The sequence below is a fragment of the Pinus tabuliformis genome, chromosome 6 (genome assembly GCF_031772625.1).
Source record: "Pinus tabuliformis cultivar Carrire ecotype Pingquan chromosome 6, CPIR1, whole genome shotgun sequence".
Classification (NCBI taxonomy): domain Eukaryota; kingdom Viridiplantae; phylum Streptophyta; class Pinopsida; order Pinales; family Pinaceae; genus Pinus; species Pinus tabuliformis.
In genome coordinates, this window is record NC_142292.1 from 1,011,399,637 (window position 1) to 1,011,471,725 (window position 72,089).

Below are 72,089 nucleotides of genomic sequence, written 5' to 3' on the forward strand. Positions count from 1 at the left end.
GAAATCTGGATGAAAAATATACTTGTGAGACTGTTTGGTCAGATGATGGATCAAACTGTGATCTATTTTGATAACCAGAGTTGCATCAATCTCTCTGAAGATCCTATATTTCACGATCGATCCAAGCATATAGATATATGGTATCACCATTTATGGGACTGTGTGCAGAGGTGGATAATGTTGTTGCAATACATTCCGACAGAGGAACAAGATATTGACATATTGACAAATGTTTTTTTAAGAGGGAAGTTCAAGTTCCACAGGTGTAGGATAGGGATGGTTGATAATCCCTTTCTTGTTGATAGGGAGTGTTGAAAAATGCAGCAATAAAGTCTCAATTTGATTTTGCCTTGGTCAAATTAAGAAAATTCAAATTTCCACATTAGCAGACAACTTGGATGTAGTTAACTTGTGTGACATGGCTAGTGTTGCTCAGTTTACTCAGTAAATTTGATTCAGAGGAGTTGGAGTTCAGTTAATCATGTGTGATTACTAATTTGTAGAAATCAAGGTCGGTTATTTCAAGTTGTTTATAACATAGCTCAATGCAACATTTACATCATACCAAACTGTTGAAACCATGAACACCATACTACTTATTGGAGCTTTATAACACAATTCAATGTAGTATTTACAACATACTTCTTATTGGAGATTTATAACACAACTCAATGCAATATTTACAATACACATATGCATATATAAATATGAACCAAAACACATAAACCAAACACATTTGCTCAACTAACAAATAAGGAAGGATGCAAAGCCTGCATCTGATCAACCATCTCCCATGTTGCTTCATCAGGACCAAAGTGCTTCCACTACACTTTAACTTGCTCGATTGCTTGGTTCCGAAGCATGAGATATTTCTGCTACAAAATGCATTGAGGTTCTGGCTAGAACTCTCCCTCTTGTTCCACCTGCAATACAGACCAATCAATCACATGATCAACATTTTGCACATATCTCTTAAGCAATGAAACATGGAAAACATCATGGAATTTCAATGTTGGCGGTAATGCAAGTCGGTAGGCCACTTGTCCAATCCTCTCAAGGATCTCAAAAGGCTCACAATTCCAGGTGCCAACTTGGCACATGATCCAATCCTCAAGGAGCTCTTCTTGGGCTTGATGCACAAGTACACATGTTCTCTAACCTAAAACTCCTTGAATTATCTACGTAGATCCACATAACTCTTATGCTTGTCTTGTGCTGCCTTTAAATTCCTTCTAATAACCTAAATCTATTGTTCCATCTAAACCAACATATCTGGTCCAATCAATACCATGTTCATTGAATCACTCTAGCTTATAGGAGTATTACAACGTTGCCCATAAAGAGCCTCGAATGGACTCATCCTCAAGGATTCCCGATACCCATTATTATATGCAAACTCTACCAATGGAATATAATCCTCCCACTTCTTCTATTGATGCATGACATACATCTTCAACATATCCTCGAGAATCCTATAAACCCTCTCTGTCTGTCCATATGTCTATGGATGATAAGTTGTATTGAAGGCTAACTCTGTCCCTAAGCCTGCAAACAACTCCTTCTGAAACTTGGAAGTGACCTTGGCATCTCTTTATGATATAATCTTCTTGGGAATACCATGAAACCTCATTATCTCCTTGATGAAGATCTGAGCTACCTCACTAGCTGAATGAGTAGACTTCACTGCAATTAAGTGAGCTAACTTACCCAACCTGTCAACCACAACCATAATGGAATCATGCTACCTCTATGTCCTCAGTAGACTTGTAATGAAGTCCATGGAAATGACCTCCCATTTCCATTCTAGAATTGGAATAGGCTGCAATAGACCAGCTGGATTCTTACACTCTGCTTTCTCCTACTGACAGTCCAAGCACTTCACAACAAACACAAGCACCTCTTTCTTCAATTTCGGCCAATGATAGAACTTCTTAACAATTTTCAAAGTCTAATGGTATCCCGAGTGGCCTGAATACGGCTTGAAATGAAACTCCCTCAAGATGAGCTTCTTGAGCTCACTGTTATGTGGCACATAAATCTTATTCCAAAACCTAATCAATCCATCTACCATGAGGTGATACTCCTCATCTTTATCACCTTCACCCTGCTACTGCAACCCGTTCTTCAACTACTAGTACCTCTCATCGTGTTTCCCTACATGCAATATCTGTTGTTGTAAATTTGTCCCATAAGAGCTCACAACTGAAATGTGATTCACCTTCACTCTCCTACTAAGAGCATCTGCAATCATGTTCCCCTTGCCCTTGATGTACCTGATCTCAAAGTCAAACTTGGGTTGGTCAAACAAGTACTTAAGCCCACTGTGATCACCGATCAAGACGAACCTCTTGCAAAAGGATAATGTCTCCACATCTTCAATGCATGAATGATAGCTTCCAACTAAATATAATGAGTCACATAGTTCTTCTCATGCTCATTCAATTTACTTTACTCATAGCATACCACATGCCCTCCCTGCATCAAGACTCCACCAAGTCCTTCATTTCAAAATCTGTACAAAACACAAACTCCTTATCAGGATCTGCAATCCTCAAAATAGGAGCATTTGTAAGCAAATGCTTCAACTTCTCAAAACTAGCTGCACACTCCTAAGTCCATTCAAACTTCTTCCCTTTCCTCTGCAAATATGTAATAGGATAGCCAATCTGTGAAACGTTCCTAATGAACTGCCTGTAATAACCTGCTAGTCCCATGAATGATCTAATCTCATCCACATTCCTAGGAGTTGGCCACTCCATTATAACTTTAATCTTTTTTGGGTCCACTAATATCCCCTCCTTGGAAACAACATGTCCCAAGTAATGAATTTGAGATTGAAAGAAACTACACTCGCTCAGCTTGGCATACAATTGATGCTCTCTAAACAGTCTCAACACTGCTACCAGGTGCTCTGCATGCTCTTACTCATTCTTTGAGCATATCCATATAGCATCAATAAACACTATCACAAACTTGTCCAAGTAAGGACACAACACATTATTCATCAAACACATGAAAGTGGTTGGAGCATTGGTAAGACCAAAAGGAATCACCACAAACTCATAATATCCATACCTTGTACGAAATGCAGTCTTGTAAATGTCTTCTTCCTTGATGCACACCTAATGATATCCTGATCTTAGATCAAATTTTGAGAATATTGTTGCTCACTTCAACTGATCAAACAAATCATTAGTTTGTTGTAATGATACTTGTTCTTGGTATTCACCTTGTTCAACCACTGATAATCAATGCATAATATGAGAGTAATTTCCTTATTCTTTACAAACAATAATGGTGCACCCCAAGGTGATACACTTGGCCTTATGTATCCCTTGTCAAGCATTTCCTTAAGCTGCAACTTCAATTCCACTAACTTTGGAGTGCTCATCCTGTACGCTGCCTTAGATGTTGGTGTTGCTTCTCATATCAACTCAATAGAAAAATCCACTTACCTATGAGGAGGCAACTCTAAAATCTTTGTAGGAAACACATCCTGAAAATAATGCAAAACATGATACCTCTTCAAGGCTTCATCATCCTCAACATCCTTCCCTTTGTCACTAGAAATAGGAACTAGAAAGAATACACATCCCTTGCGACAACTGCACTTTGCCTGCATAACTGTAACTGTTCTCGCTGATGTAGGATTCTTCTTTCACTGCAATACTCTCCTTTCCCCTTCATCATCAAGGAACTCAATAGCCTTGTCATAGCATTCCACCTTGGTCCTGGGAATGAACAACCAATCCATGCCCAAAAGCATACTATATGTCCCAAAGGAAGCACATTTAAATGTGTTGATGTAGGCATACCATTCAACTCAAATTCACAAGATCTCACCCAATGATGAACTCTTCTCTTGGTCCCTATAATCAATTGCATCAACCAAGATTATGCATGCACTTATTTATTCAAGCAACACTTGTCCACCAGGTTAGGACTTGTTATCCTCCACAATGTCCCAAGGTTGAGAAAGGAGATCGATGGAGGTAACCTCAAACCACTTAGGGTTCAGTAGCTAGCCTTGCTAAACCAGAGAGGGCTCTCTCTATGCACAGGCAATGATGACTGGACTAAAAGATGTTATGCTAGTTATTACAACACTAGGGTTTTGTTGGATTAGAGGTACAAATAAGGGAATTGGGTCAGGTCTTCAAAGGTTCAGTTGCATGAGATATAAAGGAGCAAGGTAGGCATGCTTTTGTGACAAATTAGGAGTTGGTCAATGTAGTGTAGGGTTGAATAGGTAAGAAAATCAAGATGAGCATGTGAACCATGAATTCATCTATCAGAAGACTGAGAAGATAAAATGAGATTCCTAACAAAACAAAGCTTAATTACAAGAATTATGTTTAATACCTCTTAGGAAAATCACTGAAAAGCATAGATATGGAAAGGAAAATAATTTATCGTTCATATAAATGTTTAACACAAGAAAAATAATACCACAAACTCACACCACAAGAATTCGTGAATAATAGTTGCAACTTGGCCTTTGATTTCCAATAAAAATATGATGAAATACAAGCTACAAGATTTCCACTCTCTAATGTCCAACCCTGAATCTGACTGAAAACTAGATACATATAGACCAAAAAAATAAATTCCCCACTCTCAGGGGTCGAATCCCTCAGTATAGGGACAATTTACATGAATTTCTCAACCAAAACCTAATGACTAGGGAGGTTGGAACAAACCCTCCATTTAGACTTTCACTGAACTATTTCTCATAAATGAGGCCTAAAATTACATCAAAATCACTCTAACAAGCTCATTTACCTTCTATTACATAAATTCAACTCACAACATGAGGAATTACATCATAAAATCCAAGTTTGACTGAAGAAAACTCGAAATTTGGACAAATAGGCAAAAGCATAGCACCATTAGGCATAAGCACAACACCAAATTTGAGGAGGTTTTTGAGGGCCTTCCACTACTCCAAATCTAGCTCTGAATATACCAATGAAAATCTTGGTATGTCTAGTTGTCATTAGGTGCATCAAGCAAGCAAAATGGACACTCCAAGACCAAGAAAAACTCATTCTCCCACAACTACTCCAAAAGCGCAACGCCTAGTCCAGTAAGGTGGCAGAAAGTGGTTTTTTGACTTGTTTTTGGGCATTTTCTTCAAACTTGTTTGCTGAAAAGGCACCAAAAGTGGATAGCTAGCATGTATAGGTCATTATTTATCCATCCATATAAACTTTTTGGCATTTGGAGGTCTGAGGAGGCGTCGCGCCTTTGACTGAACTGTTCTTCCTCTTTATGCCAAAAGTCACAAAAGCTCAAAATTGTTCAAAATTTCTTCAAAATTGCTTCAAGTTTGGTCCATGAAGCTCTGAAATGAAATGTCAAGCAAGGAGGGAGGCCTCAGCTAGCAATTCAAGATTGTATTTCTCTTTTTTCTTTTTTTTAGGGTTTGCCTTAACTTCATTTTCAGTTGCTTGATTCTGACTTGGGAGACCTTGTTTCTAGTACAATAGTGCATGGCCATATGCCTCTAAAGTTTAGTGGTCCCACCATGTCCTTTCACATTTTATTTCAAATCTGCAGCTTTAGAAACGTTTAGGATATATTACATCATAATGGAGATATAAAATCACTTTAGAACCTTTATTGAAGATTTTCCCCTATCACTACTCCTTCAAATGATGATTTTGGTGGTGAAATGATTTATTTTCATGCTTTTGACCCTATGACCTAATGATGACACTACATGAATGAATGAGTTGAATGATGACATTGATGACTATGACACTATTTCAACAAGGGATGACCTGACCATGTTGATGCCCATTGATCATAAAGGTGAAAGGAGTAGTGATGACCTACCTAACCTAATGAGTGACCAAATTTTTATTGAAAACCTATTTGAAACCATAAAAATTTGCAGTAGGAGCCTATCAAAAAAATTGTAAGAGCATATTTGATCACTGGTGACTGACAGGACTGACGGACACTAACAGGACTAATATAACCATAATTGGATCTAGGATCAATCAAAATGGAAACAACTTGATCATGAAGCTTACCTTCCATCTCAATAATGGATGCATGGTGATCTGCCTTCTTATTATCCATTATTGCAGAAATCCTAGGAATACTTTGACCAACATCTCCAACTTTTTGTGCCTCTTGAGCACTGTAAATCTGAAGCCTAAGCCCCAGGTGCGATGGCAATTCACTCCTGCGATGCTCTCCACCACAAGTCCAACACGTCAAAGGCTTCCTGCCATTACCCTTATTCTGCTCGTCAGGCTGAAATCCATGTCCTCTTTCAACTGCATTGAACTTCTTGTACAACGCTACATTATCCTTGTCACCTGCATCCTCAAGTCTTTCTCGCTTCTTAGCCCACTTTCCTTTAGTATTCTCATTCCCTTTCCAATTATTCTTAGGCTCAGACTTGCACTTTGACTACTCATAACAATTCTTCAGCTTCCCGATGACCTCCTCTAATGACTGAGGCTCATCATACTCAGTCTAATCTTTAAATGCTAAAGGAAATCCATTGATGAACCTTTGGACCTTTGTCTTCTCATACTTGAGGTAGGGCACATACCTAAAAAACTCCAAAAACTTGTTTGTGTACGCTTCATTTATCATGGAACCCATCTTAAGCTCATAGAATTCCTTGACCTTTTTGTCATAATATCTCTTAGACAAGTACTTCTTCATGAAGAGTCTTTTAAACTCATGCCAACTCAGCTCCTCTACCCTAATGCCTCTGACATGCTTCACATCTTCCCACCAAATATATGCTTTTCCCTTGAGACTGAAGATAACTATCTTGGATTTCATATTCTTTGAATAATCATGCAATCTGAAGAACTTCTTCATCCCAAGTATCCATGCTTCTACATCTTCTTATTTCTTCACATCCCCATCAAAAGTAGGAGGCTTGGCTTTCTTGAAATCTTCTGGAAAATACTACTTCTCACTCCTCCTATAAGGATGTTGGTGGTAATGACGATGATATCTCTTAGAACTAGAACTAGAATAAAATCCATGAGTGCTTGCCCGCCTTCCAGGTGTATGCAAATATCTACCACCTCTGGCTGTGTCATCCCTGTCCAACCTGTGTCCTCTATGAGACTTGCTGCCATATGCCCCATTTGTCTTTTCCTCCTATCCATGACTGATCCCCAACTATCCCTGCTTTTTCAAATACGAAAGGCTCTAAAGGATGACTGCATTAACTTCTTCTTGCTTTTCCTGAGCTCTGGAAAGCCTTTCCTATGCCTCAATCAACCTGTTATTGTTTGCCTTGCAACTTATGATCCCTGCCTTCAAACTTCTTAGCATATATGTTAAATCATGAGAGTACTCTTCTCCTTTCCACTCAATTGAACTGTCCCATTCCATTGAATTATCATTGGTCCTGTAAGGGGATTCATGCGAGCTGCAGTCCACCATTATGCTCTTCATATCTGATCTTCTATCTCCTGCAAACATGTCATATTAGATAAACCAAATAGAGACAGTCAAAATCATACCTCAGTGCGTTTCAAGGGAGGTTATCTCGTCTCCACAATCAATCTATATTAGCACAATATAGATACATAATGACATCAACATATCAACATCATGAATGATAACACAAAACTACAATAATGACCACCACAATGCATGTATAATATACACATATACAATTAACATGCATGCATAACCATATGAATTTACCCCATCCAATCCAAGAGTTTGAACTTGGAACCTCTGTTACCACCCTGTAACCACCCCTCCCACATTTACCCACTTTTACAAGCTCTTTAGGGTAAACATGAATTGAGTGTCACTATGACACGACCCAACCTCCAAGTTTCAGTTATTAGAGTAGGGCCTACAAACTAGAAACAAACTAACTTCCCTTAGAGACTACAAATCACTCAAGAGCCTACTAACCACCCCAAGTGATCAACCCCCAAGTTGGAACTCTTTTTCATTAGGTTTACTCCCCAACCGCACCTATAACACTTCATGCATGTGGTTGAAAGGCTATAACCATATTGTAGAAATTCCCACTGTAGATCAACAGATTATGCAATAGACTAAAACACAAGAGGAGATCTACTTCTACAACACTTTGTGGAAGCTTAATCAATTTGAGCACGATCAATGAGAACACATATAACTGAGAATGAGAAATAAATCACAGATAACATAGAAGAAATAACCCGGAGAAAGCCTCAACCTAAAACCCCAATCTCTGTATTATCATACAAGTGGAAATCTTGTTCAAGTTACAAAAAGAATCAGCTCTCAAGCTATTCTGTTGTCTCTGCAATCAAAACAAATACAACTCACATACTGAATAGACACTGTATATGTCCTCTTCAAGCCCTCCAAGCCTCCTATTTCCTTGCGCAGTTTTTCCTGGGGTCTAGTGAAGCCACATGTGTGAATTGGCCTCATGACACTCACAAAACCTGAAGAAGTAATTGCACAATCCTCAAGGAAAGAATTCCTTCTGCATGCAAGGAATATTCACAATGGAATATTCTAGCAACTGATAGTACACTGCCCCTCCATCTGATCTCAACTGGGTCTCTATCTGAACTGACATGCATGAGTTATTTATGAGAGAATATTCAGCTATCTGAAGTACAGTAGTTACATGCATGCATGCATTAACTAACTGAACTCACATTAATTCAATACTCTGTTTGAATTAATCTAACTAGACTTGACTTAGTTAACTAAGTCAACTAATTAAAACTCAATATTACAACTCATCCTTATCTCTTTAACTGATGGATAAATTCCTCAATCAATGGAGAAACTGTTGCATGTCCCCACATAGACTTCATGTTTGATTTTCTACAACTAATTAACTCATGGTGAATTAATTAATTATTTAACAAACAACTGCTAAGATCAAATTCGAATTTTACTTCACTATTTTAGTTTAGGGACTGACTAAAATAGGAAGGTATCCTGAAATTCTATTTATAGCAGTACTAAATTTAGCACTTCTATATTTAGCATTTCTTGTTACTATTTTCAACACTCCCTCTCAATAAGAAAGGGATTATCAGTAACCCAATCCTGTCTTTGTGGAACTCGAACTTGCATTTTGACAATTCCTTAGTCAAAATATCTGCATCATATTCCTCGGTCGAAACATACAACAACAACATGATCCTCTTGACCACACAGTCTCGAAGATGGTGATATCGAATATCTATGTGCTTGGACCTGTCATGAAAAACTGGATTCTCAGAGAGTTTGATACAACTCTAGTTATCGCAGTAGATCACTGTAGGATCCATCCTCTGACGAAACAATCCCACAAGAATCTTTCACATCCAAATGGCCTCACATGCAACCTGACTAGCAGCCATGTATTCAGCCTCTGCTGAGCTAAGTGCAACTAATCTCTATTTCTTGTTGTACCAGGAAACTGCAGCTGAACCAATGTTGAAGATTCCTTCAGAAGTTCTCTTCTGGTTTGATGGACTCCTTGCCCAATCCGCATATGTGAAGCCTTGAAGCTCCACTCCCTCTATCCGTCTGTACCACAATCCAAATTGAGATGTGCCTCTGAGGTATCTCAGCACATGCTTCGCTACCTTCCAAAACAACTTGGTAGGCTGAACCATAGCTTGACTCAGCTGGTTCACTGCAAAGCATAAGTCAGGTCGTGTGTTCACCAGATACATAAGTGAACCCACCAGCTGCCGATAAACAGTAGCAGCTACTACCTCACCTGAAGTAGCATCCTCCTTCCTCTAGTTCCTAGCTAGAGGAGTCTGCATGGGCTTGCACTTCTCCATGTGAAAGCGCCTGAGTATCTCATTGGCATACTTGCCTTGAGACACAAATACTTCACCATCTTTCTGCCACACCTCCATGCCTAGAAAGTAGTGCATAAGGCCCATGTCCTTCATTTCGAACTCTCTTGCAAGGTCCTCCTTGCAAGACTGTATCAGCTGATCATCACCTGTCAAAATCAGATCATTGACATAAAGAACAATGATCAATGGTTTACCTTCTACCATGATGTGGTAAAGGTTTGCATCTGCTTCACTCTTGGTGAAGCCCAACTCGGTGAAATAGCTGTCGATCCTAGTGTACCAAGCACGGGGTGCTTGCTTCAGCCCATACAAAGCCCTCTTGAGTCGGCACACATGCGACTCACGATCGAAGGTCTCAAAACCCTCTGGTTGCTCAATGTACACCTCCTCCTGAATCTTCCCATTGAGGAATGTTGTCTTCACATCCATCTGGTGGATCTTCCACCCCATCTTAGCTGATAGTGCCAACATCAATCTAATCAATGAGTACCTTGCTATGGGAGCAAAAGTCTCATCGTAGTCGATCCCCTTGACCTGTGAGAAACCTAGGGCAACAAAACTTGCCTTATGTTTCTCAACACTGCCATCAATTGCCTGCTTTACCTTGTAAAGCCATCTGGAACTCACCACTAAATTACCTTGAGGTCTTGGGACAACATCCCACACACTGTTCCGAATGATATAGTCGTGCTCCTCTACCATTTCATCAACCCAGACTAGTTGCTGCACTGCCTCCTCGAATGAAGAAGGTTCGATATCTACACACTCCCCAACCAGGGCCATGTACCAGTGTACCGCTCGGGCGACCTCCTTTGTCTGCACTGAGAAGATGGCTGTCCCACATTCTCCTGTACATCCAACATCAACCTATCAACTTTCCTTGAGCGTTTTCGCCCATCTCTAGAAGTATCAGCATGAGTGGATGTCTCCACTCCTGGATCCTCTACATGCAGTTGCTCCGCATCAATCTGAGGCTCCTCCTCCTTAGGCACTGAAAGTTCCTCCTCTGCATGCAACTTGAGCTCCCTCTCAAGTGATAAGTGCATGGATTTCTGCTCGTCGAACTTCAGATCCCTGCGTACCATTGTCCTCTGAGTGGAAAGAAGGTACACCCGATAGTTGTTGGGTGTATCTGTGTACCCCACAAGTATTCCCAACTCAGCTGTTGGGTCTAGCTTCTTCCTGGAATCTTTGGTCACATGACAGTAAATTGATGATCCAAAGATTTGGAAGTGACTTACATTAGGTCACTTCCCAAAAAAGGCCTCCATAGGTGTCTTCATTCCCAGTATACGATGCGGGCTTCTGTTCTGCAAGTATATTGTTGTATTGCATGCCTCAGCCCACAAATGCAGTGGTAGGCTTTGGTCATGCAACATCGCTCGAGCTGCTCCCACAATCGATCTATTCTTCCTTTCGGCCACCCCATTCTGTTGTGGGTTATGGGGTGCCGTCAATTCCTGTTTAATTCCTTCTGCAGCGCAAAAGTCTTTAAACTGTTGGGAGACATACTCTCCACCATTGTCGCTATGCAAGGCTTTTATTTTCTTTCCAGATTCTTTCTCTGCCAAGGCTTTAAACTCACAAAACCTCAAGAAGGTCTGATCCTTCTTTTGCATAAAGTAGATCCAACATCTACGAGAAAAATCATCAATAAAAATAACATAGTACCTTTGTTGAGTAGTGGAGGCTATAGAGAACGGTCCACAAACATCTGAGTGAACTCGCTCCAGGATTTCTCAAGCTCTATTGCCTCACTCTGGAAAGGAAGATTTCGCATACTTACCCAAGGTACAACCTTTGCATGCATTCGTCTGCTCAAGTTTTCCCTTGGTTAATCTGGTAGAAATCTGCTGCATGATCTTCAGGGTTCCATGGTGCAAGTGGCCCAGTCTTCTATGCCATAACTCGCCAACATCTTGGCTCTACACCATCTCAGCTTTAGAACTCAATGCAGCACAGTCGTCTACCTCCAGCTTGTAGAGATTCTTTACTCGAATCCCAATTCGCTTTGTCTGTCCAGTACCGATATGCCTCAGGAATACCTTTCCTTTACTAAAGACTACATCATAGCCTTTATCTTCTAGCATAGCGACAGACACAAGATTCTTCTTCAAACCTGGTACATACTTTACATTAGTCAGGGTGAGGGGAGCTCCATGCTCCCTCTGAAACACAACCGTACCTTCACTTGAAACACGGTACTTTCCATCATCGCCCATCTCGATCCGCATCTGGAGATCCTTCTCCTCCAAGGTACTGAAAAGATTCTTGTCACCTGACATGTGGAATGAAGCTCCACTATCTAGGTACCACACACATCCCACCATGGATGAAACCATGCATGTGATAAGCGAGGAATCTAGCTCAAACTATGAGGCTAGTGCCTCACCATCAGATCCCTTCGAGTACCCCTTCTTGGATTTCTTCTGTGGACAATTCATAGCATAATGGCCCACTTCATGATAATGAAAGCATCGCACTTTTGATTTGTCAATTTTCTTCCCACCATGGGAAGAACCAGATTTGGGATGGGACGCCTTCCCTTTCCATTTCCTTGCCTTACTCGCTAAGGCTAGATTTTCCTCATCATCTTGCTTTAATGAGGATCCATCTCTGGTGCTTCTTCTTATTTCCTCCTGCATCAGATCCAACCAAATTCGTTCCTAATCTGGGAGTTTTTCTCTTCCGTTAACCGAGTCTTGGTAGCTATGCCAGCTCTTAGGAAGACCGAGGAGTGCAAGACTCACCATGTCATCATCAACGGTCGTGATCCCTACACTTCCAAGCTCATCCCTGCAGGTGGTGAGCTTGTTTAGATATTTAGAGATCGTGTCACCCTTTTCACACTTGATCTTACGAGGCTTGTCTTTCAGTGCCAGCTTCCTCTGAAATCTTTCAATGTTTTCCACATCGAAAATGGTGTCTCCTTCCCATGGAGGCTTGAGACAATGTGGTCTCGAACTCCATCCAAGAGGATTCTCCTTGCTCTAGCCACACATTTCTTCCATTCCGCCAGTTGAGTAGCATCAGTCGGCTTGGGGACTTCTTGATCAATGAAGTCCTTTAGACCGTTATCCTCTAATACTGCTTCCATGCAATCCTTCCAGGCTATATAATTTGAGCTGCCATCAAGGGCATACTCAACTCTTAAACCACTGAACGCCATTGGTGAAATTGAGATGTGATAAGAACTCGATTTCTATACTCAGGAACCACAAACTTCGAACTTCTCCCTTCTTGTATACTGTTCTTCTCCTTTGATCACCTTCGCTTTGATACCATGTAGAAATTCCCACTGTAGATCAACTGATTATGCAATATACTAAAACGCAATACAAGATCTACTTCTACAACACTTTGCGGAAGCTTAATCAATTTGAGCACGATCAATGAGAACACATATAACTGAGAATGAGAAATCAATCATACATAACACAGAAGAAATAACTCGAGGAAAGCCTCAGCCTAAAACCCCAATCTCTGTATTATCATAGAAGTGGAAATCTTGTTCAAGTTACAAAAAGAATCAGCTCTCAAGCTATCCTGCTCTCTCTGCAATCAAAACAAATACAACTCACATACTGAATAGACACTGTATATGTTCTCCTCAAGCCCTCTAAGCCTCCTATTTCCTTGCACAGTTTTTCTTGGGGTCCAGTGAAGCCACATGTGTGAATTGGCCTCATGACACTCACAAAACTTGAAGAATTAATTGCGCAATCCTCAAGGAAAGAATTCCTTCTGCATGCAAGGAATATTCTAGCAACTGATAGTACAATGCCCCTCCATCTGATCTCAACTGGTCTTTGTCTGAACTGACATGCATGAGTTATTTATGAGAGAATATTCAATTATCTGAAGTGCAGTAGTTACATGCATGCATGCATTAACTGACTGAACTCACATTAATTCAACAAACTGTTTGAATTAATCTAACGGGACTTGACTCAATTAACTAAGTCAACTAATTACAACTCAATATTACAACTCATCCTTATCTCTTTAACTAATGGATAAATTCCTCAATCAATGGAGAAACTGTTGCATGTCCCCACATAGACTTCATGTTTGATTTTCTACAACTAATTAACTCATGGTGAATTAATTAATTATTTTACAAACAACTGCTAAGATTAAATTCGAATTTTACTTCACTATTTTAGTTTAGGGACTGACTAAAATAGGAAGGTATCCCGAAATGCTATTTATAGCAGTACTAAATTTAGCACTTCTATATTTAGCATTTCTTGTTGCTATTTTCAACACACACCCATAGGCCTGTCTCCATGTGGTTATGACCTAACTTTCCCTGTTCAATGCATGTGGTTGTGAGATCTATGCCACCTTTTCAGGCTAGCCTCCATACCACTACCCATAACTACTTGTAACTTTCTAGGATCAAGACAATGATGATAACAATGCTAAATAGACAAAGCTTGAGCAAGATCTTAACCTAGACATGCCTAATACCAAATAGACATTTTGTCAAACAGATAGTAAACATATAAGCTACAGGTCATGAATGCGTATACGATCATAAAATTTTGAACTTCATCTAAAAATCACCAAAAAGGCTCAATGCCCTCTCAAGCTAGCTGCAATAACGCTTGTTAACCCATGCATTTATCAACCATCCAGTAACTTAGAAAATAATGAACAAGAGCTATAGTTAGAGCACATAATAGAACTAAGCATATAACCATAATAAAAACTATGACAAATCAACCATAAGATCAAGATAATAACTAGTACAAGTGCTCATAGATCACAATAGGAAAATAACTCATATTAACATATGAAAATGCTAACCAAGTCAGGGACTTCCACATACCGCCCAACCATAGATTGGGCCGAACCAAATATCTCTTTCAGCCAATCAGCCCTGTGCCATATTCGAAGCATGAATGTGGGATCATAAGGGTTAAACCAAAATAAAACCAACCATGGCTTCCAGACGCTAAACCACCTCAACCCTCAACCCTCAACCACAATGATTTCCCCTATACGATCCAGAAATCACTAACATCAACCAGATTGATTTCTACCCAAGTTGTCTAAGGCTCTAGGAACTAGAGACTCAACCCATAGCCTTGAGGGAACCTGAGCTGTTTCATGGCTCTAGAGAATTTGTCCCAACCCACAACCATAGGAAACTTGAGAACTAATTAGAAAAACCAAATGGGGAACCCACTAAACCATGACTATCAAGGAAATGGCAAGGCCAGGCTGAAACCACTATCAATCCAGGCAAATCTCCATGCCAATGACAACACATAACCAAGGAACCACATGCATACACCATGCGTCCCAAAACCAACAAGGAAATCACACATGCAACCTGTACCTACAAAGTAATCCTTTGTAGATGTTAATCCAACTGTCTCCTTGCATTCCCTAGCTTTCCTTTGTTTGCTTTCTCCAAATCCAAGTGAATGTTAGAGTGCTCCAAGAATACTCTAAGTGTGCAAGAGTGTATGAGTACCAATTGCTAAACTGACAAAAGCCAAGCCAAAAGCTATGAACTGTTTCTCTGATGCCTTTTTATTATTGATGTCTCATTTTTCTTCATTTTCCTCTAATTTCCCTTGCATGCAAATTTGTGTCTCTTCACTTTCTTTTTCTCCTATTTTCTTTTATTTTCATAATTAAATGCCAGTTATTGCTTCTTTTTCTTTGCCAATTTCCATAGCCATTAATTAAATCATAAGTGATTCCCACTATAATGTTTCCTGTCATTCATCTTGAAATATGTGTCCTATGACCTTGGTTTTATTTTATTTACATAAAAAATCAAACAAGAGCGGTTACACATATATACTCATTTAAATGAATAACATAAATACAATTTAACACATACCTCAAGAAAAATACAATTAAAAACATCATCCATGATTCAATTTAAAAGAATAAAGAGATCAAAATGAGAGCACCAACATACTAATAAATTATTCAAAGTATTTCACTTCAGTTCTTAAAATGATAAGACTAATATTACACACGTAAACATACAAGATTAAAATTCAGAATAAGCAATTAAATGTATTAAACTTAAAACAATCAATTCAACGTATTGAATTCAAAATATTGATTAAGCATTATTAAATTCAAAATGTAAGTCATTAAGATTTATTAAGAGATACACGCAAAATATATTGTGAAACATGTTCCCATCTTTAATCTTATTAAAGCATTTTAGTGAGAAAATACAAATTTCAGAACTGAATATAAGTTTCGACATTTTAAAATACCAAATATAATAAAATATAATAAAATATAAACACATAGAAAACAAATAACATAACTCATTTCACGTAAAAATTACATAAAAATAAAGCAAATTCAAAAACAATTTAGAAATATAAAAATAAAAGAGATGGATGTTATCTTCACTAGTCTCATCATGTATGTCATTGAGATTGACCTGGATTAGATCATTATATTGTTTGTCATCTATCTCGATGCATTTAGAGTGGAAAAAGTGGACGAATTAGCTCATGAGACCATTTTTACCGACATGACCGAGTTTGGGAAAATGGGCTATGAAACCTTCTAGGAGCGTTTTGAGGTATCAACTGACATTTTTTTTAGGGGTAAAACTTTGTTGCTCTAGTGCAACATCTTTTCATGTTATTCTACACGCAACTATCTTTCCAACGACATAAAAAGCACGTCAATCATAGTCCGTATGCGAAAGTTATTCCACTCAGAAGTTTACCTTCCTATTTTCACCACCATGGTTTGAGAGGATGCTACGTCAGCCCCAATTATTCATGGAAAAAGGGGCTAGCCACGTGATTATGATGTAAAAGCCTCTAGAAGATTCCATATTGCAACTCTTGTTAAGAGTTGATGTAGTCAAACTTAACCACTAGTAGGCTATCACGCTTTGTTATAACTGAGCCACTAGGAGGAAGAGACATTCCATTATTTCGAGTGCATTTGTTTCATAGCTGAGCAAAAATAGCCAAGAGGGATAGGAAGTAGAGCATACAAAGAGGATTTGTGCACTATAGCAGCCAATGGGCCACAAGCCATACTTATTTGTACATGCAACCATATTTCCAGATAGAGAAACTAGAGCAGAGTGACATCACCTTCCAATTGGGTTTTCTCCTGAAAGGGTTTCCTAGAGCATATTTTGTGTCTTATGTGTGTGTGAGATTTTATTTTGTTGTTCTATATTTTATGCATAATTTCCATTCGCACGCATGCACAAATTACAGTAAAAATCTACAAATCTAAAAATTTAATAAAACTATAATAGTGTAGAATTTCAGATTTTTAATATAATATTATCAGATCTATTGTGATGAACTGTCCAATTGAATATCCACAACAATTTGCAGATCAAGGATCAAGTTTGTCATCTACAACAAGATATTCATTAATAACATGCTAAACATAAATATCATAAACAATATAACAATACCATAACAAAAAAATGTGAAATAACATTAACATGTCAACCAAGAACAAAGTTTTTTATTTTAAAATGACAATGAATAACACCAACATTTTAATGCAATAGTCTAACATCAAATTAAAATCACAATAAAAGAACAAAATGTAAAATTCAAAACCTTGTGGAAACTTATAGAGAGAACCAATCTCACATTTGGAGGGATGTCATCATCATAACCATAATTGACTATATAAACATGGCTATCCAGAAAACAAAATTCAAGGGAAGTGTGTTAAGAACAATATTTGCTAAAAAAATATCACAAGCAAGTTGTGAGTACAAAATCTCTTTTAAATTCACAAATAATGTTAAATAAGCGCATATAAATAAATTATAAATGAGAGTGAAAAACAAAATAGAAAAAAGTCCAAATAATATATGGAAGAACCTACCTCAACCCTCTCATTTATGTAAGTAAAATCTCATTACTTGCTTTGATTTTTGAGATATTTAAAGCCACACCTTTTTAAGCTGATGGAGTTAGAATGTCAATTTGGCTATAAAGGCCCCTCATTGAGTGGGACATGAGGATAATGTCATCTACAAATAGGAGAATAGCAACAAAAAACTTCGAATAGGAGTCAACCATCTTACGTACCCATTGAATATGATTTGATTGAATCTTCTACCTCATCAGTGTAGAGTCCAAAAGGTGTAGGAGAGAAACGCGGAAAACCCAAAGCTTAAATGTATTAATTAATAGGTAATAAAGGATTGTTTTAAGGTATAATTAATAGTTAATAAAGGATGGTTTTGTATAAAAAAATCCATGAAATAACATTACAAGCCTCTTCAATAATGAAAGTGAAAGTAAATATATGATCATTAATACAATGAAAGTGAAAGTAAATATATCATCATTAATACACTGGTAGAATTCATAGAACAATAACTATATTTTAAAACAATTTATTAGCATTTAAAATTTTAAAAATCACTTAAACAACATGTTGTGAAATAACATGGCTTATTTATAATGTTGGGTAATATTCAATTAATTTATTTTGAGATATATTATTTTATAATTATTAAAGATTATAATAGTACTAATTGCTATTAAAAAGTAAGAATTATGGATTAAAATACAAAAAGTCAAATTTAATTTGAGAATAATGAATTGATTTTTTAAATTTTAAATTTACAATTTTCATTCTGTTTAAATGTAAAATATATTAATAAAAATTTTAAAATACATATTAAGTATAAGTAAATAACAAATGATTGGAAAAATCCCACATCTTAGTTAAATAAAAAATCATATTAACAACTCTTTATAAGAATACAAAAAGCAAATCATAAAGGAAAAACCACATTTTTAAATCCAAGTTATTAAAAAAAATACCAATTGACAAAATGCTTCTCATTTTAACATTTGTAATTATATCTTTCTATATATATATATATATATATATATATATATATATATATATATATATATATATTACAAACAAAATATTAAAATAAAGACAAAATAAATAGCTAATAGATTTAAATATAAATTTGACAAAATAAGTAGCTAAAATAAAGACAAAATAAATAGCTAATAGATTTAAATATAAATTTTACATATTAAAGTAGAGACCAAGTGAGTATCTAGTATATTAGATTTAAATATAAATAAATTTTCAACCATTAAAATTCATATATATATATATATATATATTTTAAATTTATTAATATGTTTCTAAATTATATATATATATATATATATTTCATAAGTTATAAATAAAATATTAAAATAAAGACAAAGTGTGTATCTCACTATATTAGATTTAAATATAAATATTTTTTCAACCATTAAAATTCATACTTTTGTTTTTATAAATTTATTAATATGTTTTTTCTATGACTTTTTAAATTATATAAAATAATAAAATTATTTTTATAAAATTTAATTTTATATTATTAAAATAATATAATTTAATTAATAAAATGATATTTTAAATATAAATTTTAGTGCATATAAATTGAATAATAATATTAATTATACCAGAGAATGTTTTGAGGTAAATCACATTACAATTTTTGTTGTCCTGGAACCATAAAATTTAATTTTATATTATTAAAATAATATAATTTAATTAATAAAATGATATTTTAAATATAAATTTTAGTGCATATAAATTGAATAATAATATTAATTATACCAAAGAATGTTTTGAGGTAAATCACATTACAATTTTTGTTGTCCTCGAACCACTAAATCTAGACATCATCAAAATTTGGAGGAAATATTGATCCAACATAGCCAATATATATACTTTAGAAATACAAAACAGTCAGAGAAATGAAGAATGAGGAAACAATAAAACGATCAAAATAAATGTTAAAGAATTAAAATAAAATATTAAATATAATCAAAATAAAATATGTTAATTTTATTTTAACATAATTTTAAAATTATTATTTAGATTTAAAAATTGTAATGCAATTTATGTGAAACATTTTCTCATAATATTATGAACCACAAAAATTTACATTCTTAAATATTAATCATATTTATCAAAAACTAACCATTTCAACTAAATATTAATCATATTTATCAAATAAAAAAAACCATCTCAAACTTTATTAGATAATTCTTCAACCATATTATTTTCTCCTCCCAATTATAACATTAATATAATAATATGTTGATTACAATCACATTAATGTTATAATATAATAATATGTTGATTACAATCACATTAATATTAGTTTTGGGGTTACACCATACATATACACATACGCGATTTTGAAGCATGCAGTCATAACCATGAACTGAGGAAAGGCTGACTTAAAAACATCACAAAAAGACACATTCAATATAATTAATATAATAATGTATTAATTACAATCTTGGTATACATGTTTATATACCACATTATAAAAAATGACCATACTCTTACAACATCATTCCCTATCTCAATATATAATACACCATATTAGCATAACAATCAATGTTGTTAAATATATAAGTGTAACCATTAATGTTGTTTCAACGCTCTGACCTTAATTGGACCTTCTAATATAACACAAAAAATTAAAGCATTAATATTCGGTTTCAAACTTTACAAGTACTATGCAAAGGACAATTGCACCTCCTTTAATTTCGAGCCCTGGCCCCTCACCCACCCATATAAGTTTGATTTATAAAAAATAAATCAGACTTTGAATTAAAAAATAAATCTGGAAAAAAGTTTGATTTATGAAAAGTTTTTTTTAATAGATATCAGTAAAACATGGATAAGGTATAAATAACGGAATTGTTTATAGTGTAATTTTTTGGTGCTTGAATTTATCAGAGAAATTTGAGGTGAAATCTTGATTTATGTTATTTAAACTTGTTTTTTGACTCTAGGGTACTTGGATTGTGCATTACTCATGAAACTTGTGATTTCAATAAATGTTTGTGAGATTTTAGAGAAATTAGATCGGAAAAATCCACCAAAAAAACTTCCAAAAAAATCACACTAAAAACATAAATAACCACTATCTAATTTAACTACATAAATGAATTCATGACAAACCAGACTGACATAAACCTTATATTCCAAAAACTATTTTTATAATAAAACCCATTGAATGAGTAGAGTCAAGCTAAGAGTTCGATTTATGAAAAGTTTTTTTTTAATAGATATCAGTGAAACATGGATAGGGTATAAATAACGGAATTGGTTATAGTGTGATTTTTTGGTGCTGGAATTTGGCAGAAAAATTTGAGGTGAAATCTTGATTTGTGTTATTTAAACTTGTTTTTTGACTCTATGTGTAGATTCAACACTTGAAAAACCCTAGGCCCTAGGGTACTTGGATTGTGCATTACTCATGAAACTTGTGATTTCAATAAATGTTTGTGGGATTTTAGAGAAATTAGATCGGAAAAATCCACCAAAAAAACTTCCAAAAAAATCACACTAAAAACATAAATAACCACTATCTAATTTAATTACATAAATGAATTCATGACAAACTAGACTGACAGAAATCTTATATTCCAAAAAATAATTTTATGATAAAAACCATTGAATGAGTAGAGTTAATCTAAAAATTTGATTTATGAAAAGTTTTTTTTAATAGAAATAAGTAAAACATGGATAGGTATAAATAACGGAATTGTTTATAGTGTGATTTTTTGGTGCCGGAATCTGGCAGAAAAATTTGAGGTGAAATCTTGATTTGTGTTATTTAAACTTGTTTTTTGACTCATATATAGATTCAGCGCTTGAAAAACCCTAGACCCTAAGATACTTGGATTGTGCATTACTCAAGAAACTTGTGATTTCAATAAATTCTTGTGATAGTTTAGAGAAATTAAATCTGAAAAATCCAAAATAAAATTCCAAAAAAATCATACTAAAAACTCAAATAACCATTATCTAATTTAATTAGATAAATAAATTCAGGATAAATAAATGAATTCATGACCAACCAGAGTTACAGAAACCTTATATTCCAAAAACTATTTTTATAATAAAAACCATTGAATGAGTTGAGTTAAGCTAAGATTAAAGGCTTTCTCAATTGCTCCATTTAGATTCAGAAGAATAATCAACATTCCTCTCAACTGGTTTAGCATCCATGCGTGGGGAATAGAAGAGGAATCATTCTTTTCCCCATGAGAAGAGGAATCATACTGTGTTGGCGAAGGCTCCCTGATTATCCCTATAGAATTTGATTGGAATACTTTAATAATAGAGTTCGATTTTATTTTATTTAGTCAAGGTTAATCCTAATTAATCCTGTGGATGTTAATAATGTTGGTTTCGCTCTCTGGTACAGAAAGAATTTGGTACAATACCTGTCCATCTGCCCCACTTCCCCAATCCACAAATACCACCAACCACTTTTCTTCACAGCAACAACAACAGTCTGTCTGCCTCTGCCTGCCTGCTTGCTTTTGCCTTTACATCTCAGCTCATGCGTCTCCACTTCCAGCAGTATCTCTTGTATGCCTGTCCGTCAATCAATCAATCACATTGGGTTGCGTGACATCCAAATTCCAATACTGTCTGGAATAAACCATGTTACCCATTTCTTAGTATCAATTTTTAATGTTTTAAACACCTCTAACTCTGTTTTATTTCTGGACCCCTGTACTACCATTGTGCTCAAGAGAAAAGTGTGGGTGGATATTCAGAATAGACCATACTGGACTCTGTGTTGATGTGGCTCCTCTGTGAACCAGCCAGAGAGTAGGCAGCAGTTCAGTTGTGGAAGGAGTTTTGCACTGGGCGACCAGACCTTTGGGCTTTAACATTCGGCAGCATATGGGGAGGCTGGAACTCCTAATTAAGGGGAGTTCTTACGAAAGACTCGGCCACTTTAGTCACTGACATGTGGAGTGATTAATCGCAAAAGTTGCAGAAATGTCTGAACTCAATGTTTCTCAGGGTAGGATGCTACTCCACTCTTACTTTTTGGTTGTCCAGGTCCTCAATCAGTGATTAGAGCTTCAACTAGTTGTGATGATAGAGAGCAGATATGGTACCGAGATGCCTGAAAGTATGTTTGATTATCCGAAAAGGTTGCAGAAATGTCTGAACTCAATGCTTTTCAGGGTAGGATACGCTACTCCACTCTTACGTTTTGGTCGTCCCGGTCCTCAACCAGTGATTAGAGCTTCAACTAGTTGTGATGATAGAGAGCAGATACAATACCGAGATGCCTGAAAGTGTGTTTCTTTTAGGCAAACTAAATCTGTTTTTCCCATACTTGGACGTTTTGGGGAAGATTATTGAAATTTTGTTGATGTGATACTTTGGGATTCTGACAATGTTAGGCCATGAAGCCTGCTTGAGCTTGTTGACATAGATTGTCTTGTTACTGGTTATGTTTAGTGAATCTGCTTAACAGTGCAGTAGGTGAGTCCTATGGGATACAGGGCTGCTGGATTCATGTTTGATGCAACTATTTGCAGGAACCCATGGAGCCAGAGGCCTTTTTTCTGCATACCCATTATTCACCGAATGCTTTCCGTCTCTCACACAGACCGTGATTGTTGCTCTGGATAGTTATAGTTTTTTGAGTTTGCCGAGAATCCTTACTTTCCCTTTCTTCCTATGGTCAGGTAGAGATCTTTCAGGACCTTACTTGAGGTATGCTTGTAGGTACATTTATTTTCACGGAATACCAGAGGAAGCTTGTACTTCTTATTTACCTTATATGAAGATAACTTATTTTTGCTTGGTACCGTCATTATAGACAGAAGTACATCGTAACATAGAAGCACAGAAAGAAGAAAAGAATCCGCGACATTGGATTCTAATAGCGTTCTGCCTTTCAAGCCGCTGTGGCCTAATAAGCAATGGAGTTATGTTTGAGCTCTGAGCTCGCCTGTTCAAAATCAACAATCCGCTTTCCTGGTTCGGCTGTTGCTTCTAGCATTGTGATTCCAAACTAGAACAGTAAATATGTCCTTGGTAATATGACCAAGTTACTGTTTTGCTACTGGCATGCCTCTGTCCCAATATTTCTTCTGTAAAATTGGGAAATGGAATACAGATTAAATCTTATTTCAAAGAAAACTACAGTTCCCTTTCTTCCCACAGGTACAAACTGGTAGTCTGTGTTTGATTTTGCCAAGTGCAGTTCACAACATCTGAAATGGGTTGCATAGTTTAAAATTGTGCCATATACGCTGCCAATGCCTAAGATATATGGCTATCAGACATCCCTTTGGGTTTTAGACTTTGTCTACCTTGGGACAGCTTTGTTTCATGCCCTTTCTACAGTATCTGTGAATTTCTTTCTTCTTTTCTGATGTTTAAAAGTTCAGAGAGCACCTTTTCTAACTGCTCATCCATTTCTTAAAGGTCTAAATAACCTAACAACTAAGCAGCCTAGGAAAACCATAATCATCTTAGCTCTCGGAGTGTTAGGTTTTGAAAAACCATATGCAACTTCGTTAATTCTCCAGCCATCCAGATTCTCTGCCCCTTTGTTTATCTCTGTTGATTTCGTAAGTTTTCTTAACAAATTCTTCTAATGTCTTTGTGGAATATTCAGAACTTGATTTGGTAATAAAGTAGTTGATTTTGGCAACAGATCATTAGAGCATTCTATTCACTGATAACTTGGGTACTTGAGTTAGCGCTTTTGCATTTTCAGCAAGCATAAAATTCAACAGCTTTGACATCCATTTTGAATTCCAGAATAATGGGTAAATGCATAATTATTCTTGAAAATGCTCAGTACCACAGCAGATATTAGCCAAGTATTATTCTTGAAAATGCTCAGTACCACAGCAGATATTAGCCAAGTTCAAATAGCACGCTCTCACTATTTTTTCCATTCTCGAAGCATAATCATTTTCCATATTGCTTTAGGCCTCTGAGAGAAGCAAAATTCATGTATCAGGATAGATAATTTTCGAGAGGAAAAATGTATTGACATGATTTATTATGGGTTTAAAATGGGCAACAAATGGGGAATCTGTGAATTGCGTTTCTAATCTAATAATTATTTGCAAGCTATAATGATTGGCTGTCTGATGCTATTGATACCATTTTGGTTCTGCAGGTAACGATTTTGGCAATTATTGAAAGAAATCATTGATGCAGCATTATAGATTCCATTTAGTTGCAGTTGAGATACTTCCTGCTGGGAATGTGACTACTTGCATCTTTGTATAGTTAGTGACACAAATATTTAGTGGATGAGTAATTCTCTGGGGTTTAGCATACCTTCCAAGCTACCTGCGAGGTTCTCCCAGGGATGTGGGCTGCGGTTGCCTAGCGATATGACTTGTTCCCTTGAAGCCAAGATGCTTACTCAAGGTAATGGTTTTCATGGTGGGGGGGTAGTGTCCAGTTATATCTACCAAAGTTGTGGCTTGAGTAGATTGGCACTGGCAGTGAAATGGTGGGGTCAATCCACTGTAAGCAATACCAAAAAGCAGAAGCCATCAAAGTGGCCAAAGCTTGAGACAAAATGGCATACAAAGTTGTTCGTTCTGTGGGTGCTGGTTGCAGCAATAGTCTCTATGTGGATTTTCTATTCCATGGATTATGATATTATAGAACGTCGCAAAGAAACATTGGCAAGCATGTGCGACGAGCGTGCAAGAATGCTGCAGGACCAGTTTTCCGTGAGCATGAATCATGTGCATGCTTTGGCTATTTTAGTTTCCACTTTCCATCACAGGAAGCATCCATCGGCTATTGATCAGGTTGCTTGTCAACGTTTATCCTTGGATACTTTATGACGAGAGTACTATTTGTCATTATAACATTCTTTACCTATTATATTCTACATAATGTTATTCAGTGTCATCGTACATGGCTAGGAGGTTTTGTTCAATGGCTCCATTGTTTCATGGAAATATAACATAGAATTCTAAATCATGAAATTTCACAAATTTGGACAACCTGTAGAATTTATGATCCTTTCACATTTTTTATGATCTTGACTTGAATTTTAATGAAGAAATGACATATTGGGTCTATTTATGCTCCAAACCAGTCCATAATGAAAAATATGAATACATATGTACTTGCATGTTTACAAAAGCAAAATTTATATATGCTTCTCTTGCAAGAAAATACCATTTATTGCTATTGGGTATTAGCTTAGCAAGATTTAAAGCTTGTTTAGTCAGTAATGTTAAGTGCTTTATGTTTTTTCTGAGTTTTTACTAACCTTCATAAGACTGCCAGTTAACTTCAGACTGTTATTTGAATTCACCTTAATGGGTTCTTGTTCATGCAGAAAACTTTTGCTGAATACACTGCAAGAACTGCTTTTGAGAGGCCCCTCATGAGTGGTGTTGCTTATGCTCAGAGAGTTCATCATTCAGAGAGGGAGCAGTTCGAAAAGTGGCAAGGTTGGACAATCAAAAGTATGAAGTCCAGGGAGCCATCACCTATACAGGATGAATATGCACCCGCAATCTTCTTTCAGGAGACTATTTCTTATGTTGGATCCCTTGATATGTTGTCTGGAGAGGTGTGATCCCCCATTTAAAACTTTTATTTTGGTTCTTAAGGTTGCTTATACTTTTTGAAGCCGCTGTTTATGGCTCTTACAAATAGTTGGATTTTTAAAATTTGTATGGCATCTCTTTAGACTTATCCAGATTCCATATAACGGTATACATGTAGGAGGACCATGAAAATATAGTGCGGGCTAGAGCAACTGGGAAAGGAGTGCTTACAAGTCCATTTAGATTATTAGAATCAAATCACCTTGGAGTTGTTTTGACATTTCCAGTCTATTATACTGATCTTCCTCCAGATGCTACACCAGAGGAACGTAACCGAGCAACTGCTGGGTGAGTCATATATACTTTTACAACCTCTAATGCATCCTTCTGAATTTTAGTATTTCCATATCGAGGATGACCAAAATTATGTTTGGTGAATTCATCCTTGGTTGTAAGTCATAAGCATCTTTCAATTAAGAGGGTTTGAAAGTACCACGTCAGTTAAGCTACCTTTATATCTCAGATGCAGTTGTTTTCTTTAATAATTCAGTTCAAAGCTCAGTTTTCATCTGAATAAAGAACGTAGGGGTTATCGTTAGGTTTAAATCTTTTCGGACATCTACTCATAACCATTGAGTCAACAACCAAAAAGTGAAAATGTGGGCTGAGCTTGTGTGGGCTTCACATTTTCTTGCGGCCGTGCTTCTTAAACCACGAAATAAACAACCTCTACTTAGAAAATATGTTCATAATTATGGATTTTTACCAAACATGTTGAAAGGGTTTAATCAATATAAAGTACAACATACTCCCAAGTCTTCTAGATTCTACTTCTTGACTAGTTAGTATATGATGTGAAATTTTTTTGGAGGAGGCCCATTTGAAAAGAAATTTCAGCTAATTTGACATTGGTTCATTTTATGGTACACAGGCAGTTCAAATGAATATTTCTTCAGGGGTCTAGCTGAAGTTCAATCTCTTCACTTTGAAAAAGCTATAGACCTTCTGTTACGGAGTTTCAATCTTTTGGGCTCAATTGCATAAGTAGAACAAGGAACTTTAAAAAGGTTCAAGACCTTCTTTCACATTATCAGCCCTCAGAGTCCAGTGTAAATATTGAGTCCTATCTTAATATAGGCTGCAGAAATTATGAGTATTTGGAGTCACCTCAGGGTGTAACTGTTTGTCAAGATAAGCAGTGGATCAAGTCAGTGAGGAATTCCAGGAAATACATGAGGTCGCGTTATTTCATGAGGAATTGAATCCTTCAGTTAACCAGTACATCACATAATATGCTTGGAAAAGTGGATCTGATCTTGACAGCCTCATTATTTTTTATTAGCTTAGCATAAGTTATCATCCATGAGCACAGCTTTTAGAATATTCAGTGCTTACTGAATCAGCGGATTATGATAAAATAGAATGCTGATCAACGTGTAAATATTCTTAACTAATTGTCACCCTCATTAAATTACTCAAGATTTTTCTTTAGCTTTCAGAGTGTGTCGTTAATTACAATACAAGTGTATGCCATGTTAGATGACAAAAAGTGCTATTTATATAATCTAGATGGTGTTGGTGGTCACATGAATAGTAGATGTTTGTCATATCAGAATATTGTTATCATATTCCATTGTTCTGGACAACCTTAGGCACCTTGGGTTTATGCTTTATCATAATGTCAATCTTAATCTAATATCAAGTAGACATTGTAAGGTGAATCAATTATGAAGCCTTCAATTAATCTTTATTGGAAAGCTATTGGGTTATGAACAATGGATGGGCTTCCAGGTTGAATAGGTACTATAGTTAAGAAATTGATGCAGAAGCTATTCAGTTATGAACAAACGACGAGTGCCCTTGTTGAATATGTTATAAGAGTTATATTCTAAGCATGTGACTGATCCTCTGATGATTGATGGAGTGTCCACTCAAAATATTGGAACATTTTAAAACTTAATAGAGTTTAATTCCAGAAGGTCTTCCACAGCTAAGAATATATTTCAAATTTTCAAATGACCAAGAACAGAGTTGAATGATAGTTATAATGATCCTATGCTAAATTTGAATTGATAAAAAATTCCTTAAGAAGAGAAATTTAGATTCTATGGTTTTCTTTGTTTCCAGGAAATTTCTTGGACCCCTTCACAAGGTCCTGTTGCTGTGTAAGTTTACATCGTGGGTTCCCTGTTGTTCATTGGAATATACAGGGAAGTTATGATCAACCAATTATTAGAAGATTATAGTGTCAAGGAACTTCAGATTTAGTGTTTATATGGTTTTCGTCTGAACAAGTTATTGGTAAGAGAACTATAAACACCAATAGTTACAGTTCACATTGAGGTCTTAATTAGGGTCAAGGAAGGACAATAAGCTTACTGGAAATCAAATTAATGGGCTTCATTTGTTTTAGGAATTTGTTTGGAAATTCCTACAGTGCTCTATGGAAACAAGGAATTATTCAGCAGGAAGAAAAGCGTTTCACCTTAACATGTAACTGCATGGAACTAAATTGGAGGGAGGTGCATGGAGAGTAGGGGTTAACTTGATGATGAACGTATGACAAAGTAGCATTATTCCAAGTACAGTGGAACTTCGAGGATGGATCTCCTGGAATAAATGATTCAAAAGTTTCAGTCCTTCATTGGTTCAAGCATAAAATCAACAAGATATGCATGTGCAAGATGAATTTTCTCTCGGTTATGATTGTGGATGTGCAACATATTTGCATAACCATGAGGAATATGATTAGAGAAAAAGTTCTTGATCATCTGAGCAAGACAAAGAAGTTTCTTATTCTAGAAGGCTGTATGTCTGAAAGATAACGACAGACAGTTCTCAAGATTGCAAGCAGAATTTAAGCTAAGCTAAATTAGGACATCACTTTTACTGATACTTGGGCCAAGAGGATTACCAGGCAAGACATTTTTCTATCCAGGTTTTGTTTTACATAATTCTTCACCATGTCAGACTTTGATAGATTGATTTTATGCCCCAATGCAGTGTTTGAGTTGAATGAAGCAACGTGTTAAATCTCTTTTTTCCAAGGGATTATCATCACATCTGTGGATGGCAGCCCTAGTAAACCTGATGGCATAGACTAGTGTGCCTAACATAGGGGGTTCAAACGGAGGGAAGCTTCCCACATTTGTAGATGGCAGTCCTAGTAAACCCATCAGTGTAGACTAGTGTGCCTGACCCAAGGTGTTTCTAACTGAGAAGAGCATGTCGCAGTTGTGGATGGCAGCCCTAGTAAACCTGCTGGTGTAGACTAGTGCACTTAACCTAGGGGGATTCAAACCAAAGGGAAAACTTGTCACAAGTGGGATTTGAACCTGGTTGGGGAGGATAACAACTTGTCCTCCTAACCATCCAAGCTTGGATCCAACAAGTTAACAAGTCCATTTGAAAGCTCAAGACCAGACTAAATTTTTTTCATGTCTAATCGCATTGTCAAGTGATTAATAACAAGGAGTTAGATGTTGAAGAGCTGTCTTACTCTTACATCATATATAAACATTCCGGAATATCTGACATCATAGATAAACTTTCAAGATATTGACAAATGTTAGGTGTGGGCTCTTTTATGTGGAATTAAAGAAGTTTGTGTGTAACCAGAATATCTATCTGTATCTAATGAACATAGTTAAATAATTTTAACCCTCATATGGATCACTCTGGTATGTCGTCCGATTAACCTAGCAGTATGGACCTGAAACATGAGAAGGGCTCTTTTGGTGAGTTGTGAGTTAAATGGATGCGGTCTCACAGACTAAAGAATTGTTTTTTAGCCTTCCGTATGCTATCTGATGTTTTGTTATTCTGGATGTCAAGGCCTAAAATCTGAACTAAATAATTGTACAGTTCGCAGTCTGGAAGTTCCCTCTACTAAACATGAAATATCGGGACCGTGGATCTTAAGCAGGTACCTGGGTGGAGCATTTGATGTAGAGTCATTAGTGGAGAACTTACTACGCCAACTTGCTGGTAATCGGGCAATTATTGTTAATGTATATGATATTACCAACAGCTCAACTCCGTTGATAATGTATGGTCCCCAAGTTACAGATACTGTTGTGCCACATGTCAGTCATCTTGATTTTGGAGACCCGTTCCGGAGACATGTGATGCATTGTCGGTATGTAATTGTGTAGTAATAATTTATGTTCTAAATGAGTTGCTAGTGATCTCTGTTTGATGGCCAGCAATTTCCAGCAACATTGTCTCAAATGTTTTTCTTCTGTTTAGGTCTGTTTTGATGGCAGCAAACATTTTGAATGCAGGTTTAATGAGAAACCTGCAATCCCATGGTCAGCAATTACAACATCACTTGGAATATTTGTGATTGCTGTGTTAGTTGGTCACATAATATATGCTGCAGTAAACCGCATTGCTAAAGTGGAAGAAGACTTTCGTAAAATGGAGGAGTTGAAAAAGCAGGCTGAAGCAGCAGATATTGCCAAATCTCAGGTTGTTTATTACAAAGGCTTTCATGGACAGCATAGCATTGTACTTGGGAATAAGATTATTAACCAGTACTTCTATTTCACTTTAGAACCTCATCCAACCTGCTTGAGTTATTTTTTCAAATCAGTTTTTCTCTTAAATATTTTGCTTTAGCTAGTTTGGCTGGTCAAGTTATTTGTGAATAACTTGATCTAGAGTAATTCATATCCTGTTATTTTTTTATGCATTGTGCTTGCAGTTTCTTGCTACCGTATCCCATGAGATCAGGACTCCCATGAATGGTGTTCTAGGTAAATGACAGCTTATCTCACACTTAGTTTTTGTAAGTTGAGCATGTTGGTCACGTCTCATTTCTATTCTTCCGTTCATGTTTAGTTTGTATGACACCTTAAGGCTTAGATAAATAATTTGTATCTCCAACAATTTTTGACAAGATGAAGGGCATGTTGCTAATGTATTTCCACAATAACAATTCAGGAATGCTGCAGATGCTTATGGATACAGATCTTGATGCAACCCAACAGGACTATGCTCGAACTGCTCAAGCCAGTGGGAAAGCCCTCATAGCTCTAATAAATGAAGTGCTTGACCAAGCCAAGATTGAGTCAGGCAAGCTAGAGCTTGAGGAGGTTCCCTTTGATTTGAGATCCATTTTGGATGACGTTCTTTCTTTATTTTCTGGGAAGTCTAGAGACAAAGGCATTGAGGTATGCACCAATTGCAGTATTACGAGACACTCTGTGCTTCTCACTATCCCTGTTTTCTATTTTAATCATCTCCCCGATTTTGTGTAATTCCTGTTCAATTCTAGTTTTTATTTTGTACCTTTGATGTATTTTAACCAGTGGAACAATGAATGTGTATGTGCACCTGCCTTTCTTTGGTGGAGAGAAGCTTGCAGTATTTGTCTCAGATCAGGTGCCAGATATGGTTGTTGGTGACCCTGGGAGATTTCGACAAATCATTACAAATCTTGTTGGAAACTCTGTTAAAGTTCGTTTTCCAGCCCCACATTTCCTTGCTTTGCACTACAGTACTTGTGCTAATATTTTAAAAAACAGTTTGTACATTAAAAATTCAATGTTGAACCCTCAAGAGTTCAGTTGTAGGGGATCAAATGTCATTGCTTGTTAGCGAGCTTAGTTTTACTGTATTTTTGCTTTTACAGTTCACAGAGAGAGGTCATATATGTGTAAGTGTTCACCTAGCTGAAAATGTGAAGGCTGTAAGGGAGGCCAATGTTGAAGCATTCTCAAAGCAGTTGACAGAAGATAGGAAGCAGAGTTCGAAAAGTTCATGCAACACTTTGAGTGGGTTTGAAGCAGCTGATGGGACGAATAGTTGGGAGACCTTTAGGCTCCTACTATCTGATGGAATAATGAATCAGCAGCCTGGCACAATCAATAAGCTGTCCTTTGCTGAAACATCCGACACCGTAAATTTAGTTGTTAGTGTTGAGGATACGGGAGTTGGAATTCCTATACATGCACAAAGGCGTGTCTTTATGCGCTTCATGCAAGCAGACAGTTCTACTTCACGCACATATGGAGGAACAGGCATAGGTTTAAGCATCAGCAAACGTCTGGTGGAGCTTATGAGTGGTGAGATGAGCTTTGAAAGCAAGCCAGCTGTTGGAAGCACATTCACATTCACAGTTGTACTTAAAAAAGCCCATACAAGCCAGGATATGGAGCGACATCAGCCTGAACCCTTACCCACCATTTTCAAAGGAATGAGAGCTGTTGTGGTGGATGGAAGACCTGTTCGAGCTGAAGTAACAAAGTATCATTTGCGGAGGCTTGGTGTGCAAGTTGAAATAGCAAATGACCAGAAATCGGCACTAGCTATAATATCTGGAGGGGAAAATGGTGATATCAGATGCAAGTAAGAGTCCTTTACTTGAATATAATGTGATATTTTGTCAGTCTATTGTATTAGGATAGAAAAGTCACATGTTTATGGATTTTTCTTGTATTTTTAAAATTTCTTAAACTCTTTGTAATTGAATGGTGGCATTTACATTATATGCAAGCAGGATTTATTTACTTGTGGAATTGTTGTTTGTCTTTTGCATATTTCATAACTACAGAAGATTCTATGCGAAGTTTATCATAATTGGATAATATTAATATTTTTTATTGTAATTGATGTGCATTTTGTATTTCAGAGCAACAGGAAATACAGATATGGTTCTTGTTGATAAGGAAGCATGGGGTACAGGAACAGGTCTCACATTCCCTCAACTTTTGAGAGAGTCAAGGCTGAGCTCTAAAGCAGGAAGTTGCCCCATGTTACCAAGGATGATTCTTCTTGCTACTTCCATTAACAGTGTAGATTCAGAGAAAGCTAAGGCCATTGGATTTGTGGAAACAGTAATCATGAAACCTCTTAGAGCAAGCCTGATCGCAGCATGTCTCCAGCAAGCTTTGGGTATAGGAGATAAAAGACAGCAGGGGAAGGGAGTTATGGATGGATCTCCATCTCTGCACAGTCTTCTATTAGGGAAGAATATTTTGGTAGTAGATGATAACAAAGTGAATAGAAGAGTTGCAGTTGCTGCTTTGAAGAAGTACGGGGCAAAAGTGGAGAATGCAGATAGTGGGAAGGATGCAATAGCAATGCTTCAGCCACCACACAAGTTTGATGCGTGCTTCATGGATGTTCAAATGCCAGAAATGGATGGGTATGTGTCCAAGATGTGTTGCCTTTGTGCCCTAGCAAATTAGCTCCTTTTGCTGTTATTTCTGTGTGTCTTTGGCAAGTTCTTGAGACATGCATGTTATTTTGGTAAAATGACTGTCCTTATTTCAGGTTCGAGGCTACTCGGCAAGTACGTAATATAGAACAACAAATTAATGAGCATATAGAATCAGGAGTTGCTTCTCGTGAGGCATATGGGGATGTTGATAGATGGCATGTACCCATATTGGCAATGACAGCTGATGTAATCCAGGCAACTAATGAGGAGTGCACAAGATGTGGAATGGATGGTTATGTGTCAAAACCCCTCGAAGAAGAACAACTGTACAGAGAAGTAGTTCGTTTTTTGGATACCAAGACGAAACCTACTTAGTGATGAGGATCAGATATTGTTATGATTTTGAAGGTTTAAGTTGCATGTTAAATGAGTTTCCGATGCAGTGCAGAAGGGTTGATGCGTTAAAAGCCCTTTATTGGTCTGGCCTTTGGTAAAAATTATATTACCAACAATGAGCAAACTACATGTAAATAATCTTCACGAGCTGCAGAGCAGAGTGAGTTTCTTCGAGCCTTCTCCTAGTCCATTTGATAAACTAAACTAGCCTGGTTGCTTTGTACATTTGATGAGAGAAAATGTGATGGTCATGATTATAATTGATGAATACTGATTTCTCATAACGTGTGCTGATTGGTGATATTTTGCAGGAACATGCAAACTCACATTCCCATTGATACTATTATGAGTTGTATTTTAGAATTTCTTTTCGATTCACTTGCAATTGTATGTGGCCCTACATGTGTTAGTAGTATCAATTGCGTATCTTCAGATGCCAAATTTTGGCATGTATAGATCTGCAGGATCCTCACATCTGTTTACTCTGTTGATTGCTTCTTGTATAATAGTCATGACATTGATTCTTTCATGGAGGATAGCATGCAACATGCTTTCCTTCAAGGTCTTAATTAGACATCTAAGAAGTATTGATGTCTAGTCAAATTGGCCTGTATAAATAAACATTTGCAATTGGATCCATGGAGTTTAATGTGATGAGCGCTGATTCCAGTTAATCTGATGGCAAAGTCTTCCATAGGTTGTGTTTTGAGATAAATTTAAAATTCCCATACAATATTGGAAGAATCATCTCACATTAGAGACATGTTTAGATCTAAATCCCACAGGAAATGTATTTTCTGTCGGTCATTTGAACAATTTCGTTGTAATTGAAGAGGCTTTAGTAGGTGGTTCTTCTTAAAAAGATATCCAATACTTTTGATATTTAATATACTTATTCCAAGTTTGGATTAAGATGCAATCTGTAAAGATCATCTATTTTCATCAATAAACGCACAGATACTTAACTGGTATAGGTTGCAAAGATGCCTATGAACACTAATAGAATCCGCAGTAGCAGAATGTATGTAATCTGAATTCAAAGCGGGAGACAGATTTGAATGCAAAATTGCTGTATTGTGAAAAATATAGACTAATTTCTACCAACTCAAGAAAGAGCTTAGTAACTTTTTTTAAAGTCAAGTTGATATATAAGTAGAGTCAAGAAAGAGTTACAAGAAAGGGGCTGAGCATTGAAGCATCTTACCTGATAAAAGCAGAACTGAAATTACTTAATTTGAGTTCTTTATTGGAAAATAAATAAATGCAGCACGTTGAGTAGAGTATTTGGCTTTAAAGGATTGATAATATTTATAAATGAAAATTTATTTCCAATGGATCAAGTCGATTTGGGAAGTTCAAAGGTAAATGGTTAGAAAGAAAAGAAGCAAAGAAATGGACAATAAGGGAAAATACAAAGGCAATGATTCAAGACGAAGAAAAAAAACTATTAATAAATAGGGGTTTGGTAAACTTAGGATACTCCCTGGAATTTTTAGGCCTACCAATGGAGGAAGAGTACTAAGTTGAGTTTGATTATGAAGAGATTAATATATTATATTTCTGGTGGAAACTTGGGAATATGATCATTCATCCATCTTAGAGATAGATGGATTTAATTAATGGTCAGGTTAAGTTAAAAGAACCAATCAGTCAGGGACCTTGTACAACATGTTAAAAAACTTTATAAAAAAGATCATTTTAAGTAGTTCATTAGGTGGGGTTTAATATTAAAAGAAAGTGACAACTTGGGATTTCAGGGTTATTATAACTTCACAAGAAAAATAACTTGATAAAAATTGCCCTTTCTATAGTTTGGAAAAAAATAGTACTTTTTACCTTCTTATTTTTGAGACTTCAATGCTAACATGGAAAATAAGCCAGGCACAATTCTTGTCATCACCTTTAGCTCTAACACACTTTGGTTGGGAAGAAGGCCCTAATTTGACGAGCTTAAAAAACAGCTTATTGAAATTACTTAATGATAAACTTGTGTTGTTGTCATGACTTGATGATAAACTTCTGTAGTTGTCATGACTTGATGATAAACTTGTGTAGTTGTCATGACTTAAGACTTTGCTATGGTTTAGGACAATAATCAAATTCCAAACGATGATTTGTATCCATGATCTAGCTGATTGTGTAATTGATTTAGTACTCTATGATCCTAATAATCCCTCGACTTTGCTCATAAGTTCATAAGTTTAACTCAAAACCTAATGAGAATTGCCTTATTAATGAAAAAGCATCTAATTTTTTATATAAAAAAACACCACCTAATGAGAATTGCCTTATTAATGAAAAAGCATCTAATTTTTTATATAAAAATACACCATATTACCATACTAGTGGAAAACAATTTATCTTATATAAATAAAAATAAACAATTCCTAAAATACAAGGGAGTTAAAACTTACTCATAAATGCTAACAATCACTTTTATTCAACAAAAACAAACATCGTCCCTGAAAATCTAGAGTTAAACCTACTCTTAAATGATAACAATATAGAAGACCTTTATCACATCTTTAGAGTGAAACTCTAACTGTTGATTATTACGTGGTTTTCTAAAACTTCCAAAATAAATTTTGGTCAAATACTTCATACAATAAAGATTACGACATTGATGGGAAAGATATTAGGGTTGCCTTATATGAACGCCTAAATGATATCAAAATAAATACGTAAGAAACTCTAATTAAAAAAAATTGTTAATACATAAATTGAAATCAAGAAAAATGATTAAACCTCTCTAAGTTCGAGCCTAAAATATTTGGAGACCCATCTTTACTCAAAATCTTAAAAAAAATCATAAGATGCTATGAAAATAGGAATTTATACCTTAAAATGTTTATTTGGAGACCCATCTTTACTCAAAAATCTTAAAAAAAATCATAAGATGCTATGAAAATAGGAATTTATACCTTAAAATGTTTTGTAATTCTCGTAGTGTTTCAAATAACAATTAGATTCTTCTTATTAAATAAATGTTCACCATAGAAAACATTGGGTTTGGGATTAAGCATAAATGAAAGAGGGAATGTAAAAGCGGTATTGTTTGGGATTAAATATTTAGCAAAACGAAAAACTAGTCATTCAAGGTTATTTAGCATAAATACTAAAAATTAGAAGTTGTTTTTCTTATCCCTCATATTCACAACCTCTTCAACCTCGCAGTCAAGGAGGGATTCTCCAATCTTTGGATAGAAAACATTATTGCTATTATTTTTAAAAAGAGGGGACTTGTATAGCCCCTCAAAATATAAGACCATTATGGTTAGTCTTTGTTTAGTTAGAATATATGGAATACTTTTGAAGAAGATGAATTGTTGGATTGAAAGTCATTAAAAGAGCTAAAAGTCAAATGGTGGATTTCAAAGTTACCATGTGACATTAGGCCATTTAAATAGCTTAAGTATTGCTATTGAAGAATGTTGAAACAACAAAGTTAGATCTCTTGTTGTTTCATGGTCTTTAGAAAATCTTTTGATGTTGTATCTAGAAGTAGCCTTTGGGATAGATTAGAAAGCTTATGGGTCCCTTATGTGTTGAGGACTACACTGATAAAGTTGTACCAAAGGGTCACAACACAATTTAGAAATAACAAGGGGTGGTTAGAAGAAGTTAATTGTAATATAGGGGTTAAGCAAGGTTGTTGTTCATCGCCTACTTTATTTGGAATTTATATGATGAGCTAGATGAATGCTTAGAGGAAATGATGGTGTGTAAGCGTGGAACTGGTAAAAAAACTCATAATACGCCCATAGCATGTATGCAATATTGTTCTTTTAGCAAGGAGTCATTGTGACCTTGACACGCAGCTCAAAATTCTCAAAGTTTTTTGTGTACACTATGGTGACTATGAACCTAGATGAAGCAAAGATAATGATAATTACATCTATGCAAATCACTTGCTTTGGTTTTATTTATGACAATAATGACCCATTTGTATAAGCATCTTTGTGTTGAAATTCACCATAAGCTAAATTGGAATCGCAATGTTGGAATGAGAACTAATGGAGGATAACAAGCTTATTTTGGTCTAAACAACAATTATAATGAAGAATGATTTTGTGATGTTTGGGAAGGTAGTTTCAGTATGAACCTTAACCCTTGAAATTGGATAAAAAACAAGATATCCAAGAATATGATATAAAATCCTCATAGCTTCATATATCAAAATACCCTTCATGTAGGGAAAAAATGTACAAGGATCCTCTTATTGAAGGATAGGTTCTTGTTCACTTGACTCTTCAAGGTGACAACTTGCTGATGGTCTAAGTTCCAATACAATATACTTGAATACATACTCCATAAGAAGGACAACATCCTTATTTATAACTAGCTAGATAATCTTAATCTTAATAAAAAGCTTACTATATCGTGGGCCTTATTTAATGAGGCTGCATTACATTTATGCAAGGCCAACTATTTAGTGGGCCTTATTTGATAACAACAAGCATAGTGGGCCCATTGCACCTTACATTAAATGGACACCGTACCTACACTACTATTACTCTAATGTTCCTTTTAGACCCCTATGACACCCCTAGGGAGGATCTCACCATTTTATCCCCCCTTCAAAGAGTATTGTCGCAATACTTGGAGTGAGGATGTATAATCGGAAACCAAGTCCCATGTATAGGTACTAATCACAACCCTTTAGTATAGTGGGAAACCAAGTTTCCATCTACAAGTATTGATTGCAATGCTAAAGTAATACAATATGTTCATCCATAAACCCAGGTCCCATGTTCAATTGCTAATGTAGACTCCCAACTAATGACACTTGAGCTTTCTGAAATTGTTGAGTATTGTGCTCCACATTCCCACGTGGGTCCAAATAAATAAAACCATCCATATTCACAAGATCATCCACATAGCTACAAAAGGTCAAGTGTGGGTATGGAAGGAACACTACCACTTGAGAATATGTTGATAAAACATTGGTAGTTATAACTTGCACTAAAATCTCCTCAATGATCTTCACTTCATATGGTGGAGTAGAGTCATCAAAACATAGCTAGATGTAGTTGTCTTCCCAAAAATTACCACTATTCATATACCATTCATCACACATCTTTTCTAAATCATACTAAGGATATATGTCTTCATACTCTCTTCTAATAAAATTATATGTGAGTAATTACATGGTCCTCAATTTCTTCCAAACCCTCCCTAATTTTTTGGAACCCATCCTTTTTGTTCTCATGACATTGATGGAGCATGTTCTCTGCAAGTTTTAGAACAATTCCATTTGATCCACTCATTGCATGTCCCTTAACATGGACATTGTTTGTCTTTTTAGGGTCTTGAGGCTACAAATTTTAAATGGCCCTAAATTCTTTAATACTACCCTAATTTTCTATTATGACGCCAATCCAGAAATGAGACAACAACATTATATTAATGTGTTTGTGTTACTACAATTAGGTTCATAAACAAAGATATAATTGTGCCAGATGAATGTCAATTTGAAATAGATATAACCTCCATGATACTTCTCCAATTCTTTTTTTGTGAACCCAATTCTAAATTTCATAGCTAATCTACTTCTACCACTATTGCTCTCACTGCAATTTGAGTGCTCTTTGCCTTGCAAAACTTGTGGATATCACTACAAAACTCGTAGAAGAACTAAATTTAAATCAACTTCGAGATCGTCACTTTTTGGACTCTGATTTGAATGATTTATTTTTTGGTTAAACTAGGTATTTTCTTGAAAGAAACTCAACATTGCAATATGGTTCTTCAAACTTTGCACAAAATTATATAGATTTGGATTTGTGTGTTGTGGCACCCTTTATCCCTTTGAAACTTTTCAAAAAGGGGAGAAAAATAATGACAAATTCTTCCCTTTCTTGCCCAAGAAAGTGCTTTGATACAAATTGTTATGATCCTTAACCCATAGAATTGAATCACAAACAATATATCCAAGAATATGACCAAAATCCCCTTAATTCATAGATTGAAATACCATTTAGGTATGGGAACACCATATGATGGTCCTTTTATTGAAGGATCAACTCTTATTCACTTGCCTCTTCAAGGGGCAAACCTATTAATAAGCTATACTCCAATACATACCTCACAATCCATCCTTATTTATAGCTAGAAAGAAAACCTTAATCATAACCAACTGCTACCTATCTAATGGGCTTCCTTTAATGAGATCACATTGCAATTATTTAATGCCAACTATGTAGTGAGTCTTATTTAATAAGAGAAAGCATAGTGGACTCAGTTCACCTTAAATTAAATTCCCACCATACCTACACTATCATTACTCTTTTAGGGCCTTTGGCCTCCCATTACACTTATAGGGAGGATCCAACTAGTATCTCTAGAGAAACTTGGAGGAAACTACAAGCATATCCAAAAGTGCTTTATGATTGGAAATATTAAAATCAAACACTTTGCCTTACCTAATTCTTTTGTTAAATGTCAGGCTTACATATATTGGGCATGAGGCTCTAACTCCATCATTAAAGTATAAATTCAAACTAATTATTATTAAAAAGGAGAAAGACTCTTCTTAGCATTAATTTAAATAACGATAAAATCCACTCAAGTGAATATGGACATGCTATTTCTTAGCATCATCATTGGGAATAGTTGAAGAAGATGCCTTTGATAATATAAACACCATTTAAAATACGATTATAACTAATTATAAAGAAAAAAACGTGATGTAATAGTGAAATTAAGAATAAGAAAAAGTTAGTGTAATATAAAGAAAAAATTAACCCCAAGTTAGAAGGCCAAAACAATCTCTAAAGTAAGAAGAAACTCTAATGAGTTTCACAATAGCTACTAAAATTGGTCTATTTAACTACAAAGTGGAATCTTCCATTATATGTTTTCCATCACTAATGAAATAAGTGTTAATTGCCCATAATCAACCTCACTCTTCCTCAACTCCCTTTTGTCCTTATGATGAACCTAGTTTGATGTTTAAAATGTCAACCAACTAATCTCCAATGTGGATTATAATGCAATCTTCATAGATATCATGTTAATTATAGAATCTTAAAATATGTTAAGTAACGCAGGGTTACCCCTGATTTACCCACAGTATGCATATACAAATGCATAATCACATTTTCCCTAGGAATTACTCTCTAAGGAGTCAAATCTTCAACCATCCCCTTTATCAATTTTAATATTGAATGATTTGCTAAAACCCAACATAGTTTTAACCCTTCCTTCAATATGCATGTATTGGGACTTTATCACCCCTCAAACCTTCACATATGACTTTATTTAAAACCTTTCATTATAATCCATCCTATCAGGACTTATTCACCCTTCATTAACCCTTATTAAAACTTCAATTGCCTTTTATTAACCCAATATATATATGGCCGCATATATAATTAAACCACTCTTTAACATTGGTTATACCATGGACTTAACCCATAAACCCTTATATCCGTGCTTAATCCTTTATAAACCATTTACGAAGGAAATACACATAAACATACATTTTCTGCCTGTATACGGCCTCTGCACGTTTTCCGAAGCATGCCTTTATCGCAATCGGGAATCGCTCCTCCGTGGGTTTCATTAACAAAGGTCTCTATTGCATCCGATATGCAATTAATGCAATATCGGATTTCAAATCATATTCAACTGCGCTTATAACGATATCGGGTCCGCCTACTTCGCCTGTCGCACTACTCCTCCGATCTCCGAAGCCCTGAATCCCCGATCGCTGATACTTCCGATCATTGATCAATGCTTTATCGCTATCGGTGTATCGGCCATCACAACATTGCAATTCTATGGTCCGTTGTCGCTTGCCCTTGCGAAATCCGATTTGCGATTAGATCACGACCATTGATCTGGTTCGATCCAACGGTCCTCAATTAATAGGCGATCACTCATCGCACTTGTCCAAAGGCTGGTTACGATAATTTCAAAAGGATTTCACCGATGTGATTTAATCCTGGCCATTGATCATAAAGATCCAACGACTATGGTTCGCTGATACTTCATTTCTTTCACTCTTACACTTCACTTAGATCTTATGCCATTCCTTCAGATTTCTATGGTTTTCGGGTTTTCCAAAGGTTTCACCTTTCGCTCCTCTGCTGCTCCGTTTATTCCCGCTTGAGCTTAACTCTGTGATTTCTATATCACAATCATTCCATAGCATCACTTGGTTCTCCAATTGGGTTCTACGGCCCTTTACTATCCTCTGTATCGTTTCCTCCTCTGTGTATTTGCCATGACTCTACCTGCATATATTTATTTACACTGAATTCCAATTCAGTGATCACTCATCATTTAATACTTGAACACACATTTATACAGGTTGAATCAATCTTTGTATATATAAATACAATCAATTAATTACAGAATGCGATCTCTGTCTCTCGGGCTTGATTCTTCTTTATAGTGGCCTCTGGTTCCTAATCTACCAGTAGGCTTACCCACTCCAAATGTCTAACTTCCTATTTTCTTTTCAATACATCATTAGCAGTGTCTTTACAGTTGAGGAATTTTTCCTCAGTTACTTTTCAGTTTCTAAACAGTTTCTTCAAATTAATTCCTAACTAATCCTAATCCTCTCATGTTCTCCTACATTCGAGAACATTTACAAATATGTCTCACAATATCTAATTAATTCCTATTCTCATTAAAATCATTCAAAGGCCTAAATATTTATATTAATTCAATACTTAGGAAACCAACTTCCTTGAAACACAAGACCCCCTATGTCTACTAAACTACAATGATATTGTTGGGCTGAATGCTCCTGCATCAGACTCCCAAGGTAGAAAATAATCATGATCTTCTGATCATGTGTCTTCATATGTTGTTTAGAAAAAACCTTCAGAGTCCCAAACTTTAGTTTGCAACCGCCCAAATGCTTTGCTCCTTTATTGCTGCTGCATGTCTGCTGTCTTTTGTTTCATTCTCCTTTCTTTTCTTCCCTTCTCAATCAGCTTCACCTTCTGATTGATCACTCATTCTGTCATCAGCTTCCTCCATCTGAGCTGCTTCATCATTAGCTTCCACAGTTCTTCTATCTCCAAGTCCAGCGCATCTTTGGTCTGGTACACATATTCTCTTTCTCTTGTCTTCAGATTATTGTTGCTTTCCTCCAACTTCTGCAACTTCATGCTTTTCTCTTCCGTGGCTTCTTCTTCTTGCATTAAATCTTCCTCAACATCCGCAACAAAATCTACATTCACAAACCAATTATTAAAGTACGAAACATAAGGCCTTGGTGCCTCTTCTCTCCTTGGCAACAATTCAGCTTGCTGCTCTGTTTTCTCCTCCTCTAATAGCACATTAGTATGCTATTTTGAATTCTCAAAAGAATTCATGAGACTGTCAGCTAGTCTCTCCTCCACATCATCTGCTCCAATGATGTCTTCCTATCTTTGTTCACTGTAGTGAACTTCTTCATTCTCATTCAATTCTGATTTTACAATCTGAACTCTTACCTTTTGGTCTTCTAGCCTTTCTTCCAAAAGACTTAACTCATGCCACAAATTTGCCATCTCGCTAGGAATTTCTCCCAAAAGTTCTATACAATCCTCACTATATTCTTCTTTGTCACAAGCATAGCTTACTGGTGACACTATTTCTTCATTCGAAAACCAGTCACCATCATACTTTCCTTGGAAAATTTCAGCTTCATTCAAGTCAATTCCATAGGATGGTTTGTCTTCTGCAATACCTGCACTCACACATAATTTGTCAATTTTAAACCCACGAGATTTCATGATCTCATTTGATGATTCAATCATCAAGTCCTCCTGTTGTTCCAAGTCCTCTATATGACTTAAAAACACTTCGATGGTATTTTTCTCAGCCTCTTCAAGCCCTCCACTTAGTTGCTTGATATCCTTCTCCACTTCTTCTTTTAGAATAGAATTTAGATTCTGCCTATCTTCTTCCTTCTTTATGACAATATCAGAAAATTGTCCTTCTTCATGTGTTCCACCTGCAACCATACACAAATCATCAGATTTAAAATCATGTGACCTTTTGGTCTCACTTGAAGTTTCAGTCTTCAAGTCTTCATCTTCACCTAGAACTTCACCCTGTTCTGGTTCACAAATAGATTCTTCCTTTTCCAACTCAGCCTCTCTGAGTTCTTCCACCTGCCACTTTACTTGCTTTTGTTGTAGTCTTCTATGTAGCTTAGACCACTTCACTGCCTTTTTCCTCAAGGCCCAACCTTGTCTTTGGTTTTCCTCAAGTATCATCCTCAATACATTGAGTTGTTCTTTTATCTCTGCAATTTCCTTGTCAATCTCCTCTTGACTCATCCTCTTGCCATTTGCCTTGGCAACCTCTTTCTTCATCTTTCTTCTACTGTGGTCTTCCTCAGAACCTCTGCTATGACTATCAGTAGTCATCTTCTTCTCCACATCTATGAGTTCCTCATTCATTCACTATGAGCTGTATTAAAGCCTCTGCCACAACAAGTCCTCCTTGTTGCAACTTACCTCACCAAGCTTTCCTCTGTACTTGGTCTTTTGGCAAGTATTTGGTTCTCTATCTCTAGAACCTCTTTGAGCACTTCTCTCTGCTCCTTCTAGGCTTCAACTCATCTGCCTCTTCTACGAACACAACTATCCTCTTGTACTTCAATCACCATAAAATACTAGGTTCTAACCACCTCTTCTTTCACTCAGAAACTCTTACCAGCTTTCTTCATCTTTTAGCAATTCTACCCACATCCTTTGTGGAATTGCCTTTGTGAGATGCAACAATACCTCTGCAGTAACAAGTCTCCTCCTTGCTACATATGCCCCACTAAGTTTCTCTCCTATGAGCTCAGTCTGTTAGCATTTCTCTATTTCTTTCCTCTTGAACCAATTGAGCACTCCTCACTGTAGATTTCTGCAACCTTCTCACATTCTTATGTTGTTACCTGTGTATTAGTATAAAAACACACATTCTTCAATCTTCAAATCAATTTAAAACAAAACATGTCATCTCACCTTCAATATCTTTGCATGATCTTGTTCCACCATTCTCCTGCACTTTGAATGGATTGTTCTCTATTTTCTTGCATCTGCAAGTTCTGCTACACATCACCTTTTGTGTGCTTATTGTTTTTTAGATTAAAATATGATCTCCCTTGCCTGCATAAACATCTTAAAACATAACTATGTTCTAAGTTTTCTCAAAGAGCTTTAACTTGCTATGATACCAATTAACGCAGGGTTACCCCTGCTTTACCCACAATATGCATATACAATTGCATAATCACATTTTCCCCAGGAATTTAACTCTCTAAGGAGTCAAATCTTCAACCATCAGTGGTTAAGGCCCCTTTATCAATTTTAATGCTGAATGATTTGCTAAAACCAAACATAGTTTTAACCCTTCCTTCAATATGCATGTATTGGGACTTTATCACCCCTCAAACCTTCACATATGACTTTATTTAAAGCCTTTCATTATAATCCATCCTATCGGTACTTATTCACCCTTCATTAACCCTTATTAAACCTTCAATTTCCTTTTATTAACCCAATATATATATGCCCGCATATATAATTAAACCACTCTTAAACATTGGTTATACCATGGACTTAACCCATAAACCCTTATATCTGCGCTTAATCCTTTATAAACAATTTACAAAGGAAATACGCGTAAACATACCTTTTCTGCCTTTATACGGCCTCTGCACGTTTTCCGAAGCATGCCTTTATCGCAATCGGGTATCGCTCCTCCGCGAGTTTCATTAACAAAGGCCTCTATTGTATCCGATATGTGATTAACGCAATATCGGATTTCAAAGCGTATTCAACTGCGCTTATAACGATTTCAGGTCCGCCTACTTCGCCTGTCGCACTACTCCTCCGATCTCTGAAGTCACGAATCCCCGATCGTTGATACCTCCGATTGCCGATCAGTGCTTTATCGCTATCGGCGTATCGGCCATTGCAACATCGCAATTCTATGGTCCACTGTTGCTTGCCCTTGCAATATTCGATTTGCGATTAGATCGCGACCGTTGATCTGGTTCCGATCCAACGGTCCTCGGTCAATCGGCAATCGCTCATTGCACTTGTCCAAAACCCAGTTTCGATAATTTCAAAAGGATTTTGCCGATGCGATTTAGATCGCGACCGTTGATCTGGTTCCGATCCAACGGTCCTCGATCAATCGGCAATCGCTCATTGCACTTGTCCAAAGCCCGGTTCCGATAATTTCAAAAGGATTTTGCCGATGCGATTTAATCCTGGTCGTTGATCATAAAGATCCAACGACTACGGTTCATCGATACTTCATTTCTTTCGCTCTTCTGCTTCACTTAGATCTTACGCCATTCCTTAAGTTTTCTATGGTTTTCGGGTTTTCCGAAGGTTTCGCCTTTCGCTCTTCTGCTGCTTCGTTCATTCCTCCTTGAGCTTAACTCTATGATTTCTATATCACAATCATTCCATAGCATCACTTGGTTCTCCAATTAGGTTCTACGGCCCTTTAGGATCCTCTGTATCGTTTCCTCCTCTGTGTATCCGCCACGACTCTGCCTGCATATATTTATTTATACTGAATTCCAATTTAGTCATCACTCATCATTTAACACTCAAACACACATTTATACAGGTTGAATCAATCTCTGTATATATAAATACAATCAATTAATTACAGAATGCGATCTCTGTCTCTCGGGCATGATTCTTCTTTACAGTGGCCTCTGGTTCCTAATCTACCAGTAGGCTTACCCACTCCAAATGTCTAACTTCCTATTTTCTTTTCGATACATCATTAGCAGTTTCTTTACAGTTGAGGAACTGTTCCTCAGTTACTTTTTAGTTGCTAAACAGTTTCTTCAAACTAATTCCTAACTAATCCTAATCCTCTCATGTTCTCCTACATTCGAGAACATTTACAAATATGTATCACAATATCTAACTAATTCCTATTCTCATTAAAATCACTCAAAGGCCTAAATATTACATTAATTCAATACTTAGGAAACCAACTTCCTTGAAACACAAGACCCCCTATGTCTACTAAAGTAAAATGATATTGTTGGGCTGAATGCTCCTACACCATTAAGACCTAAGACATATTAGTAAAATAGAATATGTAAAATTTTTGAGAAAAATGAAGTGGAAGGCAGAAAACACTTTCTCTTACAATATCTAACCTACACAAACATTATATCTCATTTTCAGATCTATAAAATGGAAATTTTCATAACTTGTCAACCCATAAAGACCAAAGTGAGCTTGGAAAGCTTATTTTCATTTCATTTGATCATAAAAACAATGTTAAAAAACATATTAATTACACAAAAGATAATTTTTAAGAGGGAGACATCTCTCAAGCATAATTTGTCTACACTGGTTGATATTTACAATTGATATTTGAAAATTTCTTGTTCTTGTTACTAACCACATATCCAATTTTAGGATGTTGTGTGCATTCAATCCCAAATGTTATGCTATATTTGGTCCTATCTAATCCTATATATCGACCACTAGTCATGTTCCATGTGTCCTTTTCACAATAAGGTTTGAAGGGGGGCTCTTTACTTCTCATGTAAAATATCATTGGTAACCTAGAGTGAACCTCTTGGTCACTTCCACCTGAGGATATGTTCTAGCAAGGTTGAATCCATATGTTCTTTAAGGAACAAATAATTATTATTCATCATTCATTGACATGTTCTTGAGATATAATAGGTGTGCATATAAATATACATAGAGGTGACAAGCCATGTCCTTCGAAAAGGGCATAACTTATCATTATTATATATTAATAATACATTACATAATAATTGTCTTATGACTATTGTTAGATGCTATTTTTATTTCATTATGGTCATAAATGTAATATACTTAAGGTATATTATAAGTCTTTCCCACTAATTTTTTTTTCTCCTCAAAACATAGGAAATGACAAATTGCATAAAATTGTCCTATGACTATTGTTACATGATATTTTTTTATTACATTATAGTAATAAATGAAATATAATTTAGGTATATTACAAGCCTTCCCCCAACAATGCTAAACTTCTTCTAATATAATGAACAATCTTTTGTAACGGTATTGATTATATAAGGATGAACATACCATTTGATATGATGTTTGAAGCCTTGGACAATATGGGTGCATCAGAAAGGATTGATCCATTTAAATTAAAAAATTATGGCTCTTAATCCTTAATGGTTGATTGTTGCATAATTTTCTTTCCTTTGGTTCCATGTATTGTTGTTATAATTTCTCCAATTTGTAGTAGTTGTTGGCCTTTGATAATGTCTCGTTGAATAATGCTTTTGTAATGCCCTGTTCTGTGAATATTGATGAGAATTCCATCTTCTTCCTTGACAATATTGATATCATTCCACATGTGATGCTTTTTCTTCATTTTGTACACCCATTACATCCATCTTCTTTCTAAAGGAAATTTCATCATCTATCCTCTTTGCTTGGTCTTTGATTACTCTAGCCTTGGAGATAACACTATTGTATTTGACATGTACACTCTCAAGATGGATTTCAACTTCTTCAAGTAGTTTTTGGCGACCTTCTTGAATCTTGTCTTTCTTTCTTTTTTTGAAGCTACAATCTTATCATATCTATTAAATTCTAATATCCTTCCTAAATTCTAGATTACATTTCCAATTTTACTTCATCATTATTTAGGAATTCTTCAACCATTTTGCAAATGTTCTCTTCAAACTTTTTGATAATATCCTCTTCAATTTTTTGGCAATATCTTCATCCATATTCTTTTATTCAATTTAACTCTAGAATGCTCCTTTTCACCTACTTGACATCATTAATAAGTTATTGATTATGATTTCATAACCTTTTGATTTCTCCATCTTCCTTTTCAATTCTTCCTTTGACTAAAAAGTTTCCAACTTTTCTTTGCTATTATTTTATTGCTTCAAGTTCTTAACCTCTATAATGATTGATTCCTCAATGAATTGCATCCTCACACAATTGGAAACCCTTATTTTTAAGTTCTTTTTATTAATTCATGAATACCTTTCTCCATTAATTCATTGAATTCGTCTTCAACCTTATACATCTTTTCCATTTTTAAGTCCTTCATCCCTTTAGTTGAGGTCACTTTATTTGCAATTTCAACTTTTGGAAGCTCTTTCATTGATGTATTCTCCATTGATAACAACATTAGGTTTTTCCATGTTAATTGAGTTGGTGTTAGTTCCCTAATCGATTGTATGGAGTTTTTCGTGTCATCCTCCCATTCCTCAAATTCTCCATTTATGTCAATAAAGTTTTATTATAATTTCTCAAATCAGAATCTCATTGTCTTAGATAATATTTTTTTATTGATATTTTTAGTATCTCTTTTGTGAATTATTTTTTGTTGTTATTTTCTTGGTGTAGCTCTTTAATCTATTGTTGAAGTTTGTGAATTTATGTATCTCGCTTCTTCTAAGATTCTACGTTGCACTAAATTGAAACATATTTTGAATTGATACTTGATTATTTTCTTATAAGATATAATTTTATTTCTCTAATGCTTGTAGTTGTTTTTTGAGGTATATTTTCTTTTTAGACTACTCTTCTAATTTAGATTCTAGGATATGTACTTCATCTACAAGAGATTGATTTTGTTCACATAAGTTATTTACTAGAGAATCTTTGTTCTATTCAAAGTTCTTCTAATTCCTCATAATTTTTTTTGTGGTGATTACTTAACACATTGGGTTATATTATTTTGTATATGATCTATATCTTCTAATGATGGGACTTATGTGCATGACTCCACTATGCAATCTTATAATGTTATCTTATTTTCTTCATAAGAGACTATCAATAATTTATTTTTATATATTTAGAATGAACATTCGTAATGTTTCCATATACTAAAATACATAATTATATCAACAATATCAAAACCAATAAAATTTGACATTGAATTGGGATATGACTTTATAATTATTAATTGATAGTTGTAAGCCATGGATTTCAGATTATTTCATGCCATAAATATCTTCCTTTAGGAACATACTTGACTCTAGAATTAACAAATTATCACTAAGTTGACATCAATATAATTTGCCTTTACATGCAAACAAATAGCAATGATGATATCCATTGTTTGAATAGTCCTTTTTTATTTTTCTTATCATGTGCATGGCAGTAAACTTTACTTATTGCAAAATATAGAACTTTGTTTGAATCATATTTATTTACGTGCACTTTTCTTTTTAATCAAGGATTTTGGGCCACAAGCTTGAAAATTAATGCCCAACCATTTTTTTGGGCCTTTTCCTCTTCTCTTTTCTTTATTATGGGAATAAAAAATGAGCCATCATCTTGGAGTTAGCACAAATTATATGGAGGGATATATGGTCCAAAATTGAATATGTGTTTGTAGGAATAATGGACAAAACATTGAGTGATATCACAAAAAAAACAAATTAGAAAAATCACCAACCTTATATTGAAGCAAAACATAAGCATGGAGACAAACAAGAGGATGTGCATAGTAGGAATGTTAGAACATATACTAGATTATGCTCAATCTAAAGTGTTGGAGCATGGTCTAAATTTTGCAATTACAATAAGATCCAAATGGAAAAACTGATCTAATTAATCGAAAACATGATAAGAACCTTCAAGTTAGCGTGGAAAATGAATTAAGACAGGAATGTACACTAGCCATAAGAAGAGAAAAACCACTTCAAATGAATATTGGCTGTGAAGTAAAAATAACATTGGACAACTTAAGAAAAAATGAAAATATCATCATACTAAGGGAAGACAAAGGAAACAAAACCATGGTTATGAATATAGCTAGTTATGAACAAAAACTATGAGAACATCTAACTACTAGTGGAAGATTCCAAAAACTAGAAGATGACTCAAGCAATAAGATTAGTAAAAAAGTAACAAAGGATATAAAGAATGTGTCCCTCGATAAGAATGTAAAAAAAATGCTAACATTAACAAGCACTATTGTTCCATGTATTTATGGATTACCCAAAATCCATAAACAAGGTATGCCTATTAGACCTATTGTCAATACGATTGGATTACCTACACATGCTCTAATGAAAATCCTTATGAAGAAGCTTAAGCAACTAAAAGGATAAACCCATTCTTTTTTTAAATATTCTACACATGTTCTCACAAATTTAAAACCTTAATATGGAGGAAGGTAACATTCTAGTTAGTTTTGACATGGTATCATTGTTTACAAAAATTCCCAAAAGGGAGGCTATCACAAACATTAAGAATATAATAAACGAGGAAACTACAAAATTAGTGGAATTTTTATTTAGAATCAACCCTCTTTAGCTCCAAAGGGGAGTTGTACAAACAAATCAAAGGAATTGCAATATGGTCCCCCCTCTCTCCAATTGTGGCAAATATATACATGGAATATTTTGAAAAAACTTCCATGGAATCCTTTCCACTAAAACCTAAATTGTAGAAAAGCATCATCGATGACACCTACATTAACTGGCCACTTAGAAGACAAAAATTAGAATATTCTTTGAATCATATAAACTTGGAGATTTGACCGCATAAAGTTTACAATGGAAGTAGAAGAAAACAATCAGATACCATTTTTGGATGTTCTCATCATGAAAATAAATGATGCTCCTTAACCCACGATGTATATAGAAAGAAAACACATACTGAAAAATACTTACATGTAGACTCACACCACTATCTTATGAAAAAACCTGGCATAATAAACAATTTGGTAAGAAGAGGACCATTAGGGTCTCAGATGAAAATCACTTGGAACAATAAGTATAAAACTTGTCCAATGTTTTCATGTTAGATGGCTATAATAAAGGGAAAGTTCGTAAAGCAATCTGAAAATCATGAAGGGGAATTCGTAGACAACCTAAGAATGATAGGGATGGGAAGAATGTTACAATACTATATATCAAAGAAACTATTGTAGATTCAAACTACAAATTGTGATATGCTAAAACAATTGACTTGAATCTACTCTACTCATCAGTGAAAACAAAAATTGATCGATGAAATCATGAAGTAGAAAAAGAAGAATTTCAATCACACATAACACAATAATTTTCTGGGGAAAACCTCAGCTAAAAACCCCTGCTATCTATATATTAAATTAACCAGAAGATCTGAGAAGAAAATACAATGCTTGTTCAAACCGAACAATCTCTACACAAGTACAATCTATCTCACTGCTTCATAAACCAACTCAAGCCAATAGTTAACCAAATTTGTTGCTTGCCAATCCCCTACTTCCTTGCGCTATTCCCTTGGGAATTAGACCATATTTAATTGGGAAATTCCTCACTCATAACTGCGCAATCCATCCATAGGCCTTCCTCTGATTGCATGCACCATCAATTTAATTTAGATGATTTTACAACTGATAGTACATTGTCCCTGAACTCTAATCTCAACCGAGTCTTTCTTAGAACTGTCATGCATGAGTAATTTTTGAGTGAATTATCAATTATATGATTGATCATTGCATGCAATTAAATCCAATTTAATTCACTTGACCTCTCACTAATTCCTCCAACAGCTAGAACTAGTTTAACTGAATTTAACTTAGTTAAACTGAATTAAATAATTACAACTCACTAAGAACTCAACCCAGGCCCCTAAAATTTAGGGATCAATCTACATGAATCTAGATAGACTTACAAATCAAATTTATTGAGCCAAATAATTCAACTTAACTTAGTTAACTGTTACAAGCTGCTATGAGAATAGAATTACAATTTAATTCAAGGACAAATTAAATTAGGATTTTATTGTTTTTATTTTTAAAACTTCCTCTCAACAAGGAGGGGATTATCTGCTACCCCGATCTTGCCTCTATGAAACTCGAATTTGCATCTTGACAATGCCATTGTCAAAATGTATGCATCCTGATCCTCTGTAGGAATGTATTCTAACAACATGATTATCCTCTGCACACAATCTCGTAGATGGTGATACCAGATCTCAATATGCTTGGACCGATCATGAAAAACTAGATTCTCAGATAGTTTGATACAACTTTGATTGCTGAACTGAGTGCAACTGATCTTTGCTTCCTGTTGTACCAAGAAACTGCTGCTGACCCAATACTAAAGATTCCCCCTGATGTACTCTTCTTGTCGGATGGAATCCTTGCCCAATATGCATCCGTGAAGTCTCGAAGCTTCACTTCCTCTATTTGTCTATATCAAAGATCAAACTGAGTGGTGCCTATGAGGTATCTCAACACATGTTTAGCTGCCTTCCAATACCATTTGGTTGGCTTAACCATGGCTTGACTAAGATGGTTAACTGCAAAACACATGTCCGGTCGTGTGTTCACCAAATACATAAGTGAACCCACAATATGTCTATAAATAGTAGCGTCCACTACTTCACCAAAAGTAGCATCCTCCTTCCTCCAGTTACTTGCTAGAGGAGTCTCCATGGGTTTGCTGCTCTCCTTGTGGAACTTCTTCAATATCTCGTTGGCATAATTTCCTTGAGAGACAAACAGTTCCTCAACTCCTTGCCATACCTCCATACCAAGAAAGTAATGCATGAGCCCCATGTCCTTCATCTTAAACTCTCTTGCAAGATCCTCTTTGCAATATTTAATTAGCTTCTCATCATCTATCAGAATCAAATCATCGACATCTAATACTATAATCAACAATTTACCTTCAACCACAATATGGTAAAGGTTCATATCTGCTTCACTTTTGGTGAAGCCCAACCCAGTGAAATAGTTGTCAATCATGGTGTACCAAGCACGAGTTGCTTGTTTCAGTGCATATAATGCTTGCTTGAGTTTGCACACATTCGACTCTCTATTGAAGGTCTCAAATCCTTCCGGCTGCTCAATATACACCTCTTCCTCAATCATGCCATTGAGGAATGATATCTTTACATCCATCTGATGTATCTTTCATCCCATCTGTGTTGACAATGCTAGAATAGATTTGATTGATGAGTAACTTGATACAGGAGCAAAGGTCTCATCGTAATAAATTCCCTCCACCTAAGAGAACCCACTGGCTACAAATCTGGCCTTATGTTTATCCACACTCCCACTGCTGCTTTCTTTACCTTGTAAATCCATATGGAACTCACCAATGACTTGTATGTTGGTGTTGGGACCACCTCCCAAATATTGTTTATGATAATGGAGTCATATCCTCAACCATGGCATCAACCCACACTAGTTTCTACATTGATTCCTTGAATGGGGATGGCTCAATCTCTACACTCTCGTTCATCGGAGCCATGTATCTAATGTATCGCTCTCGCAACCTTCTCTACCTGCGCTGTGATGTGGGTGCTCCCACATTCTCTATATCATCATGTACCAATCTTTTAGCCTCTCTAGTGCACTTTCTACCATCTCTGTAAGTATATGCATGAGTGTGTGTTTCCACTCTTTACTCCTTTGCATGTGGCTGCTCCACATCATCCCGAGGTTCCTCCTTTGGAGCTAAAAGCTCTTCATATGCATGTAATTGAAGCTCCCTCTCAAGGGAACATATCACGACCTTCTCTTCATCGAACTTCACATCTCTACGAACCACTGTCATCTTGTTGGATGACATGTACACCCAATAGTTGTGAGGTGTATCAGTGTACCCATAAATATGCACAACTCAGCTGTTGGCTCTATCTTTTTCCGTGGATCTTGTGTTAACATGACAGTAAACTGATGAACCAAAGATCCTGAAGTGTTCCATGTTTGGTTTCTTACCGGAGAAAGCTTCTTCTGGCGTACTCATCCTGAGAATTCGATGAGGGCTTCTATTCTACAAATAAACAACTATGTTGCATGCTTCAACCCACAAGTGCAATGGTAGGCCTTGATCATGTAACATCACCCGTGCTTCTCCCACAATTATTCAATTTTTCCTTTCAGCCACCCCGTTCTACTGTGGATTATGATGTGCTATCAACTCTCATAGAATTCCTTCTGAAGCACATAAGTTATTAAATTCATTCGTCATATATTCTCCACCATTATCGCTTCTGAGAGATTTAACTTTCTTGCCAATATATTTCTCAAAAAATTCTTTAAATTCACAAAATTTAGCGAACGTCTAATCTTTCTTCTACATGAAGAAAATCCAACACTTATGAGAAAAATCATCAACAAATATTACATAATACTTGTGATTTTCCTTGGATGCTGTCGAGAACGGTCCCACACATCTGAGTGAACTTGATCAAGGATTTCTTGCTCTTGATTATATTTATCATGAAAGGAAGATTTGGTGTACTTCCCTAATGTACACCCTTTGCATGTGTCTCTCTACTCTATTGTACCCTTGGGAAGTCCTATAGAAATTCACTACATGATCTTCAAAGCTCCGTGGTGCAAGTGAACAAATATTCTATGCCACAGCTCACTGATGTCTCGACTCTGCACCTTCTCTGCTTTAGTGCTCAAAGCAACACAATCTTCTACCTCCAATTCATAGAGGTTCTTCACTCGAACCTCGATCTAATTCACCTGTCCTGTGGCTATGCAACGAAGGAAAGCCTTTCCCTTACTAAAAATCACATCATAGCCATGATCCTCCAACATGGCAACATAAACCAAGTTATTCTTCAAACCTGGAACATACATGACATCTCTCAATGTGAGGGGAGAACCAGACTCCCTTTGAAAGGTAACAATACCGATGTCGGTCACACTATACCTCCCATCATTTCCCATCTCGATGTGCATCTGGAGGTCCTTCTTCTCCAAGTCCTTGAAGAGCTCTTTGTTTTCGGTCATATGGAATAAGGTTCCACTATCCAGGTACCACACAATATCCATCACCGATGACACCATGCAAGTGATGAGGGTGAAATCCAATTCGAATTTTGAAGCAAGAGATTCACCCGTCACTCCTCCTAAGGGCTTCTTATTGACCTTCTTGTGTGGACACTTTGTAGAATAGTGTCCCAGATCGTGACAGTGAAAACATTTAATTTTCAACATGTCCTTCTAGCTACCATGACTGGAATCTATTTGTAATGGGAAGACTTCCCTTTCCTTTTCTTCGCCTTTCCATCTAAGGCACAATTCTCCTCATTATCATGCTTAGACGAGGATCCATCTCTGGTGTTCCGCCAAATCTCTTCTTGTACCAAGTCAGGCCAAAATAACTCCCACTCTAGCAGCTTCTCCCTCCCATTAAGTGAGTCCTGGTAATTGTGCCAGCTCTTGGGAAGTCCTAGAAGTGCTAGGCTCACTAGATTGTCTTCTGTAACAGTAACCCCGACACTTCCAAGCTCATCCCAACATTGGGTGAACTTGGTCAAGTACTTCGGAATTGAGTCACCCTTCTCCATCTTGATCTTTTTGAGTTTGTCCTTCAGTGCTAGCTTCCTATGGTCATTGTTGTTTTGAAACAGGTCTGTCAATGCCTTCCACATTACAAATGGAGTTTCCTTACCATGGAGATTCGAGACAATATGATCTCAAACTCCTTCTAGGATACTCCTTCTCACCTTCGCACACACTTTCTCCACTCTGCCATATCTTTAGCATCAGATGTTGGAGGCTTCGAGATATCATGATCTATGAATTCCTCCAGCCCGTTGTCTTCCAACACTACTTCCATCATGTCCTTCCAAGCTATGTAATTCGAGCTAACCTCAAGGGCATACTCAAGTCTCAAACCATAGAATGAGATCCTGCTGGCTTTGAAGTATGAAACTACAAATTTGATTTCACCTGCACAACAAAATTGCATTCTCCTCTTCTATAGTGATTTCATCTCTGATACCATGCATATTTTTACTGTAGATTCAGACTACAAATTGTGATATGGTAAAATAGTTGACTTGAATCTACTCTACTCATCATCAAAACACAGATTGATCAATGAAATAACGAAGCAGAAAAAGAAGAATTTCAATCACACATAACAAAATATTTTTTTTGGGGGAAAACCTCAACTAAAAACCCTTGTTATCTGCATATTGCATTAACTAGAATATATGAGAAGAAAATACAATTCTTGTTCAACCCAAACAATCTCTGCATAGGTACAATCTATCTCTTTGCTTCACAAGCCAGCTCAAGCCAATACTTAGCCAAATCTGCTACCTGTTAATCCCCTACTTCCTTGCGTTGTTCCCTTGGGAATTATCCCATATTTAATTTAGAAATTCCTGAGTCATAACTGCGCAATCCATCCATAGGCCTTCCTCTGATTGCATGCACCATCAATTTAATTTAGATGATTTTACAAATGATAATACACTATCCTTGAACTCTAATCTCAACTTGGTATTTCTCAGAACTGACACGTATGAGTTATTTTTGAGTGAATTATCAGCTATCTTATTAATCACTGCATGTGAATTAAATCCAATTTAATTCACTTGACCTCTCACTAGTTCCTCCAGCAATTAGAACTAGTTTAACTGGATTTAACTTAGTTAAACTGAATTAACTAATTACAACTCACTAAGAACTCAACCTGGGCCCCTATTGATGGTGATGGACCCACCAACATGTCAAGGGGATATCCCCAGTAAGAAGTCCCAATTAGACCTCAGACCGTTTGGTGTAGGAGTCCCAGTAGTGGGTTGTATGGTAATGCCTTGACCGCGATTTCGTACAGAGGCAAGTAAGATAACTCTTTTGGCAGCAAGGGTGTGACATTTGCAGTGAGTTAAGGAAGGCACATGAGAGGTTCTAACACAAGTGGGTTGAAATGAGTGCACCCCTTGGAAACCAATAATAGTACTTGGATGAGAAGGGAACACACGAGTGAAGATACATCACAAGCTAGAAAGCAAGTCAACTGGCAATCCAAAGTGATGGTTAAACCAATCAACACATTTCAGTAAGATTCATACATACTCATACAGAATAGTCCATACATGCATGCGTAAGAAAGAAAATACATATTCCATTTAGAGTAAACAAGATAGTTGGAATACAATACAACATATGCATGAAATGTGCTGACTCTTATTATATAAAGAACTGTAAGTTCTAGTCATACAATACATCCATGTCCAACCACTAGCTCCAATAGTGGAACGTTACAGCCACATCCACCTGATCCTCCAAAGAGATGTACTAGCTTCGTGCAGTGGAGAAGCCAAGGTGAGTTATAACACTGTCCAAGCTCTCTCCAAGATAGTCTCATCGAAAGCTTGGCTGACCAAAGGCCTATACAATGAGTTATGAGGGACTATTTATAACAAAGGGTGGGGTGACCCTTAACATCCCCCTTTGTGACAGTTCATCTATCCTCATGACTCTTCATCTACTCTATGACTGTTACATCCAACTATCGACACTTGACTTACATTTGACATGACGTTACATTACAATACACGTGTACTCATGTGAGACAACATGGCTTCAGCAAGCCATACAAGACATCATTGACGCTCAGTCCGTTGTGATGAGACCAACTCTTTGACATGCTTGTGATGGCGAAGGTGGTGAGACGATGCCAAACTTGGTCGTCTGTGTTGGTGTGCATGCACCCTATGGTGACATCTTTCTGAAGCGAGTTCTTGCCTCCATTTCAACCAATGCATTGGTTCGACTCCTTCATCCAACTCGTCTGCTAACATGCACATGATCACTTGGGTACGACTAAACTGAAAACACACTAATGTATAGTGTCTGTGCTGATCTTTAAGTGTGTTCTGGTGGTCATGCATATCAACTTGCCGAAGTACATGTTCAGCTCGAGTTGGACTTGCTTCTTATCTTCGCCTTGGTGAGTGTATTGAATGGGTTGGATCGCATGCGTGTGCACACTGACATGCATTTTGCTGAATCCCTTGCATGAGATCAACAACATTGCTCACCATGTTTGCTCCGTGCCAGTTGCTGGGATGGATCTTTAACTTGTATGGGCGCAGTTTCATCCATGAGTGCATGTTGCACCCACTGCTGTTCTTGTTCCTACTGCAACTCATTAGTTTGTCTATGCAGCTTCATGTTCTTCCTTCAGTTGCCGCTTCAACACATGCAACTCCTTCTTTGTTCCATTCTCCCTCTTCGCATGATCTTCATGTCGTGCCATCACTTCATAGCCCGAGTCTCCAAAGTTTCTTTCATCATCAATGGATCTACTTGAGCTCACAACTTTGTTCTGCCTCTGTGTTGTCAACAACCTTCCTCTTACATTAGTTGCATTCGACATGATGCCTTCAGCTACTGTTCATGATGTTGTTGCCATCATATCTTGATGCCCTCATCTACGAACAACTTAATGTCTTCGTGGGTAGGAAAGTTCATAAACACTTGATCGACTACATCCCCAAGTGTGCTTTGAATGGTGTCTTCGACTCTGCTCTCTTGAAACCATTGTACCTGCACTGTTGAGAGGTAGATGAACACTTGTAATACCTAGAGACATGGAAACAATCATGGCAAGCAATCTATCAGTCGAAAACCAAAATGAACTTGAGAACTGAATTGCAACATACCTGTGTGACTGATCATGAAGGTTGAGAAATTTCAACGGGAGGTCAAGAGACTGACTACCAACACTGTGCAAGGCAAAGTCTGGGTTGCTGGGAGACTGACTGAATATTAGAAATGTGCAATGCAAAGTCTAGTTTGGCTGCTGGCTGTTGGAATTGCACAATGCACTATCTCAACTGGAAATGGATGTAGGCTCAGTGACTGCATTGCACAATTTTCTAGGTCAATAGTCACTGTCCCTCTGAAATGTGAAAAACATTCCTGGAGGACAGTGCCTGGGTAGAAATGTGCATTTTTGGAGAGGAAGACAGATCCTTCCTTCCCCGGATTACGCAATGATGTCTTGGTGAAGGCAGAGTTCGGGTCAAGGTTGGCCAGAATCACCGATGGGCAACCGAAAGCAAATATGACAGGGAATACATGGCAACACAAAGTGAAAGCAGAAGTGATTGATGATGCATAAAAACATTGAATGAAAGATTCAGTAAACAGATCAACATGCATGTGGGTGAAGTAAGTCGCCGAATCGGTGACTGTTCATGCAAAACAGTTTCATGCATGCGACAATAGTGAGATAGCAACGAAAACTGAAACCGTTCTAGGACAAACTAGTATACATGTAAATGACAACATGCGTCCAAAGATATCAAGTAAACAACATTCACACAAGTGAATACACAAAAGGCGACAGAAATGCAACACAAGGCATGGAAGGTGGGCTTATCCCAAAACAACTGAGTTGAATGTGCTGACAACTCCTAGAAGTGATGTGGGATGTCAAAGCTGCAAGGTTGATGTGAGGAACGATATCTGCATCGTCTGGTTGATGAGTTTTGATAACATCAAAGTTCTGATGCGCATGCCACAAATCTAGGGAAAGCGACACTTGGTGGGAGGCTTCTAAAGTGATCCTTGCATGTAACCTCAACTGCTAAAAGTAGGTCCCTGAATCAAGGGATGCCTTTGCATGTTGCCTTGGGAGAAGCAACCCATGCATGCAAGTTTGTTTTGCTTGATCCTGGAGGGAACCATTCAACTCAACTGCAAATGTAAGAGGTTGCTCAACTGTTGGGATAAAATGCACATTTCTGGCTGGGAGCTGGGCTAGCTACCCAGGAGATTTGCACAATTTCTAGGCAGAGCAGCTGATAGCTGCCCAAATTTGTGCAATTTCTGGGCCGAGCAGCCCTGTTGGGGAAAATTGTGCAATTTTCACTATGAGTGTTGACTAGCAGAATTGCGCAATTCTGGATCCCAATAGGTTGCCAGACAGGATTGCACAATTTCTAGAGGGAAGGATGGTTTCCCTCCAGAAATGCGCAATTTCTTGGGGGAGCTGCTCAGCCTACAACTGGATCAAGTCCGGGTGATCAACCTGTGAGGGGAGTGCATCAAGCTGTGATCGACAAGTTTCCTTTGTGTAAGCAAAGCATTGATGCTTGTGAACTTGGCGAAGCAAGACAAGCTGCTATGAAAATTTGGTAGGGAGGATCCAGAACAAGGCTAAGGAAAAATTTTGGAGGATGGTTGTAGCTACTACAACACTTGGTGACACACTGGTAGAACTCCAGCTCTCTGAATGGACCTTGTTCGTGAAAATCAAGTCTAACACCTCTGGAAGTATTGTTCAGTTCTCAGCTCATCTTGGTTTCACACTAGCTTGATTGTAAGATGTAGTATCTTCCAAGCCCTTGGTCAATTGACACACATTCCAAGCCAAAGCAACACAGATTTTTCGATTGGGATTGAGGGGTATATTGATGCACACGAATTATAGTCGTCAGAGTCTTAGTTTCATCTCTGGTGTTGCTCCGCTGCCAGCAGGCCTAGACAATACCTCGACAGAGTCACATAGGAACACAAGCATGGATCTGCTGCCAGCAAGCCTGGTCAGTACCCCGGTGGAGTTACTTGCATCACCTCTCTACACAGGAAGCCTTTCTCTTCTTTCGCCTTATTCATTTTTCATTTTTTCAATTTTTTTTCACTTTTTTCATTTTTTATAACTGTGCATAGCACTTATTCATTTCAGAGGCGGAAGAGGGATACCAACTTATTGAGAGCAGAAGAGGTTGTTCCAACAGAGAAGTAGTTTATTATACCTCTGACGTGCCTGTCAAGGTTTTCTCTCTCACCTTACTCTACTTGACTGAGCTGACAAGGGTTAACCCAAAAAAAATTGACCAGAGAAGGTGACACCAGTTAGTGTGCAAGCATTGTATTTTCACCAAGGTTCACTTCGAACAGTACGTATTTTCCTTCGACGTATCATGGAATAAAAGTAACAAGTTCTTCATACAGAGGCAAGATGAAAGATAACAAAGTAGTGATAGTTGTACAAGCCCTCTTGTACTTTACCCAACTCATTTCAAGAGTCATACATGGTTTCATGTGAAGCTAACCTACGAACGAAACAAGTGAACTGAAAAACAACAAAGCAAAGCAAGAGCAGAAGCAAAAACGAAAGCAAAGCAAGTAAGAAAACAAACAAGCAAACAAATAAACAAACAAAGTGAGTAAGAAAACAAGCATGCAAGCAAACAACTGAAAGAAAACACTACTCCTACTCCTACGCTAACGATGCATGGGCCTGATCATGTGAATTGATATTTCCAATGCATCCATCGGCGCATTGGTTGACCCATGTTGGTAAAGGCTTGGTATGCGAGTAACCTAGTTGTGTGAACCATCAAGAAAGAAAGATATAACAATGAAGACAACCATACTTCATGTTTCAAAGTGTCCACAGGATATAAGTGAGTGCAAGCGCATGACAAGTAGTCCGTGGACTTGTCATGGTGCTGTGTGACATTGCGTGAAACTTTCAAGCATAAGCACACTCTTGACTGTGACATGCAAGCAAACGAAAGAAACAAAGATAACTTGCATCGTGCACGAGTGCTTACAATGTAAGATTCCTCCAATGCATGAGTGATGGGATCGTGCAGTTTGAGTGGAGGAAGCATGATCTGTGTGTGAGATGGATCTTTAATGCATACAGATGAGTGATGAGGAGCCTTGGGTGATTGAACAATTTCCTGATCAGAAGTGAGACTAACCCCAAGAGAGCAAGGGCCTGACATAACCATCAGCTTAGGCTGAAGTGCCTTGATAGTCTTGGGTGTTTCAACTTCATCATTAGATAAATCATCATAAATCAGTGGCTTCAAAAGATCAACTGCGATAGAGTCATGATCGTGATCAAATATGGAAGTAAATGGATCACTGCCGACATGATCAGAAAAATAAATGAATTCATCGACATCCTCATGATCAGATGAATCAAACAGAGGGGTAGATGAAAAGCGAACAAACTCATCCTCTGTGTTTCTAGAAAAGACAGATGAAATATCAAGTGGATTTTCAATGAATAACTTATCCTCTCTGTTGTCGAATGATGGACCAACATCCGGTGAGTCTTGCGAGTGATCAACAATGGGTGCATCCGTCGATGAAGACACACATGCAAAATCATGGATGGCAGGTTCACCAAAGATTTTAGGAAAGAACGGAGGCGGCTCGGATGGAAGCGAGTCATCCTTTATCGAGTGTTGATGCTCAATCTCCCACTCATACTCTTCATGAATGACAACACATGTTGGTTATGCAACACCGAATCCATCAGTGGCTTGTTCCTTTTTCACAACAAGTGAAGAGTCCGAAATGGAAGAACACAAGACAATATCATCTGAAGGAACAACCGAGTGCGAAGATGGAGGTTGTGGAACATAATGCATATGGGAATTTGAAGGACTCACAACCAACATTGCATGAAAATTGAGTGAAGTGATTTTGGGAGGATATGCACACTGAACAAGTGAGTGAGCATGATCCACAACATCACTCGGCAGTGGTGGAGCTGTTGAATGAGGGGATGGCAGACATTCAGTCTAGACAGTGGCCACATCCACATGAGATTGCGCAGCTCCATTAGTGAAGAATGTTGAGCGAGGCTTGATTTCAAGCTTCTTCTTGGGACAAACAAATTTCTTAAGGCAATATTCGAATCAGTCCCAAAGATAGGAAAATTTCATCTGGCTCCTCGAAGCTTGGAATTGCAAGTCATGGAAGCACTGACAAAAATCCATGATCGATTCACGCAAAGCCTTCCGTTGCTGTAACAATTTTCGGTCAAGATGGTTAGGATCAAAATGATAGAAAGTGTCTTCAATGAGATCACAAAAGTGTTGAAGTGAGTGCACGCTGTCAGTTGGTAGGTTGCACATCCATCAAAGTGGGGATTCACTAAGTGTTTATGCAAGCAGCAAGCTAGCCTGCTTGTCAGAACACTCATCTTACTCATGAAGCATGGAAGAAAGTCATGTAAGTACTCAGGCTAGGCCACTTCGCCTTCAACATCATACGTGTAAGTGGACAAGAGATCGAAAAACTCCCTCATGATGGTGACATGTTCATGATTCGAAAAACATCGTGGAGGGAGAAGAGTGCAAGAATCCATGAAATATATGGCAAGGTTCAAAACTGGATGAGAGGACACAACTTGTCATCTGGACCTCCTTCTAGCACCAAAAATGTTGACAGTGCTAGAACCACCAACATGTCAAGGGGATCACCCCGGCAAGGAGTCCCAATTAGACCTCAGACTGTTTGATGTAGGAGTCCCAACAATGAGTCGTATGGTAATGCCTTGACCGTGATTTCGCACAGAGAAAAGTAAGATAACTCTATTGGTAGCAAGGGTGTGATAGCTGTAGTGAGTCAAGGAAGGTGCATGAGAGGTTCTAACACAAGTCAGTTGAGATGAGTGCGCCCCTTGGAAACTTGTAATAGTACTCAGATGGGAAGGGAACACACGAGGGAAGATACATGACAAGCTGGAAAGCAAGTCATCTGGAAATCCAAAGTGATGGTTAAACCAATAAACACATTTCAGTTAGACTCATACATACTCATACAAAATAGTCCATATATGCATGCGTAAGAAAGCAAATACATATGCCATTTAGAGTAAACAAGATGGCTGGAATACAATACAACATATGCATGAAACACGCTAGCTCTTATTATATAAATAAGTGTAAGTTCCATTCATATAATACATCCATGTCCAATGACTAGCTCCAATAGTGGAATGCTACAACCACATCCACATGATCCTCCGAAGAGATGTACTAGCTTAGTGTAGTGGAGAAGCCAAGGCACATTACAATACTGTCCAAGCTCTCTCCAAGATAGTCTAATATGAAGTTTGGCTGACCAAAAGTCTATACAATGAGTTATGAGGGACTATTTATAGGAAAGGGTTGGGTGACCCTTGACATCCCCCTTTGTGGCAGTTCATCTACCCTCATGACTCTTCATCTACTATATGACTTTTACATCCAACTATCACACTTGACTTACACTTGACATGACATTACATTACAATGCACATGTACTCATGTGAGACAACATGGCTTGAGCAGGCCATGCAAGACATCACTGACGCTCAGTCTGTTGTGATGAGACCAACTCTTTGACATGTTGTGGTGGTGAAGGTGGTGAGCTAATGCCAAGCTTGGTCATCCATGATGGTATGCATGCACCCCATGGTCACATCTTGCTGAAGCGAACTCTTGCCTCCGTTGCAACTGGTGCAATGGTTCGAATCCTTCATCCAACTCATATGCTAACATGAGCATGGTCGTCTGGGTGCGGCTGAACCAAAAACACACTGATGCATAGTGTCTGCGCTGATCTTCAAGTGTGTGCTAGTGGTCGTGCACATCAACTTGCCGAAGTACATGTTCAACTCCAGTTGGACTTTCTTCTTGTCTTCGCCTTCGTGAGTGTGCTGAATGGGTTGGATCGCATGCATGCACACATTGACATGCATGCTGTTGAATCCCTTGCATGCGATCAATAACACTGCTCACCATGTATGCTCCGTGCCAGCTGCTGGGATGGATCTTTAACTTCTATGGGCACAGTTTCACTCGTGAGTGCATGTTTCACCCACTGTTGTTCTTGTTCTTGCTGCAACTCATTCGTTTTTATTTGCAACTTCATGTTCTTATTTGAAACTCCTTTTTTGTTCCATTCTCTATCTTTGCGTGATCTTCATGTCGCGTCGTCACCTCATAAGATGAGTCTCCAAAGTTGCTTTCATCATCAATGGATCTGCTTGAGCTCGCAACTTTATTTCACCTTTGTGTTGTAAACAACCTTCCTCTTGCATTCGTTGCATTCGGCATGTTTCCTTCAGCTGCTGTTCAAGATGCTGCTCGCTGTGATGTTGCTGCCATCATATCTTGATGCCATCGTCTATGAACCACTTGATGTCTTCGTGGGTAGGCAAGTTCACAGAAACTTGATCGACTGCATCCCCAAGAGTGCTCTGAATGGTGTCTTTGACTCTGCTCTCTTGAAACCATGGTACTTACACTGTTGAGAGGCAGATGAACATTTGCAATACCCGAAGACATGGCAACACTCATGGCAAGTAATATGTCAGTCTAAAACCAAAATGAACTTGAGAACTGACTTGCAACAAACCTGTGTGACTGATCATGAAGGTTGCACAATTTCGGCAAGGAGGTCAGGAGACTGACTGCCAAGACTACAAAAGGCACAGTATGGGCTACTGGGAAACTGACTAACTGATGGAACTGTGCAATACATAGTCTAGTATGGCTGCTGACTGCTAGAATTGTGCAATGCGCTATCGCAGTTGGCAATGGCTGCAGGCTTAGTGACTGCATTGCACAATTTTTTGGTCCAACAGTCACTATCCCTCAGAAATGCGCAAAACAACCTTGGAGGATAGTGCCTGGGAAGAAATGCACATTTTTGGAGAGGAAGACAAAGCCTTCCTTCCCTGGATTGCGCAATGATGTCTCAGTGAAGGCAGAGTCTGGACCAAGGTTGGCCAGACTCACCAACGGACAACTGAAAGCAAATATGATAGTGAATGCATGGTGACACTAAGTGAAAGCAGAAGTGATTGATCGTGCATGCAAACATTGAATGAAAGATTTAGTAAACAGATCAACATGCATGTGAGTGAAGCGAGTTGCCGAATCAACGACCATTCGTGCAAAACAATTTCATGCATGCGACAACAGTGAGATAGCAACTAAAACTGAAACCGTGTTAGGAAAATCTAGTATACATGTAAACGACATCAAGCGTTCAAAGAAATCTAACAAAGAACACTCACACAAGCGAATACACAAAAAGTGACAGAAATGCAACACAAGGCATGGAAGGCAGGCTTACCCCAAAACAAATGAGCTGAATGTGCCGACAACTCCTAGAAGTGATGTGGGATGTCAGAGCTGCAAGGTTGACGTGAGGAATGAGCTTTGTAGTGTCCGATTGATGAGTTTTGATAACATCGAAGTTCTGATGTGCATGCCACAAATCTAGGGAAAGTGACTTGGTGGGAGGTTTCTGAAGTGATCCTTGAATGTAACCTCAACTGCTAAAAGTAGGTCCCTGAATCAAGGGATGCATTTGCATGATGCCTTGGGAGAAGTAGCCCATGCATGCAAGTCTGTTTTGCTCGGTCCCGGAGGGAACCGGTCAACTTAGCTGCATGCAAGAGGCTGCTCAACTCCTGGGAGAAAATGCACATTTTTGGCTGGGAGCTAGGCTAGCTGCCCAGGAGATTTGCGAAATTTTTGGGCAGATTAGCTGAGTGCTGCTCGGATTTGCGTAAATTCTGGGCTAAGCAGCCTTGTTGGGGAAAATTTCGCAATTTTCACTGTTAGTGTTGACTGGAAGAATTACGCAATTCTGGAGCCCATCAAGCTGCCAGACAGGATTACACAATTTAAGGAGGGAAGGCTGGTTTCCCTCCAGAAATGTGCAATTTCTTGGGGGAGCTGCTCAACCTACATCTGGATCAAGTTCGGGTGATCAACTTGTGAGGGGAGTGTATCAAGATATGATCGACAGGCTGCCTTTGTGCAAGCAAAACACTAATGCTTGTGAACTTGACAAAGCAAGACAACCTGTTGTGAAAAGTTGGTAGGGAGGCTCTAAAACGAAGCTAAGGAAAAATTTTGGAGGGTGTTTGTAGCTGCTACAACAACCCCTAATATTTACGGACCACTCTACATGACTCTAGATAGACTTCCAACTCAAATTTAGTGAGCCAACTAAGTCAACTTAACTTAGTTAACTGTTACAAGTTGCTATGAGAATATAATTACAATTTAATTCCCAATTTTATTCAAGGACACATTAAATTAGGATTTTCTTGTTGCTATTTTTAACAACTATGGATATAATGGCAACAATTTTAAATAAAATAAATGAAGGTATCATTCTTACCTCTAAAATCCATTGGTAGGAGGCTATATTTTCCAAATACCTTATGGACCCAAGAAAGTAGAAAGGCATCAATACTAGTTTGTTCTCATGTGGGAACATATATATTGGGGAAACAAACCACTTATTTCAGTTAGACTAAAGGAAAATAGTATTGACATCTTACATGATTACCATAAAATATCCACCTTAGTTAATCATGCACATATCTCAAATCACCATATCTATATGGGAAACTTTAAACTGATTGCAAAGGACGAACATTGTATGAAAAGAAAAATATGAGAAGCTATTGAGATAGAAAAAAATCCTAATAATGTAAATAGGGGTGATGGCCTTAAGATGAATGATTCTTAGCATCCTACAATCCACCTTATTAAGCACCGATAAAGTTAGGTTTCACAAAATTCAAAAAAAAAAAAAAACAAATTACAAATATTAATAAATGGACAATCATCAAATCATTCCCTTGGGAATATTTTCTCATGAAGATGAGCTCAACATGTGGCTTGAAAATGTTTGAGGAAAATAATTGTTGAAGTAGATATTCAAAACATAAGTAAGCCCTATGCATATCACCCTATATATATATATATATATATATATATATATATATATATATATATATATATATATATATATATATGAATATGAATATGACAATGAGCCAATGGAAAAACCAATTTAACACTAATTTGAGTGAACTTGTTGGTCACTTTAATGGAGCATCCATTATAACAAGGATGAATCCATATGTTCCTCAAGGGTAAATAATTGTTATTTATTATTCATCGATGTGTTCTTGAGAAATAATGAGCATGCATATAAATACATAGGGGTGAGAAGTGATGTCCTTGGAAAAGGACATTACTCGCTAGAACATTTGGTAAAATTTCTAACATTTTACGAACACAAGTTTGATAACCACATGATGACAATCTAACAAACTAGACAAACCTCGTTCATCAGGATAGTTTTGTTGAACTTACGACACACAAACTCAGTGTCATACTTTTGACACCCAAAGACTACTACATGGAAACTAGGGAGACTTAATCCCCAAAAAATGCATGGAAATAACTTGTTGGAGTTGCAATGGATTGTCATATGTGAAACAGTAATTACCGCAACATGGAATTTATAAAGAGGTTCAAGCTACCAGGATTTGTCACATGTTTGACACATACAATAGAAAAACTCCAACGTATAAAAATGACCTATGTAAGCCATTTTGAAACACACTATCATGCATTGTTCGTTAGAGTAGAGACATGGGTAGGTAAAGTTCATCGAAGGTTATTTCAGAATGATGACACACTGGGGACATTTTTGACATAGTCTATAGTAATTTTGGGTTGGACAATAGTCTATATGTCGATGTTTCAAGAATAGAACAATAATTAAAAGAAAATGTAAATCATTGTACACTAAAAGCCATGGTTACATAAGAATGTAGCCAACCCAAAATGTATCCTAATAAGAAGAAGTTTAGACATTAATTAAGATGTAATTATGGACGTTAATCCCCAAATTAATCGACCTCATGATCCCATCGAAAATCTTTCCCAGCTACACGATTTATAATGTCGAGTTAACTGGTGCAGTTTTCCATGTGAGGTTAACTTAGAAATTTGAATTTTAAATTTTTCGTTTGGTGGGTTATTTTTATGCCCATTTTGACTTTACCCAAGTGAACTTCGGTTATCAATCTTCCTTGCTCTTGTCTAGCCTTTGTGACCTTCCTCATGATCTCCCTAGTTGAATTTAAGATTCCATTCCAGGGCAAACCATATCATATGCGATTCCAAATTGAACCAGAAGGGATTGCAAGATGATGGTAGTCATTGGTAAGAGACATTTAAATTTATTTGCAAAATGATGATTTTTTGTTTTATATATGCTTCTATTTCAGATTCTCGTGACCTTTATCCAAGTTTATTGAAGAAAATCACTGGAAAATCTCTATTTCATTTATTTTTAAATTTCCATTGTGCATTTTTTTCTAACCAAGTTGGTTTTTTTATTGCAGAAATATTTTAAGAATCAATTTATTTTATGTAGAAATCGTATCCGACGCAAGGAGAAATCAAATCGAAGATTATATTAAGGGTTAGTATAACATTTATATCATGCATAAAGAAATTTATTGCTTTACCCATTGTTGGTTTCCAATTCAGAGATCTCATGTGTAACCTATGTAGCCCATTTTGGCATATTATCATTACCATAGATTACATCATTTTATAGAATAAATCATGTTTAGTACAAACTCTAATCCTTTGCCACATAAAGAACGAAAGGTGTTTCCTTTGGAAGTTGTGGAATAATCATTTTGAATTCTTACCGAAGAAGATGTTAGCCGAGAAAACCAAAGACAATTGAAGAAAAAATTAGCGATACAATGATGAAAGTCACAAAGATTATATAAAATTGCTAAAAATGATTCTTGGAGTTGTGATGAAGTAGAGTCCAGTAGTTTTCCAAATCCAACCTAATAATACAGGAACACATTATGAACTCTGATATCACTCATCTATACAATTTGTTAGGGGAAAGGCTACAATGTTTGATACAATTGCTCTTCTTAAAGGAGATTTTTTTTAGAAGAGTTCATTATCTGCAAAGTTATTGATGAGTACCATACAAGAAATGTAGAGTTGACATGCCTGGATCCTTGCGATAATGATCCAATTCTTTACGCTGTTGGTACCAATGGCACATGGACATGTAGTATAGATGATGTTCCGCCTATTCAAATGATGTATGTAGATGAAAGTGGGAAACTTATGCTTCACCATCCTTCATTTTCTGAAATAGAATCACAATTATCTTTGAGCGGGTCAGACGAATGCCACACAAAAAAGTGCTTTGCAGTTATCAAGCGAGGATATTTCATGGGATCCGGTTAAGATGTGACCTCCTTATTGGAAGACGATTATTTTATCAAGTTTGGAGAAAACAAATTCATTCAAATGGATGGAATTATGGTACGCAACACAAATCCATTTGATTTTACCATAATGGTAGGCTTGTATGTCCGTATTTATTATGGAAATATGCCTGACATGTCTAAAGAAGAGTCATTGAAAAATCCATATCCTGTGTGTTATCGGGAAATCTAGTGTCCACTTGGAGCTGCTAGTCCCACTAAGACTGGTAGCTATCTTAGAAATAAACAAACTAAAACTATTTTCGTTTTCCTTTATGAGAAGTAGATGAGAGTGGAATGAAGGACACCAACCTCTGTCTTGCACTTGGTTCCTTGCTCGGTTCCTCTCCCTTCTGACATATCTTTGCTGCTTCTCCTTCATCTACCTAGCTTCAAAGAGCACCTGTGGAATCAAAGCAGCATAATACTATCGAAGAACAAAGATCTACAATCATAAATAATACAGGACCAGATGTATATTGACCACACAAATGCATATATCATCAAACATACAAGAATGTGGAGGAAAACTTGAATATCTTTATTAATAATCAAGAATAGCAAAGAGGATTACAACCAATTGTTCTGACCCAGCGTCATCCTCCAGCATGAAAGCCCTTCTTTCACCTCATGAAAAGCTTAGATCACCCAACACTATGATATTCCAACAAGAAACCAACAACACTTCCTTACAAGATACAAAATTCCAGCCTCTGGATCTCTGGGATGAGGGATCCATATATAGATGATTGTAGGGGGGTGAGTCAGCTTCTGGGATTTTGATTAGTGTCCTCTCTCTGATAGTTCTTGATTCCACTTGGAGATTGATGATCTCTTACTCATCCCTAGGCGAATTCAAAGAGGCAAGTGTCACAGGAGAAGTTTCTGGAAGATTCCATGATCATCGACCTCGCAAACTGTCCCTGCCATTTGTCCACTCTCGCCCATCGCACCCCATAGAAGGGCTTTTCAGTATGCATTGCACCTCCCGTGTGCATTAGGTGGGATGCATCGCACTTTGACCATGGAGCAGGTGAGATGGTCTAGTTTTGACCAGTTCTGAGCAGTTTTTCATGGAGAACTTCTGGGAGATGATGTAATCAGCTGAACTTGTTCTTTTAGGGGATGGAACAACACTTTTAGGGACTTAGGAGCCCTTGGTTTATGGACATGTTTGATTGGGGTTGCAGTGCCCAAAAATGTCTATAACAGTTGCCCCCTATAGCATGAGGTCGTTAATCTTTTGATGTCGGGTGAAATGCTTTATCATGAGGATCCAAAGTTTTTCGAGTTGGAAGGCGACCTGTAATAAGATACAATACAATACATTATCTTCATAATATTTTTCATGATCTAGTTGAGGCGGGCATTCCCATGCTCAGCTTTATAAATTCATTTTCATGTACATAAGACAGACAACCGTCTGTGTGGGAGACTGATGATTCTGGTAGAGTCATCATCCTTTGATTCGGATGATCATCTGTGTAGCAACAATGTACATTTGATGTCTTTATTTTCCTGAATATATCGCAGCCCGGATGGATGAAACTAGATCTAGGGTCTTCAAACTCGTTCGATCTTCCTTCAGAGTACAAGTCGATCCATGTGAAAGATGTTTTGGAGTCAAACATGGAAAGACATCGCCTGATTACTAGCCAATGATGTAAGCTGTTAACAAGCGCGCGAGGAATCACTGATAATGATGATGACCCTCAAGGTACTACAATACAATTCACGTGGTGTGAATAAGGGACTTGACGTCGAACACCGCGCAAAATCTTTCGGTC

At 37.0% G+C, this 72,089-nt stretch overlaps 1 protein-coding gene across 3 annotated transcripts; it reads left to right on the top strand.

The window, feature by feature from the left end:
* Positions 1-22,044: 22,044 nt before the first annotated feature.
* Positions 22,045-34,592, top strand: LOC149262418 (histidine kinase CRE1-like). Of its 3 annotated transcripts, none has more exons than XM_089424472.1 (13): positions 22,045-22,805; positions 24,766-25,414; positions 25,954-26,190; positions 26,346-26,515; positions 30,093-30,305; positions 30,451-30,637; positions 30,873-30,924; positions 31,112-31,341; positions 31,529-31,627; positions 31,803-32,518; positions 32,802-33,317; positions 33,446-33,888; positions 34,040-34,592. In XM_089424472.1, exons 2-12 carry the CDS (start codon positions 24,902-24,904, stop codon positions 33,705-33,707), a joined length of 3,195 nt encoding a protein of 1,064 aa, XP_089280598.1. In that variant the 5' UTR covers positions 22,045-22,805; positions 24,766-24,901; the 3' UTR covers positions 33,708-33,888; positions 34,040-34,592. The 3 variants fall into 3 exon arrangements, with proteins under 3 accessions (XP_089280598.1, XP_089280590.1, XP_089280605.1); XM_089424464.1 differs by having other exon boundaries at positions 22,045-22,638; XM_089424479.1 differs by lacking the exon at positions 22,045-22,805 and adding an exon at positions 22,850-23,314.
* The last annotated feature ends 37,497 nt before the right edge of the window (positions 34,593-72,089 follow it).

What these genes read in the sequence shown, in the direction of transcription:
- LOC149262418 (XM_089424472.1), top strand. Translation starts at nt 24,902, where the DNA reads ATGAGTAATTCTCTGGGGTTTAGCATACCTTCCAAGCTACCTGCGAGG. An exon ending in TTGATATGTTGTCTGGAGAG is followed by an intron (nt 26,191 to 26,345) that starts GTGTGATCCCCC and finishes GTATACATGTAG; the next exon opens with GAGGACCATGAAAATATAGT. An exon ending in AATGGTGATATCAGATGCAA is followed by an intron (nt 32,519 to 32,801) that starts GTAAGAGTCCTT and finishes TTTGTATTTCAG; the next exon opens with AGCAACAGGAAATACAGATA.